Source organism: Papio anubis, chromosome 7 (genome assembly GCF_008728515.1).
Source record: "Papio anubis isolate 15944 chromosome 7, Panubis1.0, whole genome shotgun sequence".
Taxonomy (NCBI): Eukaryota; Metazoa; Chordata; class Mammalia; order Primates; family Cercopithecidae; genus Papio; species Papio anubis.
In genome coordinates this window covers 139081194-139153282 of record NC_044982.1, presented here as the reverse complement: position 1 = coordinate 139153282, position 72089 = coordinate 139081194, and positions in this window count along the sequence as shown.

Here is a 72089-nt window from a genome sequence, read left to right as displayed (position 1 = left end):
TTGCAAGCAGAGACAGCAATCCAAATCTGAACAAAGAAAATCGTTTAATGCTAAGCCCCTACAGCACATGCATAGCAATGCCAGGCTAGTGAATGAATGGGATGAATCTAACCCAATAACTTCCAATAAAATGTGCAGAAATTGTGTGCAAAAAGCAAAATCCCCCCAACAATGAACAACAAAAGGCAAGTATGCAAATTTAGTTCTTCACAAAAATTCATCCTGTAATTTTCTACAGATTGGCAGTGATCATAGGAGTCGCATAACAAAAATATTGAAAGGGCAGGGAAGAAATGGCATTCCAGAAGCAATCAGAGTTGGCAGCACTTGGCCTCCACGATGGGCACTGGGAGTTTCCTGATGGGTTGTATATTATCTTCCCAGTGGGTGGTCCTGAAGTTGCCAAGAGGGGAGGACTCAGCAGGACACAAAAAATGATAATAGGAACGGTAGTCTGTAGCACAACTCTTGTTTTAGTTTTAACTCCAGGAAGTCTGTAGGTATGAAAGTTCTGGAGCTGCAGTTTGCAAAGAGCAGAGGATGAGCAAGTCTGGAGGTAATGTGATTTGATTATGTAGGGAGAAAGTTTGCCTTTCCTACCACATTATTCCTTTACCACTAACCTTACCCCTTGATGCAGTGTCAGGAAAATGGCCCTGGCTTCTTTAAAGGTGGCTAGAATACTCCTGAGAAAAGACTATACAATGAATCAGCTCTGGAACCTGCCACCTTGGAAATAGTGACTGCCACTTAGGAAAATGTTCTTAAGAAATTCAAATGGAAGCTGCCAGTAAACTTTCCTTTACAAAAGGAAACGTTGTCTTCTAGGACATTTCTGCTTCTCTCACTGCTGTGATTTTGGAGTGCTTTCCTGCTTTACTACCTTGGTGTTAGTTTCCGATGGCTACCATAACAAATTACTGCAAACCCAGCATCTTAAAATAAGTCAAATATATTATTTTGCAATCCTGAAGGTCAGAAGTACAGCACGGGTCTCACTGATCTAAAAATCAAGGTGTTGGCAGGAATACATTCCTTCTGGAGGTTCTAGAGGAGAATTTGTTTCCTTGCTTTTTCCAGGTTCTACAGGCACCTGCGTTCATTCCTTGGCTTATGCCTCCTTCCATTTTCAAAGCCAGCAATGGCCAGTGGAGTCTTTCTCACGTGGCATCACTCCAACACTGACTCCTCTGCCTCCTTCTTCTATATGTTAAGAACATTTGTGATTACGTTGAGCCCACCCAGAAAATCCAAGATAGTACTCCTCTGCACGCCTTAATCTTCCCTTGCCATGTAGCATCACAGATACATAAATTCTGTGATTAGTATATAGACACCTTTGAAGAGGCCATGATACTTCCTACTGCAACTTCCCTGTTTGATCTCCCCTTTGCAATTTTGGGTTGGTTGCTCATTGAAAGCACACCTGGTACCAATAAGCTTCTGTGAATAAATGTATGCTAAGTGAATAAATTAATGAGTGGATGAGGAAGTGAAGTGTTAATATTCAGCTTTCTGTCCTAACTTTATAAATCCTGAAAACAAATGTAATTAGTAGAGCTTCTGAACTCTCACCCACACACTAATAAAAACCTCCAGAGACCATGTGTTCCACACTCTGGACAGCTTAGCCATGTTTCCAACTTCTGACTTCAGTGACTCGCCTCTTGGCCTTCTCAGGATTTAGTAGTTTGAGACCAGAATGGGCAAGATCTCTTTCCTATCTTCCCCACATAATCAAGATGCTCAGTTATGCAAACCTTGTCCTCTCACAGCTCTACCCTTTATCCATTTGTTGTTTTAATCACTTCAATTCAGGATGTTTCTTAAAAAAAAAAAAAAAATCCCATGAATTTATTCCAATGAATTAACCTCTTTTCCATTCACTTGAGAGTTTGGGTTTAGGAGCAGTGCATGAATAAGATCGGTCAGTCAGTGTAGAGTTTTTATTTACTAGACTCCTCTGGAAAGTATTGAACTCTTCTGGATTCAGATTTATTTTCCTATTAGGTTTTGTGAAGTTATAACAGCTATAAAAATAACTATGATGCTAAAATAGAACATATATGTGTAGAGCAAAAATATTTTATCCTTCCTCAATTAAAACAAATGATTTACCTTTTCATGCTGGAGGCTATTAAGGACACATTTAACTCTCTGTGTTCTGCAGGGGACTATTTAATCAATGGAGCTCTTGCTGTAAGCATATCCTCCCATGCTATGTCCCCTCCACCAGTCACTTGTGTTAAAAAAAAAAAAAACTCCTTCATTTAGATTACTGATTTACAGATGCTAATTTGTAATATTAGCCTAATCAAAATACATTTAGGATTTTAATCTCCCACCCTCCAAAACAACATTTATTCATTCCCAAAATATTGTACTTATTTTTCTAATTCTATCATTCAACCCCTTTCCTCTGATATGATTGCTCTAAAACAGAGGGAATTATGTAAACATCTGGCTACCAGCTGTGACAGTCATTAATCTTAATAAGTTTCACACCCACATTCATTAAGGAACAGCATTTGGCCCAAAGTTACCCAACAATCAGTGACAGAGTTAATTGGAAGCTACATCTTCTCACAATGGAAATTGTGAGAAGTCTGACGAAAAGCTTTATCAGCACCAACCAACTCCCAGCAGTAGAACTGGCTGTGTGGATAGTAAACGTCACTATTGATTGAGCTTGGGCACTTTCTGGAAACCAAGCCCTCTGAGACACTTGGAGTATATTTTCACTTAATTTTCTACAATCATAGGAGGTATGTATTATTGTCCCTTTTTTATAGGTAAAGAAACAAGAATTTGGAGCTTTTGAGCCATTTACCCAAAGTTATACCACTAAAAAGTGGCAGAGCTAGAAACTTACATTTTTACAACTGACTTAAAACTCAGATTATTAACTGATTTTTTTTAATTCTTAAAGATATGTTTACTATTCTAAAATAAAAAGGAGAAAGTAAATAAAGATTATACTCAGAATTATTCTCATGCTGGGAAGGGAAATATATTTACAAGATAAAAATTTTAAGCATTATTTTAAAAAGCCCTTTGGATAATCCCTTGCTTTGTGTTTTCGAGTCTTTTTGCTGTTAAAATGGCAGTTAGGATATGCAGTATGGCGTTTGCTCCATCTTCATCTTATACTTCCCAAGTCAATGCCCTTACTTCTCAGTGCTCCTTGGTACTGATTAAACCTGTATTTTCATTATTGGGAGGGTAGGGGCTTCCCTACACCTTGTTAATGGTCTCCATCTCTGACTGGTGGCATCAGTCAGTTCCATCTAGCCTTCTACTCTCTGGTTATTCCCCACACCCTTTCTGTGCTTCCTTCTGTGCCCCTTGCTATCCTCTGCCCATCTCCAGCCTCCTTTGCCACTCTATTCTTTCCTGCATTTCCATTTCATTTGTCTCCTTACATACAACCTTTCATGGCCAAGTCCCAGCCAACTGTTACCTTCTGCCCTCTCTCAATTCAGCACAGTTCCATTAAGGGCTGCTTGCATTTGCCACTTTTTCTTCCACGCTTTCAATTTTTCTTCTTCTTCTCTTTTTCTCACTTTTCTGTTACTGCACAACTTTTTTTCTATCAAGCTCCAATAAGTGGTATATAGGGGTAAGGGTTCAAGCCCGTGTGTGTGTGTGTGTGTGTGTGTGTGTGTGTGTGTGTGTGGTGAGAATTGTGGTCCATGACTGCTTAGGCATTCACATGGCTTGTGGGTCATTTGGGACCCTTTCCATCCCTCCGCTCTTCTTCCTCCCTCAAGTCTACAACATATCTTTCAAAATAGGGTCCAGGTATATTTTCTTTTTTTTTTTTTTTAACTTTTATTTTAGGCTCAGGGGTACATGTGCAGGTTTGTTATACAGGTAAACTGCATGTCACAGGGGTTTGGTGAACAGATAATTTTGTGATCTAGGTAATAAACATAGCACCCAATAGGTATTTTTTCTGATCTTCTCGTTCCTCCCACTTTCCACCCTCAAATAGGCCCCAATATCTACTGTTACCCTTCTAATATCCATGTGTTCTTGTCGTTTAGCGTCCACTTGTGAGAACATGCCGTATTTGGCTTTCTGTTCCTGTGTTAGTTTGCTTAGGATAATGGCTTCCAGATCCATCCATGTTGCCGCACAGGACATGATCTCATTCTTTTTATGGCTGCATGGTATTCTATGGTGTATATGTACCACATTTTCTTTATCCAGTCTACCACTGATGGGCATTTAGGTTGATTCCGTATCTTTCTTATTGTGAACAGTGCTGCAATGAATATACATATGCATGTGTCTTTATGATGGAACAATTTATATTCCTTTGGATTATATCCAATAATGGGATTGCTAGGTTGGATGGTAACTCCATTTTAAGTTCTTTAAGGAATCACCCACTGCTTTCCACAGTGGCTGAACTAATTTACATTCCCACCAGTGGTGTGTAAGTGTTCCCTTTTCTCCATAACCTTGCTAGCACCTATTATTTTTCAACTTTATAATAATAGCCATTCTGACTGGTGTGGGATGGTGTTTCACTGTGGTTTTAATTTGCATTTCTCTAATAATTAGTGATGTTGAGCATTTTTTATACACTTGTTGGCCACATATATGTCTTCTTTTGAAAAGTGTTCATGTCCTTTGCCCACTTTTTAATGGGGTTGTTTGTTTATGCTTATAAATTTAAGTTCCTTATAGATTCTGGATATTAGACCTTTGTTGGATGCATAGTTTGCAAATATCTTCTCCCATTCTGTAGGCTGTCTGTTTATTCTGTTGATAGTTTCTTTTGTTGTGCAAAGCTCTTCAATTTAGTTAGATCCCATTTGTCAATTTTTGCTTTTGTTGCAATTGCTTTTGTTGTCTTCATCATGAAATCTTTGCCAAGTTCTGTGTCCAGAATGGTATTTGCTAGGTTACCTTCCAGGGTTTTTATAGTTTTAGGTTTCACATTTAAGCCTTTAATCTATGTTATGTTGGTGTTTGTATGTAGTGTAAGGTACGGGGTCCAGTTTCATTCTTCTGTATATGACTAGCCAGTTATCACAGTACCATTTATTGACTGGGGAGTCCTTTCCTTATTGTTTGTTTTTGTCAGCTTTACTGAAGATCAGATGGTTGTAAGTGTGTGGCATTATTTCCAGGCTCTTCATTCTGTTCCATTGGTCTATGTGTCTGTTTTTGTACCAGTACCAGCCTGTTTTGGTGACTATAGCCCTGTAGTATATTTTGACATGGGTAATATGATGGCTCCAGCTTTGTTCTTTTTGTTTAGGATTGCCTTGGCTATTCGGAGTCCCTTTTGGGTTCCATATCAATTTTAAAATACTCTTTTCTAATTCCATGAAAAATGTAATAGGTATTTTGATAGGAATAGGACTGAATCTGTAAATTGCTTTGGGCAATATGGCCATTTTAATGATATTGATTCATCCTATCCATGAGCATGGAATATTTTTCCAATTTTTGTTGTCATGTATGATTTTTGAGCAGTGTTTTGTAATTCTTATTATAGAGATCTTTCATGTCCCTGCCTAGCTGCATTCCTAGGTATTTTATTTATTTTGTGGCAATTGTGAATGGGATTGCATCCTGATTTGGCCATCAGCTTGGATGTTTTTGGTGTAAGGAATGCTACTGATGTTTGTATGTTGACTTTGTATCCTGAAACTTTGCTGAAGTTATTTATCAGATCACGGAGCTTTTGGGCCAAAACTACAGGGTTTTCTAGATATAGAATCATGTTATTTGCAAACAGGGATAGTTTAACTTCCTCTCTTTCTGTTTGGATGTCCAGGATTATTTTCAACATCACTTAGCTTAACCCATGATACTAACCGACTGTAATGTTCTCACAGGCAATATCATCACTTACAATAAAAAAGATGTTAATACTGGCAAGAAATCTAAAGATAATATGGAGAGTAATTATTTACTGTAGGTTTTTCTTATTTGAGAAAATAATTACCCTAACTCTAGGAAAACCTTTCCTTCACAAACTCGAATAGTACCTGCCCATAACCTATTCAGGAATTGTGTTATCTCATGGAAAAAATGCATTTTTAATTTTTTTACATAAAAGTATAATGCTTCTAAATGAGGTACTCTATCCATTCATCTATCCAGCCAATAGATATTTATTATGGCCTTTTATGTACAAGATACAGTGCTAGGCATTATGGATAATGCAGGGAGTATAGGCTACCCTACCCTTGCCCTAAAAGACTTAACAGTATAGGGGAGAGGAAAATAAATAAATACACAAAACAAAAACATATATTGCAACTTGAACATTCTGATGCAAACAAGATGTTAAGGGCGGTCCTCCCAGTATAGCATTTTCTAAACTGAATTCTCTGAACATGAAAGTAGCCACAGTCATTTTTAGGGTTCATCAAAAAGTATGGTCAACTTGGATTTTTCTGTCACTTTGGGCCTCGCCTCAACATGACATTTGGCAAGGCCTTGCCCATTTGGTTGTGAACAGTAGTGTACGGGGACTGGGTGCAACAGAGTTTCAGTCTCTGCTCATTGTTCTGAGAGATGACTTTTCTGTTTCCATCCCAATCAGCTTCATTCTATTATCCAGGTGCCGGAAGCAGTGGCATCCTCTACTGAGAGCGTAGATATGAGGAGGGCATTAAAGAGGAAAAATAAATGTTTCTTGGAAGGAATGCCCAAGTAAGCATGGCCAAGACCTCCACAGATGGAAAGGGGAAACACTACCTTCTCTTTGTGCTTGTACCATATTCAGTAACTGATTAGGGCTTCCTGCTCAGAGCTCTGAGCTGCTCTGAGCCCTTCCTTGCTCAGACTTATGACCAGGCCAATCTTCCTAAAGCAGGAACCCCATCCTTCCCTTCCTTCTATAAGATTTTTTTTTTTTCTACTAAAATGCAAGTACTCCATAAGGAAGACTCTTGTAGGTAGAAGGAAGCCATGGGCTGAGACCCCAGAAACACATGCTCCTACTTCACCATTCTGCTCACAAGCAGCTCTGCTTGTGAAAGCCACTAAGAAGTCAGCAATCTAAGTATTTCCCTCAATATGACTCTAGATATTCCATTGTGTTGCTGGCCGGACTTTTCTTCTTCACATTCACCCTTGGTCCAGAGCAATCTATATGGCCAGTTATTACTTGAGAGTGTCTCTACTCCCATAAAGTGACTTCCTACCTACAGTAGATTGTGGTTTGAGAGAGAGAGAATAGTCATACCTGTTCCTTTTCTTAGGGCCCAAAATTATAGCTGTTATTTCTTCTAGGAGCGAGGACTAATATAAATCTCCCTCAGCACCTCACAAAACTGGCTCAAAAAAAAAAAAAAAAAGAAAAGAAAAAGAAAGGTGACTGAGCTCGACTGAGCCCTGCAGGGTGTTACCCAAGACGTGAGCAGGTGTCATTTCAGAAAAGTCAAAAAGGCTCTAACAATGTAGGAAGAAGCTTTTGTGACACTAAAATGGGGTCGAATAGGGCGGACTACAGCTACTGCACAAATCATTTGAAAAGCCTCTTTCTCTGGTGAATGACCCAGTCAGGGGATGTTTGAGCTTGTAACAAACCACAGGAAGGAACCTACTGACTCCAAGTCCAAGGTGCAGGCCTGTACTCTCCCATGGGCCAAGCAAGACTTCCAGAAAAAGATAAGACACCCTTGCCCTCATACCTTCAGCTTCTCCATTATCAATTACCATTACCACATAATAATTCCAAAAGTGAAAATCAGCTCCCTTATCAGTTCAGCTCAAGCATAGCCTTTTCAACGCATCCATCTGACTTCTCTACTCTGCACTAATCTTTCTTCTTCCTGAATCCCTCTAGCACTCATAATCTATTGTTCACTAATAAACAATTAGTTGGTCATCTCAGATTCTTTTTGCAATAAGTCACGGCATTATTTACTGTTCATATTGTCCTTCGCTCCACACATGATAATCTTGTTTCTCCACATTAGTAACTCTTTAAAGGCAGAACAAATGTAATTCTTTTAAACCAACAGGAATCTTATTTTCTGCATTAAAATTTGGCTCATGCGAGTCTGTAAACACAGGTCCATGCAAGAGAATAGTGGGCCAGAATATTCTACACTGGAGCTGCCTCTGAACATCCGCGGGATCACCACACTCTGTTTCCTGCGGTCATACTCCCGCACTGGGGCCAGCACACTGCTGGGGTCTCTACTGCCTATTGGGAAGATGAAAAGCAGCTAGTAAATGTCTTGCAGGAGCATTGGTTTTATTCCATGGTAAATAATCTACATGTTATTTACACATGAAAACAAACATATTTTCAAGAATAAAATGAAAGCCTCATGTTATTTTCTAAGATAAAACTTAAATGAAATTTCTTGAAGTTTCTTGAATCTTGGAGTGGGACTTTCAGACTGCACCAACAACGCCTGCCTTTCCACATTCTTCTTCCCAAGCCCATGCCAAGCTCTTTCTGGAGCCCAGGTCCAGACATTCCTGCTGTTAGTTGCCCTGTGTTCACATTTGAGAAGCACTGCTCTTCCACTCCTACAACAAAGCAGAGGAGAGTAAGTGCTTGATAAATATTTATTGACACATTGATTCTTTGTTTCTTCAGAATTCAAAGCAGCAAAAGGAAGTTGAAATCAAATCTTCTTTTAGGTGGAGGTGGAAAGGGCAATCAATAGTGGCCTTTCTGGCACTGGAGAAACATCCTACCATCCTACTAGAGATGTGTTCTACCTTGTCACCATAGGTGGGAAGACACCAATGCCTCCCTCAATGAAATGATAAGAACAAGAACATGGTTCAAGAGAAGAAAAGAAGAAGTTGTAGAAGGATAGAACAGCAGAATGGCAAGGCACCCATGACAGAAAAGAGCAAGAACAGAGCAGAGTTCAAAGAGACCAGTCTCAGAGAAGCAAACACGTTCAAGCAAAGAAACTGGCAAGTCTTGTTTTCCCTCCAAACACAAACTTCCTAGAAACTAACAGTTGGTTTTTTATTTCTTTGGGCTTTGTTTTTGTTTTACTTTTGTGTCTTAGAAAGGACCAACCAGAAAAATACAGGGGCTCAGGTGAAACCTTTATGTCAGCAGGAAAAACAAGACTCAGAGAAACCACCTTGGCAGTGCGCCCTCCAGCAGCTCCCAACCACAAAGCAAGCATCCTGTCTTGTTTACAGAAGCCTCAGCCAAAAACAAAATTGCCTAACCAGCTTTGCCAAGGGGAACTGGGGTTAACACAATTTTTCAAAAACCTCATAATTTGCTAATTTGCAAGTTACCACGACTTCCTCCTAAAACTGGGCCCCCATGACTAAGAGGTTTCGTTTCAGTTGCGGTATGAAGAGAAACTTGTTGCTGGGCACGATTTGTGTGGCATAAGCCCTGGGATCCCTACAGCGTCTCTCGATAGGATTAAAATGTCTCAGGAAAGGGGTGTAGCTCATCTGAGTTTCCACGTTGACAGCCAAGGATGCCCAGTGGAGCCATCTCCTCAGATCAGGCATCCTGGCTGTGTTAGTACTTCTAACCCCTATGCAATTCACCCAGACTATCAACTTGCCTGGCAGAAATAGGTCCTTCAAGGAAAATACTAGAACTCTTCTAGGCTGCCAAGCCTCTGTTTCAGAGACAGGTGGCAGACGCTGTGAAGGGTAGCCCAAGAAGCACAAGGGTGAGACAAGGATGAGCTGAGTGAGGTAGCAGCCATCCCCATGTGTGCTTTCCTTGTACATCCCAGGAAAGATCTTAGAGATCATCGAGTCCCTGACTCTCATTAGACAGAAGTGAAAGCTGAGTCTCAAAGAGGTGAATGGTTGACTTATAGACAACAAGCTACTTCTGGGGAATAGGGGTAAAAATTAATGTTGCTTTTGCTTTTGGAAGAGAATGCCCTCAGTATGTCAGTCACTTTTCTAGGTGTAATTCATAATATATATTTTTTTAAACTTCAAAAACCTATAGGCTATGTAACATCTCTATTTTTATAGCTCTATTTTATAAAGAAGGATGTATTGTCCGAGAAGTGAGTTTAATCTGGAGCCACATCTGTCTACAAAGCCCACGCTTTTTCTCACTGTACCGGATGTTCATTCCCAGCTCAGCAGGATTCATGAGACCTTCCCCATAAACTAACCCAAAAGGCAGAAGACTAGATTACCATGACCTGTGGCCATGTTGAGGGTGGTGAGAGGGAGGGTGGCTATTCTTAGAGCTGCAAATTGTACCTAGGAATATATTTGTGCATAGGAATAATTTTATAAATTGGTATTTAGGTTTACTATGCAATGACTAGAACCATCATGGGTTAAATAACATTTTTTGACCCTGTAGGAACTCAAAGACATGCTCTGAGTTCCCAATAACTGATTCCTTTAACGTGCCTACTGGGAATATTATTAAAATGTAGATTTAAATTCAGTAGATCTGCCATGAGGTCAGAGATTCTTCAATTCTGTAAGCTCCTAGCTAATGCTGATGCTGCCAGTCCATGGACCACACTTGGGGCCACATCCAATTCACAAATAGACAATTCACAAATAGAGACTCACGCTCAATCAAAAGTTGCTAATTAGACTAGAGTACCCTTTTTCTTTTCTTAATATTGCTGACCCCTACGCAAGTTCTACTCATCTGTCTGGAAATTGTTCCTATTTCCAGTGCAACAAGTCACCACCTACAACTAATATTCCACCTTCTCTAGGACATATCTAGGCTCTGCAAAAAAATGATCTTCCAAAGCTCCACAAAGAAATGCTATTTGTGCATGCTCAGGCACACCTGTGCCTGCTGGCAGGAAGCCACTGGCTTTTTCCAATAAAAAAACCAAAGCTTAACAAATTCCACTGTGGAAAGGTGAGCAGTGTGCCCCCTGCGGGCAGCTTCCCACTTCCCCTCCCACAAAATGAGGGCCTTTCAACCCCACCTTCTCAATGAACCGTTCAGCGAACACTCCACCGCATCCACCTCCCTTCCAACTTGTACCTCCCACAACCATTTGCCCTGTAAGTTCTTTTAACCAAGTCATCTATTTGGTTTGCACATTTTCTCCCCAGCCAAATCTTAAGTTCCTTGAGAGCAGAGACTCTGTCTAATCTCTCATTGCAACTTCCCACAAAGCCCCACCCAGTCAGTGTCATGTTCAAATTATAGGCTAAAGAAACATGTCTTCATTCCCTGAAAGTTTTATTTTCCTGTTGTGTAAGAATGCAACTTCCATTGGGCTTCCAAAGAGTGTCTGTGAAGATCACACAGGAAGGACTCTACAATTATTACGAGGTGATGAATTAACTTCTTACTAATGGTAATGATGGGATTGTATAAGTTCATGCCAGAATTCACATCAATGGTATACAAGGATCATAGGAGATAATGCATGTGAAAGCACTTGGTAAAGTACAAAGCCCTCTGTAAATGTAAGGCATTATCCTGTTGTTATTATTACTTAGGGCGTATCTTTCTACTAGAAGTGAACAAACACAAGATCATCAGAAAATGATAGACAGCCTTTGTCTACACCTCAAACCCACTCCATAAGAAAAGGGATTCTTTTTCATTCTTTCATCCTTGAATTATAAGTCAGTAAACTAAGACTCTCTCCTGAGCCAGGAAATTGAGGTAAGAGAAAAATATTGGGATGGATCTGCAAACCTAATGCTAGTATCACATGGCAACTCCCATTTCCTGAAGCTCAGGGGGAGCCAGGTACAATTTAATATGAACAGGGGAGCTATTTCATGGGCTGAAGGAGACAGTGAGAATGAATGTCATTCACAGCAGGACAACATAATAGCATCCATGTGTTTGAATAGACACAGGCACTCCATATGCACAGCACTTTCACCTTATTGAATAAGGCAGGCTCCCACTTGCTTGCCTCCTGCCTGCCCAGACGTTCCTCCACTCCCTACCCTGACTTTCCTTCTCACCACAGTTTCTTTATCATCCATGTCTTGGAGTGATTCTGGGCCATATATCCTGTGCACTCTTCTCCTAGAACCTCAGCAGCATCTCCCAGCTCCTCTCCCTTTGAAGACTCATATCTCAGATACGCTTCCATGGGTCACCTTAAACTCTGGTGCATGTGTCCGTTTCAAACTTTCCCCTCTTATGAGAACACCAACCCTATCAGGTAAGGGACCTACCCTCATTCAGTATGATTTCATCCTAACAGCTAATCACACCGGCAATGACCCTATTTCCAAATAAGGGTACACTCTGAGGTACCGGGGGTTAAGACTTTAACATACACATTTGGGTGGGGGGCAGGCAATTTAACCCGTAACACTTGATCTTGGTTACTTGGGAATCTCCAACCCCCAGCCCCACATTAACCAGCTCATGTAGCACATGTGGATCACATAACAACTCTGACTGTAGTCAAGAATGTCCATCAGTGAAGCTCTGCTCATACAACTTGCACCATCTCATTTTATTTTCCATGATGTTTCACTGACCTTTCCAGATTGGTTACCAGACAAATGGCAAATCAACTTTACCAGGCTTCACCTGGGAGTCTCCTAGACTTTCTCCCACTCACTCCTACAATTCTTTGATTTTCTCTCCTAAATAGTCCTCAAATTAGTCTCTGCTACCAGTGCCTTAACTCAGGCTCTCATCACATCTGACTTTGATGAGAACAATAGTCTAATTTTTCTCCTTCCTTCTAGTCACCCCCACCCACTTCCATCATCTCTAGTCTCCCTGCACACGAGGACCTCAGCAGCAACTCCCAGCTTTTCTCCCTTTGAAGATTCATATCCCAAATAGACTTCCGTGAGTCACCTTAAACTCAGTGGGCCCTAAGCAGACACCAGAAGTACTTTTCTACAGTCACACCTGACAAGCCAGTCCCACATGTAAAGCCTCCGGCGACTCCCCACAGAGCAGATGCCATGCAGATGCCTTTGCTTCTGCACTCAGGGCCCCGTATAACCGAACTCCTGCCTGCCTCGCTAGCCTCACATTGTTGTCTCCCGTTTCAGCCTTTGCAGGTGATGTTCTCTCCACCCCGGGTTCCCTTCCCATTGCTTTCAACCTATGTTCCTCCTTATCCTTCAAAACTCAGCTCAAGGGTGACTTCTTCTGGGAAGCTTTCCCTCCACTTGCAGACTGATTTATTCTGCTCCCAAAGAACTTCACACTATACTTCCTGCAAATCAGTGTATACCTTATCTGTCTCTTCCCACTTGGTTAGAGGACAAGAAGATCATGAACCACCAAAAACTGTCCCCACAAATGCACTTTGGGCTGGGCGTGGTTGCTCACGCCTGTAATTTCAGCACTTTGGGAGGCCAGGGCAGGCAGATCACTTGAAGTCAGGAGTCTGAGACCAGTCTGGCCAACATGGTGAAACCCTGTCTCTACTGAAAATACAAAAATTAGCCAGCCATGGTGGTGCACACCTGTAATCCCGGCTACTCAGGGGGGTGAGACAGGAGAATCACTTGAATCCAGGAGGCGGAGGCTGCGGTGAGCCGAGATCACGCCACTACACTCCAGCCTGTGCAACAGAGTGAGACTCTGTCAAAAAAAAAAAAAAAAAAAAGCACTTTGTACCCCATTTTCTCTCATTATTAGATATGTATCCTGAGGCAAGTTGTTAACCTTTTTAAGCCAAGACTTTCTCCTCTGCAATACGCAGATAATGAAAATGCCCACTCATGAAGTTGTTATTAGTCTTAAATTAGATAATTAACACAGAAAGCTTAGCACAGTGCATGGCAAGTGGCATAGCCGAAACTGCTGCTGTTGTTCCTGTGTGGTTACTGTGCTTGTTCTTGTTGCTATTGATTTCAGAAGCACCATAGCCCCAGGAGGCAGAATGTGGGCTCTAGATTTGTACTGCTTGAGAGTGAATTCTGGTTCCAAATGTTTATTAACCATGTGTTCCCATGCCTGAGTCTCAGTTTCTTCATGTATATGCAGATAATAACAACAACTGCTTCATACATATTTGAGAATAAAATAAGCTACTTTTGAAGCACTTGGAACAGAACCTGGCATCTAGTACATGCTTAGTAAATAGTGGCCTCTAATATAATGGGCTGTCATAGAGTCCCAGCAGGCTTCATTTACAACTGCAGGAAAGACTGAAACTCAGTGCCCTAGTCTATGAACCCCTTGACGGAGAGATCATGCACAAATCTTTGTAATTCAACCACACAGTATGCAGAAGGTGCTCAAAATTTTTTGAGAATGAATGAATGAATTGTGAATTGAGTAACTAATGCCAAGTTAAATCATGTCACTTTTTAAGAGGTCACAAATGGAGCAACCTCATTTCTTGAGAACATGGCTGGGAATAAGGAAATGGGAAAAATCGATGTTCCGAAAACGGCACATAAAAGCTCACATACTTTATTCAGAGGAATCATAAAATGTGCAAGCTGAACTGGACCTTGGTGATGATCTATTACAGCTCGGTCATTTTGTAGATGAGGAAAACAAGCCAGCCCTCAGAACCGATTTCCTCTCTCTTTATACATCATTCTCAGAAGCTTTGTTATCTGGTTTCCTGGCCAAAGCACATTGAAAGGAGCAAATCTGGAGAGGAAAGGGAGAGAATGAGAGCTATGTATACCTGTGATAAGTATCAAGAAATGAAATTCGGGCTTATGACAGGAAAGCTACATAAAAAGCAGACATAAAAACTGCACAATCACCGGAGCCTGCAACATTGGCATGGCTGCAAAGGTGCTCACTCCTCAACAGCCCTGAGCACACGGCTGTGAGACAGCCCCAACCATGGAAGAGATTGCATGATCCTTTACAAAAGCAAGATTTCCGAGAAATTTAACTTTCTTTCATTCCCAGTCATTTCTACTGGGGGCTCCTATCTCATTGAGTTGATTAGGAATTCAAATCTCAAGCTTTTATAGTATCCTCCCACCCATTCTAAGGTTCCATCAAAGATTCCAAGAAAGGGTCAATAATGTCAAAACATTGGGGTAAGTGGAGAGCAGGTCACCGGGTTCTGGGCCACGTGCACAGCCAGGTTAGTAGTGAGCTCTCTGTGGCTGGCCAGCTCCCCAACTCCAGCTTTGGCTCGCAGCTGCTCTGACCTGGTCCTAGAGGGTAAAGATCTTTCTTTAGAGCCAGACTGGGTGCACACTCAATGCCTGTTTCCCTTCCAGTCTCACCATGTCTTTTTGTCCTCGTCCTCAACCTCTGTCCTCGGCTTCCCTGTTTTTCCTCCCTACCTCCTCTTTGCTCCCTCCTATCTCCTCTCTCTGCCCAGCAGTGCCACTATTTGTAATCTGGGGGATTACCCTTCTTTTTTCATGTTTCTGTATCTCCTTTTGTTTACCCACTCTGTGAATTCTCTGTGTTGTTCTAAAGGCCTGGGTTTGAGGAACACAAAATCCAGACAGACGTGTAGGCTACTTTGGTCTTCCACCCTGTCACCTTCTTCCTCTGAGACAATGAACCAAAGAAGGCTGACCCTGCTTGGAATGGGGAAAGGAAGAAAGAGAAATGCAGGGAAGAAAAAACTTTGGGAAAGGAAAAATGGATGCACAAAACATCAAGAAAAGGAGTTATTTCAAAATATTATCCAAATGTTATCCCACCACATACGTAACACTAATGCACAGTCCAGTATTCAAGAGAGCTCATGTTCGGTTATCCAGAAAATGCATATCGTTGCAATAGTTTATTCTCATGCATCCTAAGTAAATAGTACTTATTTATATACTGTAATATGCATGTTACTGTATGCCTATAATAGCACTGAGCATCAAGTTCCAAACTGTTGCATGGAACACTTAGTACTCTCAATTTCGGATCAGGAAGAAAAGTCTTCTGTAATCAAAACAATTTTCAAAACACCATTCTTCTTGGAGATTTAGAAAGTATCTTATAATGTTAAGGACTCTGAGAAATCTAAACTTGGTCCTGCCCTATTTGACTGCAGAAACTTGATTGGATTCACATCCCTTGGAACTGGTGTTATATGGAACACACATTAGAAAGATCTGTCTCATTTTCATGCTGATAACCAACTGAAGGTAAAGAAAGGCAAGAAGATTTCTGTGGTGTGTTGAAAACAGAGATGTAGATTGTGTGATTCACCACTTCTGAGGGGGCAACAAGCAATAGCCTCTGGAACGGGGAGCCCTTATTTTCAACCTCAGCCTGAAGGGTTTTGTAGCCCAAGGCTGTGCCTGTCAAAGCTGTCAGGTCCACTTTCTAGTGAGTAGCACACGGGATGCTGAGGCTCACGTTGCAGAGCTGCAGAGAGGGAGGCCAGAGCACAGGCCCTTGCTTGGAAGCCACCCTCTCTCCAGCCAGGGTAATAGCTATTTGGATCTTCCAAAGTCATTACAGCCCATACCTGTTTGGATGCACAAGAAATCAGGAAAAGGAGTTATTTCAGATGTTGGTGTCTCTGGCATTATGTTCAAACAGAAAAAGCAGTTACATGGATTACCTCATCTTCCCTTTGTGCAGGCAGAATTGTTCTCTGAAAAGATGAAAGGCAACAAAAACTATGTAATAATAGGTCAGGAAAGGTGCTAAAATGCTCCAGTGGCTAAAACAGTAAGCTCATCATAAAGTTACAGGCACCAGTTCAGAGCCTCCTGACACATACTCTATATACTTATAATTTCAGTGCAAGAAAGATTATATGGATAACTCATATGTGTTAATATTTTCCTAGACACTTTAAGGGTCATAAAATACAAAATTCAAACTTTTTACTTTGCCATCTAAGGCTCTTCATGATATAGCCACCTTCTAAGGAACTTGGAACCATATCTTGAGTCTTCCTTTTTTATACCCTACATTCCAGGTTTAGAAGTATTTCTGCAGTTCCTTAATCTCCTTATATGTTGTTTTGTTTTTCACCATTCCATGTCATGGCGTTTCTGCCAAGGATTCTCTTTTTCTCCTGCCCACACTTCAGTCCATTGAGCAAATTTCTATTTCTCCTCCAAAATCCAGATCAAATATTAGCTCCATTGTGAAGACTTTGTAGAGTGGCTTCTGTTCTCTGGAGATTTGGTTTGTTTGTCTTCTTGGTTCTCATTTATCTTATAAATATATCTACAGTAGAAAGCATAGTAGAATTTAAAAAGTGAATGAGGTTGGGCACCTGCTCTCACACTTGGCTGTAAAATATCAGGTGAGTTGCCTAACCTTTTTCTATACATTAACTACCTCGTCTTTAAATTGTGAATAATTCTCCCTTCATGTGAGGTTTAAGTGATGTAATAATAGGTTTTACACTGTGTCTATTACATATGAACATTCAATCAAATCTTTGGTTATTATATCACAATTAGTTGTTTTCCACTCTTTGTTTGTGCAAGCCTCAATTTGAAGTGCTGCCCTATTTGTTTATATTCTTAATTCTTAGCATAGTGTCTGACACACAGTAGGCACTCAATAAACAGCTTCAAAATAACCATTAATCAGCTAATTAATTGATGGAGAGATGAATGGGTTATGTTTCTAAGGGGGCATAATCTCTAGGAAACAAGACAAGAATAAGGTAATGAACACAGTGAGACAATGGGCTCTGAAGGCCAACAAGAGTTCAGAGTCATGAAATGCAACACAGGCCATGGAGCTCAAAGAAGGCACCTGGGGGAGGTCCAAATGAGCACCTGAAGAAAGCACAGAATTGAGGACATAATTTAGTAGAAAGAATCAGGTAAAGCATTCTACACTTATTATACATAAAGGCTCACAGCTGTTTCAGGATGAGGGCAGCTGATGCATAGCTGAAGGCTTTGGAAGAAAACATCCACTGGGGAGGGGGATATGAAGATCCCGGTAATGAGTCGTGAAAGGATGAGAGTGCAGCCTGAATCCTCAGAGACAGTCAGGGTTGAGGACACAGGGGGAGGCCTGCCCAGTGGGACATGGGAAAGCACCACTTTCTAAGACTGAAGTATGGAAGACAGAATGGCTTTGGAGGCCAAAAATACATAACATAGAAGGAGAAGGTGGCTAAGAAAGCCCATGTGTTAAATGGACTTGATCTCTTTAGGGACATAGGAAGCAAAAAATTGTCTTCTGAGCTAGTGGGGATGGGAATATAAAGAAGTGATCCAGCAGAATGGTCAAGAACACATACCCTACCCCCAAGTGTCCAATCCCAGCACCATCACTGACCCTCTGGGTGGCCCTGGGAGAGTTCCTTTAACACCTCATGACTTCGTTTCCACATCTGTAAATGGGAAAGATCATAATGCTATTTATCTTGTAGGGTCACTGGGAGGATTTAATGACTTAATAATTGTTGAGCACACGTGGAATAGCCTGGAATACATTAAGTACTATAGTAGTATTTGCTACTATTGTTGTTATTATCAAAGGAGCCTTACAGATATTGGGACATGATTGGACTAGTCATTATGACAAGTGCCCTGGGAAATCAATAGGAAATCATTACTGGAAAACACATGAATGTACAGTAGACATGGCCAGTGTGATCCTGTGTTTATCTTCAGCAAGCAGGGAACAGAGGCAGAGAGCAGAAAAAGTGGGAATTTCTTCCTGGGGGGATTGGGAAAAAGCAGTGTAGACAGAATGCAAAGTTAGAAGACAGGATTCTAGAGTAGTGATGAGAACATTAAATAGCAAATGTGAAGTTCCAGCCAAGCAAGGAGTCAAATGAAGCTAAGTGTGGACTAATGGACTGATTATGGGCCCATGGAGTGATTCTTATCCATTTATTAAGGATAAAGTTAATGGCTTTTATGCTGTAGTATAGGCACAGTCTACTGGAAGTGTCTATTAAAGTTGGCAGTGAGAACCAAAAAGTTATTTGGCCTGGAATAGGTGTGAGATATTCTTCTGAGCAAAGGGGTGGCTCTGGAGATAGATGATATAATTATTCTAGACTTCCTTCCCATCCATGCTTTGTCTCTCCTTCTCATTCTCACTCTGGACACACAGACAAATCCTCTAAGCAAGACAAGACCATTTTTCAGAGGAATGGAAGAACCACTGATGCTGAGGGACAAGTTCCATCCCTGATATAGTAGGAAAAAAGCCAATCAGGAAGCCTTTGTTGGGAGAAAGGGGACTTAAAGTGCAAGATCTTGGCAGGTCACCAAAGTGGGGCAGGGCAGGGAACAGTGAGTCAGTATTGGTAAACAAGCCAGCAACATGATGGTTAGCATGAAGGATGGGAGGAGGGGCTGGGCAGAGTAGGCTCTGGTGTCATCAGGATCTAGGTGGAGAAAAAAAGACACCTTTTGTGATCTGGGGCAGATTATATTAACAGACAGTGAACTTAGAGGAGGAAAGAACAAGGTGACTCACTCAGTGGGACAGGTGTGGACTGGGGGCAAAGGAGCAGAAAATAGACGATGTGTTCACTACCAAACAGTATTTCACAAAGTTGAGCAGGGAATCTTAATTTCCCTAAGATTGTTTAATGCATTTGCCTCAGCGAAATTTAACCTTCTTCCTTCTCTGTCTCTTGTCTGGGCATACAAAGATCCCTAGCCTCAGACCTCACTCATCACACATCTCCAAAACTCAATAAATCCCCACTAAATATTTGTTGACTGACTATTGTGTCCTCCAGACAACATCCATGCCCTGAACCACTATATCCCAGAAAAGATCTAAGGCGACAAAGGAATAATGCGTGTAAGAATACATTGAAAAGTACAAAAACCCATTCAGATTCAAGAGATTATTATCATTTTCCCAGGTTTTCTTCTCCATTAGGAGTCCCATTTGAAAAGGAACTTCATGGACTAATTCATACCAATGTGTTAATGGTTCACCTTATACTAGGCTATCAACCCACCCTGAGTTGCTGGATTAACATTTTTCCTCATTTTAGGAAAATCCAAAATATATTGAAGAAAAATTTTTAAATAAAAATAAAAATCACTCTTATTTTTACAATTCTGAAATAACTACAGAAACATTTTGGTGATGTACTTACTTCAGTCCTCCTGCTAGATCCAAACATACATATTTGCAACATATTTTTACATAGTATGGTAAGCAGAATAATAGTTTCCTTAAAATGTCCACATTTCAATCCCCAGCACTTGTGAACATGTTACCCTTACATGGCAAAAGGGACTTTTGTAGACATGACTAAGGTTATGGGCACTGATATGGGAAGATTTCGTGCTGGATTATCCAGGTGGGGCCAATTTAATCCTATGTGTCCTTACACAAGGGGTACATTTCCCTGCTGAGTCAGAGAGATAGGATAGAAAAAGAAGAAAAAAATTTGCAGTTTAAGGAACTTGACCAGACTTTGCTGGCTTTGGAGACTTAGGAAGAGGCCATGAACCAAAGAATGTGTGTGGCCTCTAGAGCTGAGAACTGCTGTCAGTTGACAGCAAGAAAACTAGGATCTCAACCCTGCATCCACAGGGAACTGAATTCTGCCAACAACCTAAATGAGCAAGGAAATGGATTCGTCCCTAGAGCCTCCAGAAAGAAACACAGCTCTGCTGATACTTTGATTTTAGCCTGGTGAGACCTGTGTCCGAACTGTAAAATAGTAAATTATATTGTTTTAAGTCATTACATTTGTGGTAATTTGTCACAGCAGCAGCAGAAAACTAATATATTTGTTTTGAAGTATACTTTATAAATTTTTTCTTGCTATTTTTAATATAAAGTTATATCAGGACCGTTTTCTCATTTTGTGTATTTTGTGTTTTTACATTGCTTTATAGTAGTCCATCACACAGGTTTATTGTGATTTATTTCGCCATTCCCATTGTTGTGTGTTTAGGCTGCCTCTAATTTTTTGCTTTCATGATGAGCATCCTCGTATGTGCAATTTCAGTCCACAATGCTTCTTATTTTCTTGGAACTGATTTCCAGATGTGTAATTACCAGACCAGCTCATGGGGACATTTTTAATTTTTGATTCTCAATTCTAAAATGAGTTTCTAAAAAGTATCAAGTAGTACACCCATCCAGAGTTTGGGAGTGTCTATTTTATCTTATGATCGCCTGAGTTCCATTTGACTGGTTTTTAAATGCCAATTTCTTACATAAAAAGTCATTTTATTTTGCATTTCTTTGATTGCTCGTGACATTGAACATTTATTCATATGTGAATTATCTATTTTTTTTACTGATTTTCCAATGAAAGTCTTAGAGTTTTCATATTGATTTGGAAAAGCTTTTTATTCCTTTATGATATCAATCCCTTGCCATATTTAATGCAAGTTCCCCCAATTTGACATTTACCTTTTAACAGTGCTTATAATCTATCTTGACACACTGAATTCTTAACCTAATATGTGATTAAATCTACCTTTTCCTTCCATATTTTCTTCTATTGATTTACAGAGATTTTTCTGTCTTGAAATCAAGTAAACATTTACCTATATTTCCTCTTGTATGTTAAGGGTTTAACATTTTTCTTTTTACATTTTAAGTATTGCACAAGTCTGGAAGCTATTTTGGTTTATGAAGCTACGAAGGGAGGACTGTGTTTTCATTATTTTCCAAACATTCATATTATACTGAATAATTTTTTTTTTGCCCTGTCTATGAAAGGCACTGCTTCTTAACTAAAGACTGCGGGAGACAAAACACCTCCCCCTCAAACATGCAATTTCAGGTTCTGTGATTAGTGGTGAGTTAGATTTCATCTTTTGAAAGGGTGTAGGAGGAGGTGGGAAGGTATTTTTCAACATCTCTCAGATGATCCCAAGCAAGCTTTACATCAGCTTCCTGAAGGTTGACACTCGCTTCACCACCGTTCTTGCATTTCAGATCAAATATAAAGGAGAGTGAGACATGTGAGTTGCAATATCTGAAAGTGGAGCCTCTACAGGAACTCAAGTCTAACATGATGTCCATTTGGTTCAGGAAAGCATACTTGCATCCTCAAGATAGGATGGCCTGTGTCTATAGGAGCGTAAGCTCCCCAAAGACAGGTACTCCTCTTATGTAGTCCTCTGTAACCCCAAACCTGCCCTCCTGACTTACTGAGAGTTCAGGGTACCAGTGGCCAATCCTGAAAACTGCTCCTTGGCTCCAGACCCAACTTGTCTCAACCTCATATGCTTTATTTTTTTGTTCCCTTAATTCTCCTCCTCCATGCTCTCCCTCCATCCGGAAGAAGGAGGTGCATTTGTGAGCATTTATCTTTCCAGGAATAGCCTCTGAAGCTCAGAAAAGGGAACAGGCAGAGGAAAGAATGGCCAAGCCTATGGTAAAGTAGCCAGGTAGGACTGCTAGGATGTGAGCCCAGCTCTGAGCTCATCAGGGCAAGATGGCTGTTGCCAGTCTGTGGCTGCCAGCAGAGAGCAGAGCAGAGAGAGCTGGCTTCTCCCCAGTCACTTTCCTGGGTGACAGTAAGGATTGCTCAGAGCTGAAGTATGCTAGACATCAATGATCAGCGGCAGCTATTTAAAGTCCTGCCTTTCTTATTGATGTAACTAGGTTTGGGGCATGATAGAAGGGTTTGGGAGTGGATGCAAGGGAAAAGGAGTGGTCTGAAGCCAGTGCTGGGCCTGTGAAGCAAGAACCGTAATTGCTGCTTAGGAAGGAGCTCTGATGTGTAGAGGCTTAGCTACTTCCCTTGGCTGGGGGCGTGCCTTGCCCTCCCTCACCCCCACAGAGTGACAGGGACTTACCTTTTCAGAGGGAACAGGAAACCAGGTAGGGCTGCCCGGAGTTGCCCTTGAGACTTGCACTCCTGGGTCCCTAAAGAAGTTTGAGAGACAGGGTCAGACACCATGTTCCTCAGCAGGCCAAAGGGCTCTGTGGATGGAGGCAGGTGTGCATGGTGAATTCATCAGGCATCAAACTCCCAAAGGAGGAGCACCTTTTCCAGCATTCACTAAGGGTTTGGGCCTGTGCCTGTGCCCTTTATTTCTCAGCTTGAGCTTGATATCTCTATGAAGAAGTACCACACTCCTACTTGAGAGGATAATAGGAGTAGAATGAGGCCAGGCAAGGAGTCCTAAGAAGTGATCTCCCCTCCATCCTTTTGTATTTGGCAGCTTGAAGGCTGCACTGCAGCTGAGGGCACAGTAACCATGGTGACAGGGCTGGCCCCATAGAAAGGGTAGGCTCCAGGGAGGGGTCAGCTTTGGGATATGGTGAATCAGAAACACTTGCACTGATCTTATTCAGATTTCTAAAGTTATATTTCTCTCCAGTTATCATCAGTGGAAGCCCCAGCTAGCATTTTACCTAATGGCCTTTCGTATTCACCAAGATTATCCTGAAAACCTTTAGAATCAGTTCATCAAATCGAAACAGCTTTTTACAAGCATTTACATGTGTGACATTCTCTATATAACACACAAAAATACATAAGATCCAAACTCTAACTTCAGGAGGTTTTTATAGCAAGGAAACCAAGGTACTAAAGTCTTGAAGAGCTGAATATAAGCTCTGAATGACAATGGAAGATAGCAGTAGAAAAGCAGTAACAATACAGCAAATGGTTAATTGTCAATGAATAATATAAATATTTATATTTTATTGAAGGATTCATACTAGGGAGTCTTGAAAGGCTTTACAAAGTGGGCAGCATTTGAACTAGTCGCAGGATGGGTAGGATCTGTCTCCCTGGCTCGGAAGACTGGAAGAAGAGAGGCAGTCCAGGAAGAAGTGAAAGCATAGGGCAGAGAGCAGAAGGTGTGCTCAAGAACAAAGGGTAAACACTCTGACTGAAGTCGGGGCTTCAGGTGGGACCTATGAGGGAGATGAATTTATTACAGTAGCTCTAATTTATGAGAATGAACATGAAATTGGGCATATTTGATAGTAGAATGGGGTGTGAGTCTGGGATTTAGAATGAAGATGATCAAGACCATCAGGGAGGAGCTCCAGGTCCCCAAGGGATGAGAGCACCAAAGAAATCTGTGAGCCATGAAGATAAATTTACTCAATTTTGTAGCTTTGCTGTAGACCACCCCTGGGGATGAGAAGCCACTAACACATTCATTCCAGAGCAAGCTCATCCGCATATAGAAAGGAATTGCTTCTGACTGTCTTGGGAACCTAACTCATGCATAATGAAGGCTAAATGCTGCCTTTAATAATTTTATAAATACAAAGCATATGACTTGTCTACAGAAAAGTGTAGAAAATATCCTGTTTGGAGAAATCATGTGTAAGAAGGCATGTGCACATATGTGTTCACAGGAATGCGGGAGCTATCAGAACTTCAATATGTATGTGCAAACATGGTATTGAGCTCCAAATATCAACTTATTACTGTTTCTTGGTTAAATATCCTCATATATTGTTTCAGAAGCAATTTCAACATCTTGACCCCAGAATCTTACAAAAGACAAATCACTTTTTCTCCAGCAAGATTCTGTGGTATGCTCAAGTCTGCTTTTGTCTCCTTACCAACAGTGGAGGGAATCTCAAGTTGAATCTTGAGTGCCCAGTATTTCAAGTCAAATTCTGTCCCATCTTTCATGGTCAGGAAACCTTTTTTCATGCTCCGGCCCACATCAATCTTTCCAGTTTTCCATGGATTAGATATATAATGGTACCTAGTTTTTCTGATTTAATATAGATGACTTGTTGCCCTATCAAGAGTATGGGATCTTGTCACCCACAGTACGGGTATCACTTGAGAAGTTAGAAATGCAGAATTTCAGGCTCTACCCTAGACTAACTGAATAGCATCTGCAATTTTACAAGACCCTGAGAGATCTGTGTGCGTATTTAGTGTTTGAGAGAAATTTCTCTAGGAGACAGACAGCGTATTTTGCATTTTACCCATATTCACATCCCTTTGTTATTTCATGGAACCATGGCGGCTATGAAGTAAATCAAATCTATTCTTACTGAATTCAATTAAAACAATCCTCAGTGGTCAACCACTCTAACAAAGAGATAGTGTTGTCATCATTTTATCTGATTCAAATAACCACCCAGGGAGACAGGCAAAACACACTGGTTTATCCCCATTTTACAAGTAAAAAAAATGGAGGCTCAGAAGGGCTTCACAGTTTCCTAAGGTCAAACAACTGAAATTTAACAATATTAATTTTTCCAACCTAAGATCATGAAATATCTATTGATTTTTGTCATTGTTGTTGTCCTCTTTAGTTTCTTTCATTGGTGTTTTACAGTTTTCCTTGCAGAGATCTTCCACTTTTTGGTTAAATTTATTCCTATATATTTTATTTTTGTAACTATCACAAATGGGATTACTTTCTTGATTTCTTTTGCAGACTGATCACATTAGTGTATAGAAATGCTACTGATTTTTGTATGTTGATTTTGTATCTCACAACTTTACTAAATTTGTTTGTCAGTTCTAAGAGATTTTTGGCAGTCTTTAGGTTTTTCTAAAGATAAGATCATGCTGTCTGCAAACAAGGACAATTTGACTTCTTCCTACCCAATTTGGATGCCCTTTATTTCTTTCTCTTGCCTAATTGCTATGCCAAGGACTTCCAGCACTAGGATGAATAAAAGTCATGAAAGTGGGCATCCTTGTCTTGTTACAGATCTTAGTGAAAACACTTTCAACTTTTCCCTGTTCAGTTTATTAGCTGTGGGTTTGTCATATATGTTCTTTATTGTGTTTAGGGCTTTTTATTATGAAGAGACATTGAATTTTATCCATATCAAAATACCAATGACATTCTTCCCTAAAATAGAAAAAAAAATCCTAAAATTCATATGGAAGCACAAAAGACCCTGAAGCTGAGGGCTTCACACTACCTGATTTCAAATGATATTACTAAGCTATAGTAACACAAACAGCATGGTACTGGCATAAAAACGGATATATAGACCAATTGAACAGAATAGAGAACCTAGAAATAAGTCTGCACACCTATAGCCAACCCCTTCTTGGCAAAGGTGCCAAGAGCATACATTGGGGAAAGGACAGTCTCTTTAATAAATGCTTCTGTGAAAACTGGATATCCATATAGAGAAGAATGAAACTAGACCCCACCTCTCACCATATACAAAAATTAATTCAAAATGGACTTAAGACTTAAATGTAAGAGCTACTATGAAACTACTAGAAGAAAACATTGGGGAATCACTACAGGACATTGATCTGGGCAGATTTTGAGGGGATAGGACCTTAAAAGCACAGTCAAGAAGAGCAAAAATAGACGAATGGAATTACATCAGGCTAAAAAGCTTCTGCACAGCAAAGGAAACAATCAACAAAGTGAAGAAGCAACCTACAGAATAATAGAAAGTATTTGCAAACTCTCCATCCAGCAAGAGATTAATGGCCAGAAATTATAAGAAACTCAAACAACTCAATAACAAAAAAACAAATAATCCAACTTAAAATAAGCAAAACACCTAAATAGATATTTTTCAAAAGAAGACGTACAAATGACCAATAGGTATATGTAAAAATGCTCAACATCACTAATCCTCAGAGAAATGCACATCAAAACCACAATGAGACATCATAGCACCCCAGTTCAAATGGCTATTGTCAAAAAACACACAAAAGATAACAAATACTAACAAGGATGAGGAGAAATGAGAATGCTCATACACTGTTGGTCAGAATGTAAGGTAGTACAGCCATTATGGAAAACAGTATGGAGGTTCTTCAACCAACTAAAAATAGAACTACTATATGATCCAGCAATGCCACTGCTGGTGTATACCCAAAAGAAAGAAAATCAGTATATCAAAGACTTGGTTGCACTCCCATGTTTATTGGCTCACTATTCATGATAGCCAAGATATGGAATTAACCTGTGTCTATCAAGGGATATTGATGGATAAGGAAAATGTGGTGTATAACACAATGGAATATTATTCAGCCATGAAAAAGCATAAAATATTGTTATTTGCGACAACATGGATGGAACTGGAGGTCATTGTGTTCAGTGGAAAAAAACCAAGGCACAGAAAGACAAAAATCACACATTCTCATTCATAAGTGGGAGCTAGAAAAGTGGATGTCATGGAGGTGGAGAGTAGAATGGTGGTTACCAGAGTCTGGAAGGGGGTTTGAAGAGGAGTTGGTTTAGGGGTACAAAAATACAGTCAGATAGAAGGAATAAGCTCTAGTACTTGATAGTACAGTAAGAAAATTATAGTTTACAATAACTTATTGTATATTTCAATATAACTAGAAGAATTGTAATGTTCTCAAAACAAAGATAAATGTTTGAGATGATGGATGTCATAGTTACCCTGATTTGATCATTATACATTGTATATATGTATCAAAATGTCACATATGCCCCCAAAATATGTACAACTGTTATGTATCAAAATATTTTTTAAATGATTATTACAGACAGATGGTGACTACCAAAGGGAAAGAAAGGAAAATCTAGAAATGATTAGAAAGCATATTTACATTTAAGAAAAAATTTATTCTGGTTTATCTTGTAATTTTTATTTCAAACTTTTTCTTTTTTTTTTTTTTTTTTTTGAGACAGAGTTTCATTCTGTTGCCCAGGCTAGAGTGCAATGGCACGATCTCAGCTCACTACAACCTCCATCTCCCAGGTTCAAGAGATTGTCCTGCCTCAGCCCCCAAGGTAGCTGGGATTACAGGCCCAGCTAATTTTTGTATCTTTTGTAGAGATGGGGTTTCGCCATGTTGGCCAGGTTGGTCTCCAACTCCTGATCACAAGGGATCCGCCCACCTCAGCCTCCCAATTTATTGGAATTACAGGTGTTGGCAACCGTGCCCAGCCTTAATTTCAAACTTTTGATCTCCTTTGCATGCTGCACATACCCAAAAGAATGATAAAGATACTGTGTGGAACTTCGTTTGAGTAGATGTACTCCTGGGCCCTGGACCACATATACAAAGCCTGATTGAACCCACAGAATATGCTAAATTAACTTTGATCAAATATGGAATAGAAAGATTTATCATCTGTGTTGTGTTTCTTACTGCCTTGTCCCAAAGCAACCTTGCCTAAAAAGTAAAACATCCTTTACTTAAGCTATCTTTTAGGAAGGAAAGGAGGATCTATAATTTTTCTCATCTTGGTTTTCTCCAGGATGAATGGAGACTATTTTCAAAACGAGGATGCCTAGTACATTTTTACCTACTTTTGAAAAAAGCATAGCACTAGATAGAAACGCTGATGGTGTTTATCTGAGAAAAATTCAATAAATTTTCCCAAAAGGTTGATAATAATTTTAGGAAAAAATAAATATAATGATCAATTTCATTCTTTTACACCCGTGACAAATAGCTACAGACAAAATTAAAAAGATTCTATTACAATTGAAACCATTAAATGCATATCTATTTAATTCACAACATAAATGATTTAATTATTCAAATAAAATGTAAAACTCCTAATGGGAGAAATAAAAGATGAGAGGAATAATTGGAAAGATATACATTGCTTCTTATTGCAAAGACCAAATACCCTAGTAATGACAATAATTCCTAAGCAAATATTTATAGATTTTATGCAAAATCAAGATCCCAAATGAATACACTATAGACTCAGACAGACTCTCAGAGTAATTCATCTAGGAGAATAACCTATCAGGAATATTGAAGCATTCTTTTTAAAAAGATAATTATAATGGCTTGGAATACGTGATTTTAAAATATGATTTACAGCAACAATTATCAAAACAGTCAGTTATGGATTTAAAATAAGAGAAGTTGGCCAGTATTTTAGAATAGTGTTTCTAAATTAAATACTTAATATCTAAATAACTAAAGCAACAGTCACATTACACTGGTGACTTATATTAAATTTACTGTCAACCGAGAACTCAAATAATTTTCATATGTATTATTTACCCAAGTTTTTCCGATTCTCTATTTTGTTAAAGAATAACTTTCAAAATGAGGTAAAATCATGACTCTCATATAAATAAAAAGTGAGCATGCATTAAAGATTGTATTTAACTCGTTATTTTATAAGGTAACCAAGCAGATGCTCCTACCTGTTCAAAGGTGAATCCAAAGAACAGACACATTTTGGATTAGGAGGAGTATTAAAATAAATTTGCAAATGGATACAAAACTGGCTAATCCACAGTGTCACTTGAACTTACACAGGACAGAATTTATTTGCAAGTCTATATATGAGAATTATTTTGCACTGTTATGGGTTATCTACAATTTACATAATTGTAAAATAGCTCAAAGGTAATGAAAGGTGCAGAATGCCCATAGAATCAGAATCAGTTAATCCAGAAGTGTGTGCTCTAAACAATGCAGCTTACCACTGAAGCACACATTTTTCTCTACAATTTAAACAGTGGGGTTTTTATTGTACCCAACCAAAGAGTGTTACATTTGTGTGTATTAGATCCCATATCGACAGATTCAGCCTATCATATTCTTATACCTCCCAGCTTCATGCATACACATATTGGAACAGGACGTTATCAATGTCATTGTCCAAACCATTAATTTTAAAAAAAAGTTGAACAGGACAGAAAATCAAAGTATATGTATCTCAACCATAAAGATGATATATCTTTCTTTAAATTGAAAAAGTAGAGATGACCATTTGAGATAATAATGGTAGAGAAATACCTTTCAAATGGCAGAATGAGATAACCAGAGAACAGAAAGAAATAGGACAAGTAAAACAGAAGTGCTATTTCATTTATTCAACAAGTGTTTTTTGAGAACCACTGGTGCCAGGCATTGTGCTAGGTGCTGATGACACTGAAACAAATGAAAGGCAAGCCCCTGCTCTTGTGGAGACTTATAGTCAGGAGTGGAATGGGGGAAACGACATTAAACAGGCAATTTATACATTGGTGCAACGGTAAGCGATGTACCTAATGTGGTAAGTGATACCCGGAAGAGTTACACAGCTTTTAAGCAAGTGTAGCATGAGTAGATATTAACGTACTAATCATTCTAGTTAGTTTCAACCTTGTAACTCTTAGGTCTTTATCTTTTACTTTGTTTGTTTGTTTGTTTGGAGCATGGAAGGATGCTTGAAGTGGAAACAAACAAAAAACTATTTGAGAGTTGCGATATAACTGCTATTTAGCAAAATAAGAACGGTCATGGCTTGCCTCAATTTTCTCCTCTTCCCGAACAACCAAACAGTACCAATCAACTATTTCCTTTATGTGGGATGACCGTGATGAGGAAAAAGTCTTAGCTGTTCAGATTCTGTTGTGACCAACTGAAATAAACACTGTTACTACAAGCCAGACACTAGCCTATAAAATAGCTTTGTTATGCTGCCATGGGAATTTACTTTTTCTATACAGGTAAAGCTATCTCTGTATATGCATGTGATTTCAAATTCTATTAAAAATTAAAATTTAACTTACAACTAGTAGAAGACATCTGCTACATATTATAATTGACAAAGGATTAATATAGAAGATATTTAAATAATCTCTAAAACGAATAAGCTATCCCATAAAAGTTGGGCATATGAACAGGCATTTTATGGAAGAAGAAATACTTAGGGCCAAGAAATGTACGAAAATACGTTTAACCTCATCGAACGGGAGTGTACAAATTAAAACCGCAACTATCTTGCTTCCACTTGATTGGCAAAAATGTTGAAGTCTGACAACAGCCAGTGTTGAAGATGGTGTGAAGCAATCAGAAATCCTACACACTCTGGCGGAAGTGTAAATTGGTACAACCGCTCTGGGAAACAATTTGTCATTATCTAGTCAAACTGGAGATGTCCATTTACTATTACATGACCACTCTGATCTTGGGAGCCACTTGCACCTGTGCTCCAAGAAACATGGACGTGAATGTTCATACCAGCATTTCTGGAACGGTTGTATGTGGGAAGAGGCTAAATGTCCATTGACAAAAGTCTGTATAAATAAATTCTTATAATGAAATACCATGTAGCTATAAAAAAGAATTCTCAAAGCACAAGATGAAAAGGGAGAGTTCCAGGAACATATATATATATATGAATATGTGTATATATATAGCATAAATATATATAGTATATATAACTCATATATATAATGATACATACACAGATAAACAACATATATGAATATGTATATTGTTATGTGTATATATGAATATGTATATTGATAAAATAAAAACTTCAACCAAATTATATTTAAAGGAGTTTAATTGAGCAATGAAAAATTCGCGAATCGGGCAGCCCCCAGGACCATAGCAGATTCACAGAGGCTCCAGCACAGCCACTTGGTGGAAGATTTATAGACAAAAAAAGGAAAATGATGTACAGAAATCGGCAGTGAGGTACAGAAACAACTGGATTAGTTACAGGTTGGCGTTGCCTTCTTTGAACACAGTTTGAACAGTTAGTCCATGAGTGGTTGAAGTATGGCCGCTGGGATTAGCCAAGACTCAGTTATTGTTACAGGCAAATGCTCCTAAATTAGGTTTTCAATTTTGTCTGACTATTAAGCTAGGTTACAGTTCATCCACAAGGACTCAAATGTAGAAGTACAGAGTCCTTCTCAGGCCATATTTAGTTTGCTTTAACAATATGCATAATGTAATTCTGTGTGTGTGTGTATATATATATTCTGTATATATATATATAATTCTGTATATACATATTCTGTATATATATAATTCTGTGTATATATATATTTCTGTATATATATAGTCTGTGTATATATAATTCTGTATATATATATAATTCTGCATATATATAAATATACACATATATATAATTCTGTGTGTGTGTATATATACATAGAATTATATTCCATTTGTATAAAGCACAAAACTAAACTATTTGGGATATAAATGTAAAGAAAAGCCAGAGAATAATAAACACAAAATTCAAGACAGTCATTAGCTCTATGGAGCAGGGAGCGAGATTAGAGCAGTACAAGCACACTGGGGCATCAGGCATATTTCTTAAGCTTGTTGGTGGCTACATTGCTGTTTATTTCAGTATTGCTCTTTAAACTGTTCATATAAATTTTACATATATTCTGTTTTATATGTGTTACATTGAAACATATAAATATGGATATACTTTTAATATTACATATTTATATATAATGATGTGTATATATATCATACATAATTATATATATACTGATTATATATACAAATCGCAAATATTTGTTAGTGTAGTTACCAATGCTTAGAGATCAGCCTACAAAGAATGTGGGGTTTATGTGTGTGTGTGTGTTTTATTTGTTGTTGTTTTAATTTCAATAGGTTTTTGGGGAACAGGTGGTGTTTGGTTACATGAAAAAGTTCTTCAGTAGTGATTTCTGAGATTTTGGTGCACCCATCACCTGAGCAGTGTACATGGTACCCAATGTGTATCTTTTACCTCTCGCCATCCCTCACCCTTTCCCCTGAGTCCTGAAGTCCAATGTATCATTCTTATGCCTTTGCGTGTTTATATGAGTCCTCATACATGTTCTCCCACAAATGAGTGAGAACATACGATGCTTGGTTTTTCATTCCTGAGTTACTTCACTTAGAATAACAGTCTCCAGTTCTGTCATTATTCTGTTCCTTTTTATGGCTGAGTAGTATTCCTTGTCATGTATATACATATATATATATCACATTTTCTTTATCTTCTCATTGATTGATGGGCATTTGGGGTAATTCCTTTTTTTTTTTAAGTGTTTCTCTTGCTCTAGGTATTTTGGTAACCATTTGTTACTTTGTAAATCATGCAAGCTGAAATTCTCCAAGTTTGTTTTATTCCAACATGAAAATATCTCTGTAAAATAATTGCCATAAAATGCCTTCTCTTCTACATTGTTATGTTGGGAAGCTGATATAAATCATCTTAGCTTTTAGGTGAAAAGAACAATTTCTAATATGAGCGCTATCTGGAAAGCTCTTCCTGCACATTCTGAAGTTCTTTATGCTGATTTCTTGGGTCATACTATCAAGCATAGCACCTGGCTGCAGCAGCTGTGGATAAAACCCGTCCACCTGCATTCTCAAGGGGTTTGTGCTGTTTAATATTTTAATTTCCACCTCAAATGGATCTAACTAGATGGAGTCATGTCCATGGGTCTTGGGTCTCTCCCTGAGTTACTGCTGGGATCTCCTCTCTGTCTCTGTCTAGTCTGAATGCCTATCTACCAAGTTCTGTGGGCTGCCTCATGCTGTTCACTGCCTCCTTATAGTATCTACCTAGAATTTTTAGGGAAAATTAATCTCCTTACTTCCCAAACAATCAGGCATATCATCAGCATCTCTGCTTGCACTCAAAATAAGGCAGCAATGGGCTTTTCCTTTAAAGATTTTTTTCAATACTATTACATCAGTTCTTTTCACACCTGTAAATGCATTGGCCACAGAGAGAGGGCTTATTAGGCTCTGTCAGTCATTGTTACTAATTCCCTAAGTTGGATGATCAAGCCTTACCCACATTATGACACCTTTCCTTTGGTATGGAGCTGGACAGCTCTTCTCTAAAAGACCACATCTTGTCAACCCCAGTTTTCTCTTGCTTCATCCCTCTTATCACAGGAAACACAAAGACATGTTACTGAGGATTATCAAGGATATATGTTCCCAGGGGTCATAAGAGATTTTCCAGCACATTCCAAGATATACATGTCTTTAGTCCCATTGTCTGCCCTGTACATATGACATAATGCAAGAGTTGACCACTCTTACTAATTGACACCAAATATATACAGAAACAAATTTCTCACATTAAAAAATCAGACATGTTCAAAAAAATCATTTTTAGGTCAGTTGATGATATTTGAAATTCATTTTCCTCTAAAAACAGTGTTTGTAATGCTGATGCTGACCACAGGCTTGACTCCAATACCCCATCTAACCCACAAAGTATCAGAAAAAGCATAAGGTTGCAGTGAAAATACATGGAACACAACATTTTTTTGCTCTGCTTTGTTGTAATACTGATAATAAAATATGGCACACAACAGTAAGAAACAAGAAAAGTAAGAAAATAAATTGTTTTTAATGTTCTTGTATTCTGATGCTTGAGGAAAGGTAAATTCATCTAGGAGAGACAAAAATGTAGATGAAAATTTGTGAATACCTTAAAGGGAAATTGAGGTAACTTTCAAGAATTTCTAGAACCTGATGAGAATGACATTTTAGAAGCAGTAGTAGAAGAATCATCATCACTATTCATGGTTTTGCTTCATTTCTGTCTTTCTTTTCCTTAGTACAAACTCATCACTTGTAGAACTCAAGCCATGTATTGGCTCACAAAATGAAATAATAGACAGAAGGGGAAGGTTGAAATTGAGAAAAGTGGAGCTTTCCTAAGTAAGTAAAATCAAGTATCTGGCATAGCATTAATTGATCTAAAATCCATGTTTAGCATGCACTATCTGTCCAGTTCTATGCTGGGTCTTATGGATATAAAGAAGAATCAAACAGTTGCTACCATCATAACACCGACCTATTGCAGTAGGTGGTGAAACAAAGTGAGGCAGGGGCTGGGAGTCAGAACAGGCAAGCAAACCTGCAAATTACACTATAATGTGCTGAAAGCTGTCTTAAAGGATGAGCAAGGTGCTGTTTGTGGAAATCTGGAAATGCTCCCCTAAAATGACATAATTCTCAAAAATGAATAGAAATTTTTCAGAAGGAACAAAATGTACAAAGGCATAAGCATACAATCATTTTGGAAATGATGTGAGGTTCAGAGTAAATGCAGGGAAGGAGGGTAAGACATGGCAGACGAGGCTGAATAAATAAGAGGAAAACGCATCCTGCAGACTTTAATGCCCAAGGAGAGTTTAAACTCAATTCTATTGGAAACTTAGAGACAACCAATTCAGTTTGAATGTTAGAACAATGAAGGAAGATTAACTGAGATGCAATTAATTGATCTTTGCCTGGCTTAAAAGAGAGAATACAACATCAGGAAATCATGGTTGCCTCTGTGGAGACAGAAAGGAGGTCAACAGTCATTAGATCAGAGTATTCTCTGCCAAGGCAGCAGCTGAGATGGGTGGGTGGCATTCAAGGAAAAGTGAAGTTAGGGAAAGGAACAGGCCCTGGGGTCTTTAGGAACAGGGGAGACAGTGCTGGATGCTTGCAAGTGCACATCTCATACTCATGCAATATGATTTCATTTTAGGATTAAAAGTGGAGTACATTTTATATCTTTATGTCAATGACTACTGACGAAATGGAAATCATGTACCAGCAGGTCATCTGCAAGTCTTGGGTCATATGGAAATGAGGAATTCATGTTTAATTATTGACAGTAGCTGATGAACAATCACTTACTTGTTTGTCCCTCCCTTTGGCATTTCTGCAGTGTGGTTCCTAGAATCTTACTCTTCTCTTTTCCCTCCTCCTTGCCCCCGTCTTTCACCCATGAAAGGGTGTTTTGGCAGCTAGAGATCTCTTCAGTGAAGAACGTTCTCTTATGGTAAATTCATAGTATTTCAGCATTTCAATACTTCTCTACATCTCTGTTTTCTGGCTTTCCACAGATGTTAAGTCTTAGAACCTCATGCAAAGGATAAAAATGTAACTAGTTAAACAAGAAAAAAATTTTAAAACCTCACATGTTAATTCGGAACAATACAGTTCTCAGAATGCAAACTCCAGTTTTCCAATTCGGCTGTCCCTGGAGGGGCTTTCCTGGGCAGGGAGTAGATGGCCCAATATTGAATACTGTATGCATTGCAGCCTTCTCAGCTACTGAGGAAATGAAACCAGGCATGTAGCTGTGTATAGAGAAGGAAGGCACTGCCACCTACAGGTTGTAAGATTATGGACCTAACACATTAACATTTAATTTGTAAAATAAATTATTTTATTAATGTAATATTGTCATAGCCTTAAAAGCCTCAAAGTTAGGTGGTCTATCCTCCTGCCTTCGGGCAGACCTGTTGCTAAATATGCAAGAACTTTCACTGAGATTAGAGAAGCTCAGCTCTCAGACAATTAAAATCTAACCAAAGTCAGACTTGCCTTGCAGGAATTGAGGATTAAGCTAGGCTTTGCACAAGGTAAGCAGTGAAGGGGTGGTGGGTAATTGCCTTCTAATGCAGTCTTTAAACTCTGAGATCTGTCTGGGCCTCAGTTACTCTTTTGTAAACTGACGTAATGGCCTAGATCTGTGGTTCTCAAAGTGTGGTCCCTAGCAACATCAGCAGCTGCATCCAGGACTTGTCCTGCTGATGATTTATCTGGCCTTGCCATGGGTCCCAGACCTATTGAATTGGAAACTCTGTAGGTGGGCCCCAGCAATGTGATGCAACAAGTTCTCCAGGTGATTGTGCTATATTGTGAGAATGCCTGTGTTCGATGATTTAGAAATAGCCCATGTGCAATTCCACACCACTGCAGGTGTCACCTGCAGTTTAACCATCTGTCTGTGGAGGAGCTGTCTCCCCAGGAAGATTGACCTGGGGGTGGTGGTGCAGGGGAGGGCAACTGAGGAAACGTTCGAGCTGAAGAAGCCGAGGTTCACCAGTCTATTGAATGAAAATTCAACCTCTGATGGACCGTCTTGATGGTCAGCTGAATGTCTAAAGACCATTGTTCCAAGAGAAGATTTCTCACCCTGTTTCATCAATACATAAGGGTAATGGACTCTTACTCTGCTTTGCCGCCCACTGTCTGAATGAATGCATTTTCCCTGGCTGCACCCCAACTACCAAATAACAAGGCTCAGGTTTCTCCTCTTCCTCTTCCTCCACAGAGACCTTTGTGAACGGCAGTAAGTTCATATTTTTCTTTTCTTTTCTTTTCTCTTTTCTTTTCTTTTCTCCTTCCTTCCCTTCCCTTCCCTTCCCTTCCCTTCCCTTCCCTTCCCTCCCTCCCTCCCTCCCTCTCTCCCTCCCTCTGTCTCTCTCTCTTTCTTTCTTTCTTTCTTTCTTTCTTTTTCTCTTTCTTTCTTTCTTTCTGTGACAGGGTCTAGCTCTGTCGCCCAGGCTGGTGTGCAGTGACACAATCTCGGCTCACTGCAGTCGCCACCTCCCAGGCTCAAGCGATCCTCCCACCTCAGCCACCTAAGTAGCTAGGACTACAGGCATACACCACCATGCCTGGTCTGGCTAATTTATTGTTGCTGTTTTTTGTTTTGTTTTGTGTTTTCTTTAGATACGAGGTTTCACCATGTTGCCCAGGCTCTTCTCAAACTCTTGAGCTCAAGCAATCCTCCCACCCCAGCCTCCCAAAGTGCTGGGATTACAGGCATGAGCCACCATGCCTGGCCTATATTTTTCTCTTTCTATCTGAATCCCCTTGTCCCCAGTGTCCATAGCAGAAAATTGAGTACTTAGTGACATATCATATTGGAGTATTTTCAAATTGTTCCCATGATTATCTCATCTCACCAGAGCTCGCTGAGCATTTTTGCTTATATAGCTCATATACTCACCCCCATGCTTCTGGCGAGTTTCCAGAGCAACTCTGGCACAGACTGGTGTTTAACAAATTATTGATGATTGACTTTTATATAGTTATCTGAAACTACAAACGTGAATACATTTTAAGCCACCACAATTTTTCTCCTCTTTTCCCCATTATGATCCTAAGGGATTATGTAAAACACTTATATTGACTTAAAAAGGGCTAAAACCCACCAAAAAAAAAAAAAAAAAAAAAAAACAGCAAACATGAAAGAGGTGAGGTGGTGAGGAATTCTAAGAATTATATTAGGCCCACCTGGGTAGATCAGTGGACCAGTCACTCTTCAAATTTCCTCTGTTATGGGTCATGTATTTGAGCAGTTAAAAAATAAAATAAAATCTAAACCACACTGACCAAAAATTTGTATCATCCTTTTAAAGAAAACTTAATAAAAGTTATGCGCAGATGTAGCTAGTACTAGAAAATAAACCAAAATGTCAACAGACATTTTTAGTATTGTGACTATAAGATTGTTGATGAGTAATTATTGAAAACCTCCCTGAATTTGTCCTGGATTTCCTTTCAGTAGGAAGCAGAAAGCTTAGAACAGACTGAGGTGTCTGTCCCTTGGTTGCCAAAGCTGCTCTAGAAGGGCGCTCTGTAGAGAGCCCCATCTGTTATGAAAAAGAGTCAGGGGTCTGACACTACCCCAAGCCCTTTTCTTTTACATAGGAAATGTGAACATATGAATGTGTTTGTACAGCATCTCCACACCCAGTAGTTCCATCAGACACTGAGGTCAGAAACTACAATTCATATTCGCCTCCCAGCTGCTAACCAGCTCCGGCACATAGCAAGGCCTTCATTGATCTCAATTAGGCAAAACACACTAATATCCATAGTTATTTGGCAACAGGACCAAGTAAAGTTTATCTTACCACTCTCAAGTTTTATTTATACAACTGTCGCTTTAAGAGGCCCATTTGTTTATGGTAAAGAGACCACTTCGAGTAGGACAAAAAAATGGACAGGGTCAAAGCTGGTTCTTTGTTGCGAAACAAACCAACATCATTTTAATGGATTCAGTCTGGTTTTCTGAGGATTGGTTGGGAAGTTGGTTTTGGTTTGTGTGTGCATTTTGCAAAAGTCCACACTTTTTCTATAACTTGTAGACCTCGATGTTGTCCTTCTGAACTCTCCTCAGGCTATGACATTCCAAATGACCTAGGATTGAGAGATGCTTTCTCTACAGCCCAGAACAGCTGCCTGGCAGCTGCATAGTGGAGGTGGTGGCATTTCAACAGTGCGGATCAGTGAAAGACCCTTTATTATCTAGTGGCAGAGGACCAGGCTGTAAAGTGGATTGTGTGCTCAGGAATCCTTTGAGATGAAAGGTATGGAAGAGGGAGAATGGGCTCTATTCAGCCTCATGGAGGGCAGATATGTGCCTGAGAACAGAGACTGTCTTCATTGACTTAGTGCTTTGGGTGGAAGGGGGCACTGGCAGCAGAGTCTCGTGGGCGCAGAGGGTGAGGGACCCTCCTGTGGCTCCTCTGGGTGGCTCTGAGTCCACGCACACAAAGACACTGCTAAAGAATCACTGCCCTGTTGCAAGAATCTTGTGAGGTCCCCCTGAAACAAGAAACATTTTCTGTGTTCTCACCCAAGAGGGGGTGCAGAATTCTCTCCTAGGGGTAGAGGGTGGGGACCACACGAATGGAGGAAGCATGATGCCCCTCACCACTCCCAGCCCTTCCCAGATGCTGGTTACTTTCAGCAGCAGACCTCATGGAAGGCCGGCAACACCTCTGTGAAACAGGGAGGGCAGGGATTAGTATTTCCATTTAGTGGAGGAGGAAAATGAAATTCAAGAGCTTCAGTGACTCACCCATACTTTTGTGGAAAACAAACCAGGTCTGGGGCCAGAACTCACATCTTCTCATCCCAGTTCAGTGTTCTTCCCTCAACATAAGGCAGCTTCTCCGAGACTGCCTTTTAGGCATGCGCTAGAACCAAAAGCCACACAGACCCATAGTGTGGGGAGGGCTGCCTACCAACCTGCCCTGCTTTCTACCCACTTGACTCCTTCCTGCTTTCCACGCCAGACCAAATATGCACTTATGACAGTAGACTCTTGGCAGCAGGATTTGGGGGGGACTGGTGATAAGGCAGGACATTAAGGTGACTATAATGGCAGCAGCAAAGGCATACTAATGTCTTCAAAGGATCGACAGTACTGCCTCTTAAAGTAGAGCCCCGCCTCCAACCCTAACCCCAAGGGCCTTGTGGAGCCTCTCAAATGTCAAGCAGAGGCAAACCAGAAGGCAGGCTCAGGTACTCAGCCTCTTCTTTGGAAGGAGCTGGAGACACTCTAGCTCCATGGAGCCATCATAAAAAGGAACTTTACAAATAAGCACAAAGTAGACCAAGATCTCCCACATCTCCAGTCACTCCAACAGGCCTCTAATAGCACTCCGGTACTTTAGAGGACATGACAGAAAATAGTTCCCTTAATGGGGAAATGGCCCTTTTTAGCGTGACCTTACAGAATTTCTGCATTGGATATATTCTGAAAAATGCAAAAACCCCATGACTCTTTTGGATCCAACAGTTGAGTGGTTGGGGACAGTTTCCTTGACCACCACGATGGAGACCAGGGATTGAGCACATGCTCTGTGTTCTTCACAAAGGCAGGTGTATGTGCCATAGGAAAAGAGAACACTACTTGCAAAACTACTCTAAAATATAGAGAAATGGCCAGGTGCAGTGGCTCATGCCTGTAATCCCAGCACTTTGAGAGGCCAAGGCGGGTGGATCATTTGAGTCCAGGAGTTCAAGACCAACCTGGGCAACATGGCAAAACCCCAACTTTACAAATAAATACAAAAATCAGACGGGCATGGTGGTGTGCACCTGTAGTCCCAGCTACTTGGAAGGCTGAGGTGAGAGAATCACTTAAGCCCAGGAGGCAGAGGTTGCAGTGAGCTGAGGTGCCACTGCACCCCAGCCTGGATGACCCCATCTCCAGTAAATAAATAATAAATAAATAAATGTAAAATATCGAGAATTGACTTTTTTTTCTTTATTACTGATAAGACAGAAATACAATGCCTCTCAAAGAAGAAAACCCTACATTACTGTCACCTAGAAAGGCAAGCCAAAAACTATGTTTCAGTTCCATTTACATTTTTTCAAATGACATAAGACATGCTGATTCTGAAATTTTAGCTGGTATCAGAACCTCCTGGAAGGCTTGTTTAAATACAGTTTGCTGGGCTTGGCCTCGGAATTTGCGATTCAATAGGTCTGGGGTAGGACCTGAGATTTTTATAGTTCTGACAAGTTCCCAGGTGATCCCTAGGCCACTGGCCTGGGGATGATGCTATGAGAATCACTGACATGGGGATTTTTTTTTTTTTTTTTAATGGAGAAAGGGTCTTGGTTAGAAGGTTACCCCATATGAGGACTTGAAATCCCAGCCAGAGTGGCTGAGGTTGAGTCCAGTTTGACCCTGGATGACTTTGGGGATGGAACAGGCAGTTACCACCTTCTCAATGACACTGCCTACAGCAGTGCAATCTGTTTCCAATTTAAAGGAAGAGGATGAGCGCTCCGCAACACTCAGCTCAGTAAGCCTGTCATCCGCAGGCTGCTCTGCACCTGGAGCTGAGCTGGCATGATGCTTACGGGCTTCAGAGAACTTTGTGAAGATTCTTACTGCCTTTACTCTGCAAGGGAGTCTGTCATGAGTATTCTAAACACCATTCTCAAACCAGCTCTAGGGAAAACTATTATTTGTTTTTCTTCTACATTCTCAGGGTTTCATCTCCCCACTTCCGTAAAACTCATCTCTCTCTTCATCGCCTGCCTTTAGCCAATGTTTCTCAAAACATGATGATACCCCATATTGCTGGGGGATCTTGCTGAAATGCAGATTCTGAATTAATAGCTCTGATATAGTGGGGCCTGAGCCTCTGCATTTCTATCAAGCTCCCGGGGGCTTGCTGATACTTCTGGTTCCTGTACTACACTGTGAGTTGCAAGGCATTAAATAATATGAGGCTTCTTAAGATTATCTATAAATTCTATCTTTTATTCCCTGGCTACCCTTCTGCTAGGCGCGACTAAATGCTAATGGAAAATCATATCTACTGCTGTTAGTATGTGCATTTAGCAACCATTGCCTCTCTTGGCAATAGTATGTTAAAACGTGCAGGACTCTGAAGCTCCTTGAGAATGACACAGTAGAGACTTTCAATCCAGGGACTGGCCACTCAGGTAAAATCTTAGAGTTAGGGCCAGTTCTTATTGATCTCCTTTTGCTGGTGAAGGAATCAATCCCTAAGGCAGGATGAATGGACTCAATTATTTATTTATTGGCAATGTATATCCTATCTCCTTCTAAAATGGATTTAAAGCAGTGAGATCTGATTTAGGATCAGGCTATCTGAGTAGTAAAGTCCAGTGTAAAATTTTCCTTTATGTTTTCAACTGTGTCTTTTTATAAAGAAGAGAACAGGGAGGAAGATGGCAGGGAGAAAAAGAAGGAGAAGAAGGAAGAAGGGGAGGAGGAGGAGGAGGAGGAGGAGGAGGAGGAGGACAAGCTGCTCTTTTCTCCAGCTTCCCTATGTGGACGCACCCAGTCATTTTTTTACTTTTCAGAAATTTCATTGCATCAGAACAAAATCTCAGTTATTCTCTTCCTTTTATCTAAAAAATGCCCAGCTCAAATAAAAGTAACCTAATGCCAAGAACCAAATGAAAAAGGTGATTTATCAATAAATCATGGAACTTTCTTTGACCGTTCATTCTCTCCTGTCGCCTTTGCCCCATCTGTCACAGAGTCCTTGCTGTTCTATCTTTCCCGTTGCTCTCACATTCACTCTCCCTCCCTCACTTCCTTGGCCACCAAATAGTCCAGCCTTAGGACCTCATATAGAACATTACTATTAATGCCCGGCATATAATGGCAATCTGCTTTGGAACAGCCAATCTACTAAGAGATTTTATGCATCTAACTCCCACTATAATGCTATGCAATAGGTTTTATGAATCCCATTTTATAGGTAACAAATTTGAGACTTAGAAGTGAATTCACCTACCTAAGTTTTCATAGTTAGCATGTAATATAGTACAATGGGTTTTAAACTCAAGCTCCAGAGCCAAAGTTCTCTTCCACTACTGAACAAAACCACCTCCTGCGCTCTAGATGCATCTGTCTGGCTGTGAATCTGTCCATGTGCTTATTGGTCTATCTCAGCTTCCTCCAAAAAAGAAAAAAAAAAAAAAAAGAAGCTACTTAGAAATTATTACCTTTATCAGACCTACACAGTTCTCTTCTGTTAGTGAGACATAACGATAAGGTAATCAGATCTCCTACAGTAAGTTGGTAAGCTCCGAAAAACATTCCTACTATCCTTAGGCAGCCCCTCTGGTTTGAGAGTCTCTTACAAAATGTATCCTGCAAACTCTGGTCAAACCACCTTCCCTAAAACATTGCTTTCCTTGCGTTGCTCCCCAGCTTCAAGAACAAACAGGGTTTGGGAGACAGGCCTACCATTTACTTTACTGTCCAGTATCTGAACCCCATTCCAAAGTGGAGGAATCCTCCATCTTAAGAAGCAGAGTCCATTGCTGAAAGTGCCAGAGAGTTGAATTGCTAGTCTTGCTTGCAACTATAGTCTGGGCATGTAGTCTAGGACCCAGCATCTGACACCACCACCCTCAATTTTAAACTGGAAAAAGCCTGGGCCTTGGTGAGGCCATTTTAACGAAGAGTGGCAGCAGCTATGTCTACGCTGCAGTTTTAGCATCAGAGTTGAGGACTGTGGTGCCCTGGAGCAAGTCCTGCCCTGATGCCCGCTTTCAGTGAGAGAAGTCTCTGACCGATTCGATTACAACTGGAGACACAGCTTCTGAAGCTTCCCAGAAAGTCTCAGTGCTTCCTGCTAGAGTTTGATCATATCTTTTCAAACAGCCAGAATTAAATCACTCGGAATTGGGGTTAGGGCCTTGCTGCCAAGTACGCTGCCTGCTACAAAGTCCCTGACTCGTCAAGCATGAGGAGCAGCCACTTTAACCCAAACACCACCTATAGCACTCACACCTTAGAGGTGCAACAACAGAGGGTGCCCTGTGAAGGGTAACCCTTGACCTCTCGTCTCTTTTGTTATGCCATTTTCATGACAAATTTATTTAAATTGACCTGCCATGCCCTGCCCAAGTAAGGAGAGGTCGTTGTGAATCTGGCACAAGCGTCTGCTATGACTACTGACCTGCAGGATAGGCAGAAAACAGGTCAGAGCCTTCTAGAGCCACCACTCCTAGGACTTGGAAACTTGACCCCCAACCCTACTGCCTGGAAGAGAGGCTGGGGCAACATATGAGTGACAGAACCCAGAAGAATGTGCTTCTCATCTTCAGTGCACTCACATTTTGGGGGCAGGAGTCTGCCCTGCCCACAGCCGTGCTGGAGCACACCTTGTGGTAACCACATGGGACTGAGCCTCCTCTCCCCTCTCACAGGGCCCACAGCTGGCATCTGTGGCGCATGACCCATGGGAGTCAATCCATGAACTCCCCAGTGACCCACGGCTACCAAGAAAAAATGACTTGGTACAAAATGCAACAGGCTGGTTCAATCAGATTTTCTCTTTGGGGCACCGAAATTAAAAATAAATACAAATAAATAAAGCAGATATAAGCTGGCGGGAAAATCCATGCTATAAGACAAGATGTGGCTGGGCGCAGCAGCTCACGCTTGTAATCCCAGCACTTTGGGAGGCTGAGGAGGGCAGATCACGAGGTCAGGAGTTCAAGACAAGCCTGGCCAATATGGTGAAACCCCGTCTCTACTAAAAAATATAAAAAATTAGCCGGGTGTGGTGGCACATGCCTGTAGTCTCAGCTACTTAGGAGGCCGAGGCAGGAGAATCACTTGAATCTGGGAGGTGGAGGTTGCAGTGAGCCAAGATCACGCCACTGCACTCCAGCCTGGGCAACAGAGTGAGAGTTCATCTCAGAAAAAAAAAAAAAAAAAAAAAAAAGGACAATACATGAGGGGCCATTGTGGACCATGAAAAGCCAAGTTATGAAGAGGCAGTAAACCTGAACAAGCAGAGGAAAGGCAGATGAAATGTGAGGGAGACTGCTTGTAGAGTGAGAAGAAAGCTGGTACTGGGAAGGCAGCTGAGTCTCATTAATGGGGCGGTAAGTGTGAAGACCCAGGAACTGCAACAAGGACAATAGCCACTCTGGGTCTGGAAGATCCAAAGTCCTGCCGCTTCTCTTCCAGGTCACTTGATTTCCTCAGGTCTCTGGGCCCAGGCATCCCGATCACAGAACACCCAGGATTTGAGGTCATTTGAGGGCAGCTATGTTTTTTTGACTAGAAGAGACTGTCTGGACATATGGACACATGTGTCTGCCAAAACAGGGCTCTGCTTCCCAAGCACCCTGACTTTAGGGATGGCTTCTTCCTTCCAAAGGCACAGAAAGAACTCATAGGCCAGCCATTCCAAATGTAACTCGTGTATGGAGAAGCATAAACATGGCAAATTAAGGCATGTTCCCTTCTAAGAAAACAATATTGGGAAGATAATAATTAGCACTATTAAAAAATAGCATAGCATTGCGTCTCACGTCTATTGTTTCACTGTGGTTTAAGATTATTTCAGTTGTACTTCCTTCTCTTTGTTCCATGCAATACTTCAGTGACTTCGCCCTCTGCCTTTGTAGGTAAAATCATGGTTAGACACTGAAGTTTCCCAATGGCGCGTGACTAAACAAGGTTTGGCCCATGCCTTTTGAACAGTTGCCGATCCCTGGGCTTCCGTAGTCAAAGCTAAACTCTTCTGCTGGTTTTCAAAGTCCTCCTAGCCAGGCTCTACCCTCCCTATCCAGCTTTATTTCCCTTGTCAATAAAAACCCATTAACTCAGGCCCAAACTTCCATTTTTATAAAAGGGCTCATGTAGATTTGCCACAAGCAGCTAATTTGTCATAACTTCTAAGCACATTATATCCCCGGGACAAGGCTGGAAAAATAACGTCTGGGCCCTTGAAGATATTTCTTTGCCTTGCTGTTGTCACAGCTAAATGGAGTGATTCATTAGCCCTGTGAGAAACGCCTGGCTGTCATTCTTAGAAGATATTACAGTTACTATGCAGTAGCAAGTCAATATTCAAAGAAAATTGAAATCTCTCCCTTCTCTGAACTCCCATAGTACTTTGGGTTTACAATTCTCACAGTTCTTATCATGCACAGCTTTGTAGTGTAGTTATTTCTGCACATGCACAGCTCAGCTCCCTGCTGGACTCTACTCTGACAGCTAAGACAGGTGTAGGCTGCTGTCTCTGACTGTGCCTGGCACTGAGAAGGTAATCCATAACTATTTGTTTTTACTAAAATGAAACATGAAATTTAGTTTTTTTTTCTTTTTAAAGTAACTACCTTTCTTGTTCCAGACAGGGGGATAAATGATGTATGGATTCTGTGGAATTATTTCCCTAAATCCCCAGAACATACTTATGAGGTAGGTCTCACTCATTGTCCTTGTGATCTTGGTTAACACGAGCATTCCTTCACTGGTAAACCCACCCCCCATATTGTTATGCTTCAGGTGATTAAAAAAGTAACTGAGGCCTTTCAAGTGAAGGAAGAATGCAACTTAACTTCAGCAGCAAGCAATCTAAGTTAACCTCTTCAACTTTCAACACTTGAAGAGTGTTTCCCCATGTGCAGTCCTCAGAAAATAGTAGATTCACAGATATGTTAGACTGGAGTTTCTGTGAGACATTTAATGAATAATCAAAATGCAGATTCCTGAGCCTCACCTCAGATCTACCTGACCAGGAGCTTTGTAAATGAGATTTTAAAATACACCTAAGGTGATCTTGTTGTGCATATAAATTTGAGAAACTGTCTTAGACTGAGTCTGCAAATCAGTCAGGATGGGCTAGGTTGCTGCAGTAACAAGCAATACCAATATCTCCTCAGTGACTTCATGCATGAAACATCAATATCTCACTTACACCAAGTCTTCTGTGGGTATCAGTAACTCTCAGGGAGGTGTCCTCCATGAGGTGACTCGGCAATCCAAGCTGTCCTGATCCTCTGGCCTTCATTCCAACCTGAGGCTTGAATGTTTACTGTGTCAGAAGAAGGGTACTTGTCTACAGAGGGTGCTGGGCAACATGATATTCTATGTTCATAGTCTTAGGAAAAAAGAAATTGAGAAATACTAGTGATCACCAGGAAAGTCTACTTTAGGTGAGCTGCGTCTGAGTCTCCATGAGCATACTTCACCCTTCCAAGAAACCTTAAGTTTGCTCTCCAGTTGAGTGAAAACTTACAGCGCCAGAGGAGAAGGGTGTGTAAATCAATATTTGCATCTTTCAGGACCACTGCAGACCTCCAGAGAGGAGAGCAGAGCAAAAGGCAATAGTCATATTCCTCACTATTTTCCTTTCTTTGTGTTTCTATACCAAGAAAATTAACTAGATATAGAAATTTCATGTAATATTGACAATGAGAGAAGGGTGCTAATATTTCTGTGAAAATCCAAAGGAAGCCTCCTGATGCTGCACACTTAACTGGAACCACTTCCAGTCCCTGCAGAGGACTTAAGTATATTTCTCTGGTAGGTCTCAGGGTTTCAACTACCCATTCATTTCCTTTGCTCTTTCTCCTTATTTCCCCTGAGTTTTCTTACTCCTTGTTTTACCATGGAACAGGCAAATCTATGCAGTTTCTTTTCTCTCACCTGCCTGAAGACAGCACATAAGCTCTTTTGTTTGCTGGCTATGTTTCTGCTCAACATAATAATGAGGAGTGGAAGGGAAAGACAATTCCTGACTTAGGAAAGGGCCCAGTAAAGTGCAGGTCACATAAGAAGTTATATTTATGCTTGAATTGTCTTCTCTCTCCTCCTGGAGGAAGGGACCACATGCCCATTGGCTCAAGGGAGGCTGGATGGAGAAGGTCAGTGAACAGAAGACGGAGGCCTACTGTGTTTCCAATTACATATCCAGAGGAAGCCAGAGACTCTAGAACAGGGACGGCAAGAACCTTGAAAGGACTTTTGCAAGCTCTATAAGTTTGTCATTTTTCTTCTCCTTAGCTGGGAGGTGGCCTCACATGCTTCAGCCAGACTTAGATGTACTATGTATGTATGTACTAGAATGCACTATAAGAATACCAGAAACCAGTGTAGTCTGTAAAGGGGGGGGGGGGGCCTCAGTGTAACTCTGAGACAGGCTTATTGGCAGCTCCAATAGGAAATTATAAGCAGAATATTATTTTTATATATATATATATATATATATATATGCGTGCACACACACACACACACACACTACACATACACACACTCGCAAACACGCACACATACACATTTTAAAAGCTTTCTGCAATAGCCATCCAAAGTCTAAATTGAAATATAACTGAAGCTAGGACTTAACAGTGCTCTCCTCCTCCCCTGACACATCTCTAATTTTTCTTCTGGGGGTTTGGGCTGCCTAGACCCTCCATTTCAGAGACGTCTCTCTGTATTTCCACAGAGCACTGAAAGAGAATTTAGAGACTGAGTCTAGAAGCCTCATTTTACAGACATGAAACAGGCACAGAGATGTGACGAGAGGCTGAGACTAGATGGAAAGAAGCTGGGTCCTTCAGTCCAGGACACTTTTCTAACAGCCCACTGGCACACAATCTCAGGAGGACTGCAGCCAAGTCCTGCCAAGTCTTCTTAGAGAAGACTTAGAGATAAGGATAAGAGGGTATCTTATCCTTTTCTCTGTGATGGAGCAATAAATAAGGCTAATGGTGGGTAACTACATTCGTCACATCTTACGCTCAGGTCCTAGACTCAAGGTACTCACAGAATCTCTTTTGTTTCTGGCAAGAAAATGATGTGTTGAATCACAGACAGGGAGGCACAATGAGAGGCCAGGTGTAGGGTCCATGTTTTCCTTCCCTCTCCCTGGCAGTCCTCCTGCAGACTTTTTAAGGCTGCACTGGCCAACTTAAGCCTTTGTATATGAGGAAGGTTAAGCCAAAACAGTCTCCTCTCCCTATGGTTCTTCCTCTTCGCAAGAAATAGTAGTACTGAGTCTTTTTTATTTTTTTAAATTTTCTTTCTTTCTTTTTTTTTTTTTTTTTTTTGAGATGGAGTCTTGCTCTGTTGCCCAGGCTGGAGTGCAGTAGCACCATCTCAGCTTACTGCAAGCTCTGCCTTCCGGGTTCACGCCATTCTCCTGCCTCAGCCTCCCGAGTAGCTGGGACTACAGGCACCTGCCACCATGCCCGGCTGGGTTTTTTTTTTTTTTTGTATTTTTAGTAGAGATGGGATTTCACCGTGTTAGCCAGGATGGTCACGATTTCCTGACCTCATGATCCGCCCACCTCAGCCTCCCAAAGTGCTGGGGTTACAGGTGTGAGCCACTGCGCCTGGCCCAGTAGTACTGAATCTCATTCCTCAAAAAAAGAAGAAAAAAAAAGTCTAAATAAATACAATCATCCACTTCCTTGTTCCAGGTCGTCAAGATAAATCAGGCTCACTGTTCCTGCAGAGTCCCTTAAACCTTTTGTTTCACCTAAAGAGTAGCCGACAGTTTCTTCAGCTTCATGCATCCAGCCTGGCATGCCCCTCATGACCAGGGCAGACCTGTACACCAGCCTGGAAACACAGAGACTTCTCTGAAAACAGAGCCTTTGTTCATGAAGACCATTGTCACTACTTGTGGACTTCCTGAGGTTTTTTTTATCAGCTGTTGAAGACCCTTGATTCTCACCCAAAGCAATGTCAAAACTGATGCTGGTAGAGGGAACTATGCAGGAAAGGAGAGAAATATATTGTTGGGTATTTTTTTAGCACTAGAGTTTTTAATCAACTCTTTACCCAAAGCCTGATACCAGACCAAACTTTTACAGACATAGGGCTTAATGACTATCATGAGATATATTCCAGACTTCTTCATGTGGAAGCAAGGCTGTTGACTGGACATGCCAATCCTGGGTCCAGCCACATCCCAGCTCCTTCCAAGCTGACCAACTCACACCCCTTGGTAGAAGGGAATTCACCACATACTAGTTTTGTGAACCACCAAGACTTAGTTTCCTCATATGTTAAGTGAAGGTAATTATAGAACAACCTTATGGGATGATTAAATAAATATGGAGGTGAAGAAATGAATGTTGACTAAATGGAGATGATTAAATGAAATAATACCTGTGAAATTCCTAGAACAATGCTAAACAAATCTTAGCAACTGTTGACTGTTACATTATGTGACTCTGCTTCTTCTCCCAGGCACTCTTGAGCCACTATTGTGTATCTGAACACAATTTGATTCACACATTGAACAGCAACTTATGCTACTCAAGTTCCATAGGGGACAAATTAGCCTGATCCTGCAGGGGAACCCTGGAGGGTAAGTTATACTTCAGAGTATGTGGCCCATCAGAAAACCCTTTCTGGTCCAATCACCTCATCCTGGAAATCTGAAGTCAGACATGCTGAAAGAAGGAGGTGGGTAGAAAGGGGAACTGAAGGTGAAACTAAAGATAGTAAAAGGCTTGAGTTATAGAAAAGGCCAAGAGGGCTTCAGCAATGAGAGTTACAAGGAGGCAGAAGCATGAGTCAGCAGAAAGCAAGATAGACAAAAGTATACAGAGGAGAAGGGGAAGGAGTAAACCCCTCCAGGTGGAGTTAGAGCAAATTAGAGCAGACACAGGAAGCCACAGCAGTGGCTTCACTAGAGTGAAGGTCTATGAGTCCTGCTTGTTCTGAAGTTCCAGTTCCTTGAGGTCTGTTATTTCTTATTTTTCCTGCTCTTCCTGGGGCCCGGCCTTTCTTAGGTTCCTGAGCACATACATTTTTACAATAAACCATCTGTTATTTGAGATCCTTCTGGTGGATCTCATTTCCTTGCAATCCAAAGAACCAAACTACAAAAACAAACAAACAAACAACAAAATAAAAGCACACAATCTGATGCTTCAGCCTGCCTTTGCAAGCTCCTCTCTCAAGTTTGCACTTCCTACCAGACATAAGGCAGTGTAGCCGCACCAGCCAGTCTCCCGTCCCTAAACACACCCTTGGTAGTCATGCTTCAGGATGTGTTCTCATGCTATTATATAACTGAAGCCTGCTATGCCCTTCCCACCCCTCTCAAATCCCCCTTACAGATCGCAGATGGAGTGGGCACTGCTGGTGCTTCTTCCAGATTCCCTCAGAGCTCTATAATTATTTCCGTACACCTGGTGTCTGGCTTCTGGGTGCTTTTGCTTCCAATGGACCACATGGTAACTCTCTTTAGAGGCCCACGTTCTGGCAACGAGAACCAGTTTGCTTATCATTTCAAAGATCAGAAGTGTCTGGGTCAACATAGCTTCCCAACCCTGCCCACTAGGACCCTCAGACAAAGGGCGACAAGTATGAGACAGTAAGAGGCCAGTTCCTTTGCTTGGAAGCCAGGGGCACACTGTGAGGTATAACTTACCCTCCAGGGATCCCCTGCAGGATCAGGCTAACCTGTCTTCCATGGGACTTGAGTAATCTCATCCTTACTGGAGTCTTCTCCTTATCCTCCCTTGCTCCCTACACCCCTTTTCAGGTTTCTCTCGGGAGCACTTCCTTAATAATCCATTTGCCCATTCTCCTCAGGGTCTGCTTCTAGGGAGGCCAAGCTAAACGGCGAGGTGTTTATGCAGGGTAAACACCTCCTCTCAGAATTTCCCTCGGCAGTTCCCTCTTGCCACTAGAACTCTGTACATTACTATAACTAACAGCACACTTCCTGGTTTTCATGTTAGATTATGAGTTCCTCAAAGGGGAGGGTTTTGTCTTATTAATGTTTATTTCCCCAGTGCTTAGCATAATTCTTGAAAAATATATATTTAAAAATATATTTGTTGTACCTCTATCTACAATTACCCTAGAGCTATGGAAAGGAAAAAATTATATAAAGTCACTGATTTCTAAGAGCCTCTGGGCTTCAGTTTCCTCATATCTGAAAAGAAGGTAATTATTTCTAAGGTTTCCAAAATCTATGATCTTATATTTGAGCAGGATAATGACAATTTCTCATAATCAGCCCTGCCAGTTAATGTCTCATATCAGGAAAAACTTGAAAACCCGAATGATTATCTTTCACCTTTGAATCAAGAGATCTGATTGTCCAGGGACAACTTACAAATCCTCAATTTTATAAATGTCTATAAATGAGGCAGACAGCTGCAAAAATATTTTTAAAACCTCTGCATCACATATTCATTTATTACTCTATCATCAAACAAATGTTTATTGAATGAGTATCATGCCTAAGGCACTGTAAGCATTGAATGAACAATCAGGCTTGGATATACAATTAAAATATGCATAATCATTTACAGTCAATAAAGCTTACATGTGCATTTACTCAATGCATAACAAACTGGAGGTGATTAATATGATTTCCATTTCACCCAAGTCTCATAGGAGCTGAAGAGGCTTATCCAAGATCACAAAGCCAATAAATAGAGACCTTAAGCCCACCAGGTCTTTTGGCTTGAAACCTTATCCCACTTCCACTCCACCATGTTACTTTCCTTTGCAAAATATCCACAGGAATCAGCCCTTTACCACATTTTCTCATTTGCGTTAGCTCTAAAACATCTTGAGATGTTTTTGAACATCATCTTTGATCCCCAGACTGTTTTAAATGTTGCAAATATCTATTTAATAAGGTAAATGCTGCTTGTACTCATTTAACCTCTACTAAGTCTTCACAAATGATGTGATTTCATTCCCAAGGAAAAAATGACACTTTCTTTGTTGGGCACACATACCAATCCAATACAAATATAGACACTTGATAGTAGATCATACCTGTAAATAAAGTTATATATTTATACATGTATTCAGTTGTAATAAGTCATACATAAAGATGCCTTTAGTTATAGAAATCTAAACATATGTTTATATAAAATGCCAACATATTTCTAGATAATGGTATCTGGTGAGAGTACAAAAAGCTTTAAAACACTTGTTACGTATTCCTAGTAAACCAGGATCATGCTCAGAGCATTCAAAGAGTAAGATGGGGGAAAATGGCATAAAACCCAAACATATAAAACACCAACACAATAAAAATACTAATGAAATATCTAGAGTCAAGCAACATACAGTGAGAATTAGGTCTGTCAGCCACCATAAAGTGAATCCAAGTTTTCATTTATGTCAGAAAAAAAAGAAACACATACACCTGATTGGGAGATTAGGTGCTGGGTGGGGTGGAGGATAAATGTAGAAGAGGGCCAGCTTTATAAGGGAGGAGATCAAGTTTTGGCCTAAAGGAATAAGGACTAAGGCTTTTGTCATTAGAATGTCATCAAATTCAAATGTTAAGCTTGCAAAGATGTCTCAACAGCAATCAAGTTGCTTGTTTGGTGACAAAGAAAGATCCAGTTTCAGCAGTAGTATAGTTTAAGACTTTCTAGAGTGAAGCACTTAACCACAGAATGAATGTCCTGTATGCATGAGCAGGGCCTATGTACCATGGACAGCCCTATAAGATGATGAAGATTTAATCTTTCATTGGAAGACACTTGGGTGATGCTACAGGATAATGAAGATTTCATCTTCCGTTGGAGGATACCTCAAATGTCCAGATCTTTAGGTCTTTTCTTTTAGGCAAGTTTCCCTTGAGAGGAATCTTCCAATCTCCTACCTGGGGTACTGGGTAGAAACCTGGGTTCCAGAAATCTAGGAACCCATTAGGAAAAAAAATGATGGGATCCTACTGTTCAGTGTGCAAACTTTAATTCAAGCCCTTATTTGTAGCACTATGTCTCCCCAGGCTTTGGCTGTATCTGGCATATCTCAATCCAGAAACTTTCTGGTCCACATTCTGCACAGTACACTTAACTCAGGTGGTCTGCTGAGGTCCGCGAAGGGGTCCTGTAGCTGAATTGGAAAATGGAAAAGGCTGAAGTTATTCTTCTTTCTGAGGTTTTGCAATGAAAACTGTCTTGTATTTTGTTGACCTCCCACTGCCATCGCTGCACCACACTCTACACCCACACCTCCCCACCCCTAGACACTGGGCTTCATGTTTCTCTGGTATGCCTGCTCATTTACTCATGGTCCATCCAGTTTCCGTCCACCACATTTTAGTTGAGATCCTCACTCCTCTTTTTTTTTTTTTTTTGTCCTTATAGATTTATAATTCTCTATTCTTCTGCTTTCATTTTGTTTCTAGAGAACATGGAGTTCAATTCACCATCTTAATTCAGAAATATAATGATTTAAGAAGGCTCAGCTGCAGATATGTAAAGAGATTTGCAAAGGCATAATCAAGTCAAGTCATGGCAAGGTCATAAGACGCAGTCACAAAAGCAGCAGTAATTTGAGTGCGCACGGCAGTTTTCATCATGACTATGCCAGGTCACAGGGATTCTTTGAAACAGAAGTTTAGATGGAAGGGTTTCCCTCTCTGCTTGTGGCAGGACATGAAAGAGGCACAGAGGCTGTGGATGCATTTTTCCCCAGGCCCAGGCTCCTTCCTGGCTGTGTGGTGATGGGCAAGTTGCTGGCCCCTCCAGTTGTGTCTTTGGAAAATAGATGTAATTTTACCTACCTCATTGGGTTATACAGAAGATTACTGAGATCATGCGTGAGATTCCCCAGCACGGTGCCTGGCACACAGACCCTCCCATCAAGAGCAGTTAAAGCTCATTCCCTCACAGCCCTTAGAATCAATTGTGGGCCTAGAGGGCTTTCATTTATCTCTGCTTACAGTTCTTTGCCCCGTTGGAAAAGGAGTTAGAAAGAAAGAAAAATAAAACGATAAATCACACAGGCTGTAACCTTCAGAGTCTGAAGAATGCAGCCCCAAGCAACTCCCGCACCACCCGGGAAAGTGTGCTAGGCCTCCCTGCTCACCCCCATTACCCACAGAAGGCTGTGCTAGACTGAAGGGTGGGAATTGAGAAAGGATGTTTTCTAAGCTTTCAAGCATGATCCTACCCCTTAGGATATGGGTCAGATGACCTCTTGGGAGGGGAGAAAGGGAAGGGAAAGGCATTCCATATTCATGTGACTCTTGACCTACTTAAAGGTCGCTCCCGGAGTTACATCAGCCGCTTCTTGGGAACACTTAGCACCTGACTATAGAGGGAGCGGCTGGCCTCTTCTTTCTGATTTAATTAGTTCCCCATGGAGTGGTTGGCTGAGAGCCCAAATTCCATACAATCTCGTAACTGGAAGGAACATTCAAGATCACCCATTCAGTGCTTAACTCTCCTCTACAGCGTTCTCAACAAGTAGCCGTTTGCCTTATTTGAGCCCCCTCAGTGAGAAGAAATTTTGGAAAAGTCTATGCTGTCTGTGGACAGCTCTAAAAGTCACAAAGTTCTTATTGAAATCAGTTCATTCTTTCACCGACTTTTAAACGAAAAGTTAGGAGCAGCAAAGAACATTAGAATCCATCTCAGCCATCAGGGACCTGACAGTAAGGGAAGGAAATGGACATTAAACACATTAAGAAGTCTAGAAGTGTGAAGACTGTGATAGTGTTATAGAAAGGAAAATGCAGGGTGTTAGGGGAACATTAGTCTAAAGTAATGATTCTCAATTGGTGGGAAAGCGGGTGGGGAGGGAGACAAATTTAGCCCCCAAAGGGCACTTAGCAATATCTGGAGACATTTTTTATTGTCACAACTGAAGAGATGCTCCTGGCATCTAGTGGATAAAGGAGAGAGATGCTGCTAAACATCCTACAATGCACAGGATAGTCCCCTCTACCAGAAAGAATTATCTGGCCCCAAAGGTCAGTAGTACCACTGTAGAAAAACCCTAGTTTACAAGTTTCAAGGAAGGCCTGAAGTTTTAGCTGTTGCCCAAAGGATGAATCAAGATTATCCAGGTAGCGGGAAGGGAGGGAAAGAGGGTCCCAGCAAAGGGAACTGCATGCATCTAGAACTGGATGCCATTCAGCAGGCCTCCAGAGAAGAAAGGCAATTTTGGAATTGGATGTATGATTTGGCCCAGTTCTACCCACCAGGATCTTGCAGGGCAAGTTCAGTCCTCCTTCCTCCAAGCAACCCTTCAAGCATCTGAGGACAGATGTGCCTGCCTTGATGAAATTCTTTTCCTGAAACTCTTCAGCATTGCTCTAACAAACAACTTTGTGACTCTTCCAATCCCACTCAACATCTTGGTTACCTAAATCCCTCACTCAGAGCCATGCTGCTAGCCAAGACATTCCCCCAGATGTGAGATGATGGGCAGGGAGACAGGTGGGCCCCTTACCACTTCCAGAGCTGCAGGCAAGATTCTGAGGCTGTTTCCCTAGAGGCAGTTTTCTAGGTTGAATGAATCAGCCCTAGAGACAGCCCCGTAGTCACATCAAGTTTTTCCCACTTGTATAGAAAATGAACCCTGGCTATAATTACCCTGAAGTGTTTCTTAAAGCCCTGCCCTGAAAAACTTGAATAGAAAAGTTGTGCAGGAAGGGTGAGCCAGCCAGATGCAGATCCTCAAGCCTGTGTTCAGGGGCAGGAAGGAGGGACAAAGGAGAAAGGAGAAACTTCCCCCTAAAACCAGTCCTGACCTTCAGCCTTCCCAACCAAGGGTGCACACTCACATGGAGCCACAACCTTCAGGCTGCCCTTCTGCAAAAAAATGCTTTTCCAACCCCTTTCCTGGCCAGGGCCAGCCTCTGCAGACTCAAAGAAGGGCTGGTCAGGGCAGAACACAGCAGTCAGGTTGGGCTGCAGAGGGGGACAGGGAGCAGAATAGAGGAGTAGATGGATCAGGAATGAGTTTCTTCTCCTTATGTGAGGAAGGCTGGGCCAGCATCAACCCCAGGGTACGGGGAGAGTAGTATGCAGGGATGGCTGGGAAAGATTCTCAGGACCTGACAGTCATAGGATGGCTGGGCGGGACAATCTTTGTTCATGCAGCTAGGTCTACCATTTAATTACATGTCTGCTCTATTACAAACAGCCAATTTACCAATGGCCAATGTAGACTTAGCCTCGAGACAAGCCATTATCCGCTCTTCTATTATGAGTTAAATGTGTTTATTTTTAAGTGTTAAAGGATAGAAGTTATTGGTGGAGATGTGTATTGTAGTTTGAACTGATACATTCAATAATTGCTGTTTTTAATCAGAAGAGAATCTTTTGAGGAGGTCACTCAGAAACAGTTCAGTAAGTCCATTTAAATTTAACTCAACCCACAAGTACCAGTCACTTCCACTGTGTAAGGCTCTGTATCAGCTACTGGGAGGGACAAAAAGATGAAAAAGAAATTTATCCCAAAAGCTGACATATACTGTCATGTATGATGGTTACCTAAAAATACAGAGAGGTACAAAGAGCCCGAGAATGTAGAGGAAGGAGAGGAATTCTGAGAAAGAAAATCAGGAAAGATGCCGTGAGAAAGGTGGTGTGTGAGCTGGGCCTTGGAGGATGAGTAAGGATTTTGATGGAGAAAGGGAATTTTAAGCATGTGTGAGGAAGGGAGGAAGCAAGGAAGGGAAGGAAAGTAGAAGAGAAAGATCCAGTGTGGATGCAGGAGGCAGGTTTTCTTGTTCCAGCCATTAGATTGACAGCGCTTAAGCCAGGAGAGTTTTGTCAAGGCAAGAGCCACATGGCTCCAGAGGCGCTGGCATGTCTTCTTGGTGCAGAAACTGTGCTCTACCTCTCTGTGGGTTCTGAGGTGCTCCTGGTACCGACATTTATTTCCCCACAAATATCCAGGATGACTAGGTTCACATGTCAGGTGCCCTGGTTCCACTTCGGCTTTCCTTGTGCAATTCCGGGTAAGATGAAAGCCCAGTTCTGCACCCTTTACTTTGACTGGCCATCCCATTTACCTAAAGAATTTTTAAAAATGGATATGCTGAGGCACATCTGAAACTTACTAAAACCCCAGGCTGTGGCCCAGGTAACTGCACTTCCAAGTGTTTCTGATCCCTGTCAAAGATTCAGAACCACTGCCCTGGTTGGAAGGCCACAGAAGACACCCGTTCAGTCTGTCCCCTCAGGGTCCAGTCCTAGTTGGTATTTAGCAAATGGTGTCGAAAGAGCACATTTGGGCTTAACAAGAGGAACAAACAAGGAGGCGGTCACCTGTATTCTAGTTCTGATCCTCACTTTTCTGTATGAGCTTGAATAAACCTCTAAACTCTCTGTGCCTCAGTTTCCTCATCTCATAGATGGCATCTAGTGGGTAAAGCGGGTAAAGGACAGAGATGCAGTTGTTCGTCATACCTAGTGTGAAAATAGAATGGGATAATGTTTGAAATAAGTGTACTGAAAAGCAGAAGCATTCTATGTATATTTTGTTATAAGGTGTTATCATCGACTCACCTGATTTTAACCCCTTATGGGCAAGGAGTGCTAGCATATCCCTTTAGAAAGAGACATCTGATCGAGTTCCGCACACAACAGTCTGTGGTGGGACTCCAGCAAATGAAAATCCACTGAGCTAAAGCTATCCTCTGCCAGCACACTAAAGTATCTCCTTTGTCTGTGGGTAATAACTGCAGTTACTATTTAATTAAGAAAGACTTCCAAGGAAGAACAATCAATTTGCAAATTACGTTGGGTAAAAAGCAGCCAAGGAATTGCTCAGCCATCATGGTAGCTGATGCATAAGTGAGGGGAGAGTTCTATCATGCAAGGCCTGCCTGGCTGGCCCTTCTCTGGCTTTGTGGATTTACAGTCTCCAGAGTTCATCCAAATTGTCAGCTCAGGAAATTTTGTTGCATCAGTATATTTCTTAGGTCAGGGGCCAAATCCACTTGGTAGAACACCATCCCTTTATCAGTGGGAGAAATGATCAATCTGAAAGAGAATATATAATTCATGACCAAATAGAGCAAAGCATTAAATCAGGAAGGTGACACCAGCCCAATTTATGACATTGCTCTACTAAGTGTATTCCCCACTGTGTCATCCAACAGCCCGTTTTGATCTGAAAACACCTGTTTTGGAGAATGAGGTTCTCTTCAGCACTGGAAGAGAGAGGCAAAAAGCAAATTGCTTCAATCAGCAGCCATTTCTGTTGATGGAAAACCTTGTGGCCCTATGCCAGCAACGTATAAAAGTAAATAAAAATTGAAGTGCAGGTCTGAAAGAAACAGCGACACAGTATGGCTACATTAAAATATTTATGCCCTCAGACTTTTAGACATCCATTATCTACAGTATGTTAATAAGAAATGCTGAACTGACCTTGGCTGGGACACAGAATTTCCAGTGCCCTGCAAAACAACTCTGTCCTCCCACATGCCTTCAGGTACAGAGAAATATGCAAGGCAGAATGTGAACCCAGACATTCTGACTTGGGTCAACACTCTTGGCCTACATTGGTGGGGGAAACTCGTGACTGAAAGCAAAAGAACTGTGTGTGAGTCCTACCTCTGCCAATAATTAGCTGGTGACATTGGGAAATGGCTTCACCTCTCCTCACGTGCCCTGTGAGAGGATTGCCAAATATTAGCAAATTCCAAACCTGGCAAATTGCATTCAGATTTTAAATGAAATATTTGAGCATGCAGATTGCCAGGCCCCCTACCTAACTTCATGGGAATCAGAAGTGGGTGGGTTTCCCCGCCTTCACCGCTATGTTCCCAATGGTCCAAGAGCAAAGGGAATCCTGGAATCCACGTCCTCTGCACTACTTCCCCACACTAACCGTGTATGACTGAGTCCTACCCAGTCATATTTCTGGGACATACACCTACCTATGATTCTTCACTAAGAAAAACAAAGTATTTCTCCTCACCTATGGAATCAATGGCTCTGGATTTGGTTCAGACTCAGGATGACATCCAATGCCTTCTTCAAATCTGGCTGCAACCTACTCTCCTAACTCCTTTCTTTCCAACAAACTCTATGCTTCTGGAACTTGGGATTACTTACCATTCCCTAAGCAAGCCATTGCATTTCACACTTTCATACATTTACGTATGCATTTCCTCGAATGCTTCTCCCATACCCTCAAAATTCTTAATCTTTCCTTCAAGACTTGGTTTTAACGTCTGCTTCCATGACTGCCTTAAAGTAAACCAAATCTCTTCTCTGTTGTATTTTTGTCGTTTGCTTGTATGACTGTCTCTCACACCAGGCTTTGTACTCTCTTCCTCCTCTTTCTGATGGTACGTACATAGGAGCATGTGGGTGGCATGGATTTCTCAATTGTAGGCTGGAGGCTCACAAAGTCACAGGATATTCATGACACATTTAACTGGAGCAATAGTTTTCTCCTAAGATTGGTGGACATTTTAAATATTTAAACAAACACGAATATATTATAAGGCCAAGTGCACAATGTACACAAAATTTTAACTAAAACAAAAGCCCTCAAACAAATATCAAGGGAGGTTATGGCGAGACAATTCAAATTATGTGGCTGCCGTCACCACCACCAACAGCGTCCCGAGCAAAACCTCTGTTCCCCATTCTCCTTCAATCTCTTTGATGGGCAGGGCACTTCACAGAAACGTGGGAACAGCACTGCTGAGCCAAGACTTATTCATCACTGATGTTCCCCATTCCTCATCATCAGCCCTGTGCCTGGCACATCGTAAATGCTCAGTAAATTTGTACTTATTGATTAATTGGGTGAGACAAATAGATGAACAACTTAGGAGCATCACTGTTCATTTGGGGGAAAAAATCATTCCTTTATGTCATATTCCCCCAAAGTGTCAAGATTTCTTCATCCCTCAAATCCCAACTTCCATTTAATATAATGAAAGTAACACGTACTGTCATTGTAGGGCAATTGGCACCAACATCTTGAAACTTTAATGGGCTGGGCTGGGGTGAGTCACTGTTTAGCCCTAGTTGAAAACCTGCATAGATTTGTATGGAACAAAATCTAGAAGAAGGAAAACTGTAGGTTGAATAGTAATCTAAATGTATCCTAGTATGATAGAGGAGGGGAAGTTTTGATGCCATAATGTCTCCCTTCACTGGTGTTGAAACGTATTTCTGTTGAAGCTTCAATAAAAATTTAATTAATTGTCTAGTATCATTTAAAAAAAAAAAAAAAGTGAAAACTGCCGGCAGACCCTCCCTGCCCTCGCAATTCCTGAAGGCACCTCTGTGGGCAGGTGAGATTATTCTGTCAGGAATATGCCTAACCAACTGCCTGAGGGCAGAATGGTCAGTGAATGGAAACAACTAATGGAAAGGTTCTAACTACACTTGCTCGGTCATTGGTGAAAGTTAGTGAGGAGAAAGAGATAAAGGGGGATGGGGAAATGCTGCCTATGGCCAGTAATCCACATGCCAGAAGAGGGGGTAGAGACCCAGAGCTGAAGGGCCAAATATCCACGTCCCCTCAGCTGCCCTCACTCATGCTCATATACATGCAGATCCCCAAATCAAACAGAAAACGGAACCCAGGAGTTAAAGTGCTTCACACAGTTAACCTCTGAAGCAAAATTGCTAAAAGTTGAAAACAAATTGGCCAAGTCAGGCTTAGCACAGTATTCATAGGTAGATGGAGTAAAAAAATGAACTGAAGCCTTCCTGCCATTCTCTCTCTGTTGCCTGCCAACTCTGCTTCCCCCAACTCCAGCTTCTGCCTTCACTTCTGTCCTTCCTGGCCCCCTGAGGGTCCCTCACTACTTCCCTTCTATCTCTCTACCCTCATAAGCAAACCTCCAAGGCTTGCCTCTTCAGTGTCGCTCAGTATCTCCAACCCCGCTCCCTCCACAGCTGTCATTCTAGTCCAAGACTGCTACCTTCTCTCTCTGAGCTGCAGACAATGGCCTTTCTGGAGTCCCTGAAAGAGATCAGGTTCCCCCTCTGATTCTTCCCCAATCCATAACCAGAGTAAGTTTCAAGAGACAAATTTCAGGCCTTTACTTTAAACCTCATCATCCTCTCATTTTTGAATAGGCATAAAGTCTAAAACCCTTACTCTAATCTATAAAGGTTCTTCCCTTCGTCTCCAATCTCATCTGATCTTGTTTCTCCTGACTCTCAGTACTGTAGATTCTGTCTTCTTTCAGATTGCCAGGGTAGGGGGGCCTTGGCATGCAGTATTTCCTCTGCCTGGAAAGCTCTCCCTGCCCCATTTTGCTTGTTATATCCTCCACTCCTGCTTCAGATCTTCCCTGACCTGGTTGGTGTCCTTCATAGTGCTTGCTGCTGGTGTATATGTCCATTGCTGGGATAATTTCCATTTATGTGTTTCTTTCACAGTGACTTGTAAACTCCATGAAAGCAACAATTATGTGTTCCTGCTCACCATTCTGTCACCAATATTTTGAATAATCTGTGGCCCACAATAGACATTCAATAAACATTTGTTGAACAAACAAATGAAAGCATGGATATTCAATGAGTAATGTGGAAGCATCCATGGAGCCATGGTAATAGCAGGTGTTTCTATAGTCTCACCAGAGCTGAATCTGACCTTTCCTTGTAAGGTGGTGTCAGGGGCCACGTGATGAACAAAGAGAGGTGGCCCCTGTCAGCATCTGCTGAGGCTGGAGCTGGATGACTCTGCAGGCTGCATCATCTTGTTTGCCAGTGCACTCAGGTAATCACACAAGAGTGGTTCCTGATCCCAATCACTGTCCTGCTTTCCACCAATCCATACCTTGGCCAAATGTACGTCTCAAATTTGATTGTCCTGGATGTACTAACTGCAGATCTTGAACCACTCCAGGTCCAACCTTTGGGCAGTCAGTCCTGCCTCCTGGTGAGTGCAGAAGCTAGAAGCGGTGAGACATTTTCTTTACGGAGTTCACAAACAAAATCCCCTTCCAGTGTAAGTTTAAACAAGATAGATAGATAGATAGATAGATAGATAGATAGATAGATAGATAGATGATAGATAGATAGATATGCATATATAGATATGGATATAGATAACAAAGATGAGGCTCCAAAGAAGAAGGGATTTACAAGTTTGTAAACTCCTGAGGACAGAAATGGATGAATTCTATACACTGCAAGGCACTTAGGCCCCTACTTACCTTAGTATCAGTTAAATTGAATTGACACAAAAGACCTAAGCAGATGCTAGAGTGATATTCCATCAACAAAAGCAACCAAACCACTGTTATTTGTCAAGCCCTGGGCACATGTCACCTGTTGCCTAACCACTATTCTCTCTCAATCTTTCTCTCTCTCTAATGTGAATGAATGAGACCATATCTAAGCTCCATGAGCTCTTTATTGCAATTGTTAGTGCTAAAATATTATTGTCTTAGTCTGTTCATCCTGCTGTAACAAAATACTATAAACTGAGTGGCTTATAAATGACAAAAATTTATGACCAACAGTTCTGGAGGCTGTGAAGTCCAAGACTAAGTCACCAGCAGATTAGGTATCTGGCGAGGACCTGCTGTCTAGTTCATAGATGGTGCCTTCTAGCTGTGTCCTCACGTGGTAGAAGGGGGGAAGAGTTTCTTGAGCCTATTTTACAAGGGCAATAATCCCACTTGGGCCCTGGGTCTCTACCTCATGACCTAATCACCTCTCCAAGAACCCTACCTCCTAATATCATCACCTTAGGGGTTACAATGTCAATGTCAATATATGAATTTTGAGGGGACACAAACATTAAGACTATAGCAATAATCACAACAGGATTTTGGAACTGGAGGGATTTTAGAAAGGCATCATTCAACTAAGTGTACATTTTTTTTCCTCAAGGAATCCTCTTTCTCATTCTCCTCCAACAGTGACCCCCTTAAACAGGTTGGTGTGGAGCACTGAGAATTTACACATCCTCTGAAATTACAAGAGCAAGAATCATGAAACCTGTTGACCAAACCAAAGAAACTAAAAATTTACCTTCCAACTCCAGTAGCTATAAGGATAATGATTCCATGATGACAATTTTTCACTTACGTATCACTCCACAATCATATTCACAAGCTCATTTGAAATCCTAGAAGAATCATTATTATCCCTCACTTCACAAAGCAAGAAATTAAGACTTGCAAAGGTTAAATGTATTGCTCAAGATCAACTACCTAATTAGTAGAATAGCCGGAATTCAAGCCCAGATCTTCTGATTTCAGAACTTGGACTCTTTCCACAATGCTCTGCTTCCCAGCAGGAGAGAATCATACTCATCTCATTAATATTATTAAATTAAGGCCTCATACATACAGCTTTGTAATGAACACCCTAAAATTTTAGTTCTAAGGAAATATCCAGGTATCTCAAAGATAGGAACTGCTCTCCTGCAAAGAAAAACAGTCATGTCCTATCAGTTGAAAAATGTTTGCCAGTTGGCACTAGCCAAAAAGAAGAGAAAACATGTCGGTAATGCATCATAAGTATTGAAAGCTGTCAGCTTTCCTCAGGTGAGTGAAAAACTCTGGCCATATAAGGATGAATTTTCTCCAGATAGCGAGACATCATACTAACTGCCAACTTCATCTCACTTAAAATGCTGGGCCAGAAGTTCCTACAAGCTGTCAGTCAAATTAAGCTGGCAACTGCCTCTGTACTTGAACTGAGGGTCCTAAGGAAGAAGCAGAGGGAAGGAAGCTTATGGCTTACATACACTCCATTTAAAAACAGACATAAAAGGAATTTTAGACCAGGCCATAGAGAAGCTCACACATTAAAGAAAACAAATGTTTTTGTTTGGGTTTGAGGGACTTTTAAACTGCAGTAGTTAGGTTCAAAAGATGGCACTCATGCAATTGTGGTCTTAAAGAGAATTGACTACCAGGTAGAATGAAGGAACAGTGCCACCGAAATCTTTATGAGTAATTTGAAATGAAATGCTTTAAACCAACTCACTTCTCAACCAGCACTCTGCAGATGCTACACAGGTGACATATTTCTTCTCATAAAAATGATGGAAAGTGTACAATGGAGGTATTCAAAACCAAAGATTTCCAGAGATCACTTTCATTAGAAGTACAGCACAGACCCTGGACTCCATCCTGGATATTACACATTTTGTCTCTTCATAGTCACTTGGTCTAAAGAGCCATTGTGAATTTTAAAAGTTATGACTATGGAATCAGCAAACCAGAAGTGGGTGGAGTTCAGACACATACAGGTGCAGACCTTGTACAGAAAGATCACTCATACTTCTACCAAGGGGCAGAGTGTAGATAATAGAAAGAGAAAATACATGTCTCACATACTTTACATTCCAACAAGAGTGTTGGCTTAGCACACCTGAGGTCAGGTGACGGAATCAGGACTTGAACTCAACTCTTCTTACTTGAGATTATGTTTCCAGTACAACAAGTTGCCTCTGTGACCCATGATAGCAAGTACCTGTAGCACTTGCCTTTAGCACATCATGATTCACAAACCCTTCATGTTGTACTATCTCATTTATCCTCTCAAAAAACACAGAATGCAGAAGTGCATTTCCACCCAGATGACTCCAACCTCTAAGTAGGATGACTACGAGTGAAACTATTTTCCGGATAGAGTAAATTGGTGGAGAAATAGAATGGAACTTCTTCCTGAACTGTTGCCGGAATATTCATGTCTCTACCAAGTGCACTCCACAGGATAGGATAGAAGGCATCATAAGAACTTGCAAAGCATGAAGATTTGCACTTTTTTAACTAAGCCCTCCACATTTAGTACCACACCACAACAGAAGACTCCAAGGTCTTCTCCTAAACTAACTTGTTGACAGTGCAAATTATTATGAGCCAGGAAGTAATAAAAGTGCACTCCTTTGAGAGACACTGTGTGATTTCTGACTGGCTTCCAGCTTGGTTAATGTAAATAATGAGTCTCCTGGTATGCAATAATATCTCACATTAAACAATGCCTGCAGTTCACAAAATTCTTTTTCATATACACGATCTCATCTGATGCCCCAACAATATCATGGTGGGATGTTATTGTTGGTGAATGTGTATACTTGAGGTGATTGAGGTTTGAGGACACTATGTGATTTGCCCATGTTTACACAAGGACATTTTTCAAAGCACTTATCAGACCCTGAGAAGTAAGCACTGAAGTTGTCCATGAGTTGAACACCCCTCACTTTCCAGTTGTCACTCATTAGATCGATCTGACATCTCTTGAACCACTCTCTTTCATTTCCTTTTTCACTGTGCACACTGCTTTTCTTTAATTTTCTTTCAATTCCACTGGTCCTCAATCTAAGCTACTTGCAACTTGTATGCTCTTCATACATCCTTCCTCACCTTCTTAAGAAAATTTTCCAAGCCCTAACTCCTTGTCCAGCCTCTCTGATTCAAAAGAAGCAAGATGTTTGCCTGAACACGAGCACCTGAAAGCATGGGAAACATGTGAAAACAGAAATAGTGAGTAAAAGGTGCAAATGTTACCAATCTTTCTCAAGCCCTATGTGTGTTTTGAGAGTTGCACCTAAGGTGTTGCCAGCGATGGCATCAGCTGAAGTCATCGCCTCTAGGCTTGCTGATTATAATTTTCCTCCAGTATGTTCTTTCTCATACATGCTTTCTTGCCCTTGTCCCCAAGACCCAAGGACTCTCTGAGCAAGGTGAGCCAGCCTGTAGGAGTGAGGGAGGGGCCCTCACTGCTGGGAGAGCACCTCTTGCTGCCAACAGCTATGTAAACTTTTCAGAGGACACACTGTGCCCTGAGAAATGAACCTCCACAGGAAGGGGAAAGAGTAGAGGTTGGAAGGCTCAGAAAATCTCTCCCAGCTTGGCCTGGCATGTTCATACAAGCCCTGGCAGCTTACTGAACACAGCAACAGTCTCAGTTACCTTTTAGAAAACTGCATTTTCCTTCAATGCTCAGGAAGCACATAAAGATCTGGTTGCATCCGACACCAGGCAAGGGAGCAGTCATCAGCTACTAAGTGGGATTTAAAAGTCCGAAGACAATAGGCCACAGATATTTCCAATTTAGGAGTTTCTGGATGGTCTTTGTCCAGGCCTTTTATTACTTCCAATAGTCATTTGATAGGAAGTAAAGTGACTGTAAATTAGTGCCTAGTAATTCTTGATAATAGAAGAGAGGTCAGTTTGTCTTTTGAAAAAAGCACAGACTTAGAAAACATATGAATCTGTTCCCAGTGTCCCTGCTGACTTTCTGAATAATCTCAATGGGCAAGGCAACTGCTCTGAATTTTGGTTTGGAATGAGAAAGGTCACAGCAGCCTCTGACAAAGAGAAAATGAAGCCAGGCAAGTAAACTCACCTAGTCATGGGGCATGGAAGCTGTGGCCTAACTAAACAGGCAGAAAAGCAACAATACTCTGATACTTAAAGCAGCAAAGACAACAACAATGGAAATGTGTCTTTGTTCTTTTTCATGGGTCTACGGAACCTGAATGAGTAATGACTACATCTGGAGACCATGAAGAGGAAGCTGCATCCCCGGACTTCTTTGAGGACTGTGGGAGATCAGTCCTAAACATCTTCTTTCAGCTTGTACTTTTCCTGCTTGTAACTCCTACAGGACAGTCTGTGAAGACCTTTCACCAATCTCCTGCAAATGCTTGGTTCTGGCATTCAATTAAGCAGCAGCCTCATCAAGAAGCAGAATAGGCTCTGCAGGGCTACAGACTGCAACATGCCCACCTTCCTTCCTTACTACCTGGCATCCCAGCCTGTATACCTGAGTTGCGAGCACCACCATATCTTTGACCCTGTGCACTGGACTGAGGTTATGGCTCCAGTGCAGGAGTGTGATTCTAGCAAAGGTTGACCACCGCCAGTTCCGCCCTTTCTAGCCTCATCTACTCCATTTCCTTTCATGTTTCCCTGGAGTTGAACTCATTGCTTTCTATTTCTGTGCCTTTACTCTCTAACCCCAGTAGTCTTCTCATCTTCCTGATCTTTACAACCCTGTTCTCCTGCAACTGACTCCATGAAACTTTCCCCAGTTCACCCCCTGCTCAGACTGTCAAAAGTAATATGGGAATTTTAAGAGGCGTGTAAGAGTACTATCCCTACCCTTAGAATATTTACAGCCTACTTGTGGAGACAATAAACTAACAAAAAGGACAAAGTCATTTGGGATTCACTGCCAGGAAGAGCTGTCGAGGTCATGACAATTACTGTGTGTGGAGTGCTTCCCATGTGCCAGGTGCTGCGCAAGAGCTTCATCCATATTACTTTAGTTAATTCTCACCACAGCTCTAGGAGATGACAATAGTGCTTTGTAGATGAGGAAGCTAAAATTCAGAGCTGTTAATACATTATCTACGCATAGCTAGCAGATCACAGAGCATGAGCTCTTAGAAACCACAGCACATCGCTGTCTCATTTTCTCATGTTCATAGAATGCCCATTTAAAAATACATTGAGGATTAATAACCAAATTGTAAAATGGACAAGGGATCTGAATAAACACTTTTCCAAAGACTATATATATATAAATGGCCAATATGCAGATAAAAAGATGCTTAACATCATTAGTCATTAGGGAAATGCAAATCAAAACCACAATGAGATATTACTTTATAGCCACTAGGATGACTGTAGTCAAGAAAAACATATCTGGCCGGGCGTAGCCGCTCATGCCTATAATCCCAACAATTTGGGAGGCTGAGGCAGGAGGATTACTTGAAGCCAGGGTTTCAAGACAAGCCTGGGCAACAAAGGGAGACTTCATGTCTACAAAAATGTTAAAAATTATCCAGGTGCTGTGGCATGTACCTGTAGTTCCAGCTACTCAGGAGGCTGAGGCAGGAAGATTGCTTGAACCCAGGAATTTGAGGCTGCAGTGAGCTACAATTGCACCATTGCACTACAGCCTAGCCTGGGCAACATAGTAAAGTCCTGTCTCTGGGGGGGGGGGGGGGGGGGGGGGGAAAGCACAACATAAGAATTGTTGATTAGGATGTGGAGAAACTGAAACCCTCATATATTTCTGCTGGGAAAATAAAATAATGCAGCTGCTGTAGAAAACAGCTTGGCAATCCCTCAAAATATTAAATACGGTTTCCATAGGACCAAGCAGTTTCACACCAAGGTATTTACCTGACATGGTTTGGATTTGTATCCCCACACTAACCTCATCTCAAATTGTAATCCCCATATGCCGAGGGAGGGTCCTGGTGGGAGGTGATGGGATCATGCAGGCAGTTTCCCCTGTGCTGTTCTTGTGATGGTGAGGGAGTTCTCATGAGGTCTGGTTGTTTGATAAGTGGTGATTTCCCCTGTGCTCTTTCTCTCACTCCTGCTGCCTCGTGAAGAAGGTGCTTGCTTCCTCTTTGCTTCTGCCATGATTGTAAGTTTCCTGAGGCCTCCCCAGCCATGCAAAACTGTGAGCCAACTAAACCTCTTTTGTTTATAATTTGCCCAGTCTCAGGTAGTATCTTTATAGCAGTGTGAAAATGGACTAACACAGTACCCAGGAGAAATGAAAACATACATCTACAAAAAGAAAATGTACATGAATGTTCATAGCAGTATTATTCATAACAACCCAAAGTAGAAACAACCTAAACATTCATCAACAGGTAAGTGGATAAAAAAAAATGTGGGATATCCATACAATTGGATATTATTCAGTCATAAAGAGAAGTAGACACATGCTACAATGCGGATGAATCTTGAAAATATTATGCTAAGTGAAATAAGTCAGACACAAAAGGCCACATATTACATGATTCTATTATATGAAATATCAAAAATAGGCAAATCTATAGAGACAGAAAGTAGATTGGGGATTTTTTGGACTAAAAGATCTGCAGGGGCAGGGGCAGGGAAATAGGGAATGACAGCTAATGGTTACAGGGTTTCTTCTTGGGATGATAAAAATGTTCCAAAATTAGATTATGGAGATGGTTGCACAATTCTGTTAATATACTTATCACCATTGAATTGCATGCTTTAAGTAGGTGAATTGTATGGTATATAAGTTATATCTCAATAAAATCATTAGCATATATTGAGTTTTAGGGATAAATAATGTTTTACAACAAATCCTTTTAAAGCTGCCCCTAGAACTCTCAATTCTCAGTTTGGGATCTGTGGATGATATCATCAGAAGACTCAAGAGTTCCATAATAATTTATTTTAAGTTGGTGTCTTCATTTGATAAAATATTAAACCCAATTTAAAGCCCACAGTATATATGGCAGATGACTATAAGTAAGTACTGCCCCATAATTTGAGAACCTTTATCTGTGGAATAATGACATTTCCTTTCCTAGGGCTGCAGAAACAGAGCTTTCACAGCAAGGCAGCAGAGTGGAGTGAGGATGTATCATCCATCACAAGGCACAAGATTGTTCCAGCACATACCAAAGTGCCTGCTCAGAGTAATTGCTGTGTATTCACACTGGCCAGGTGCAAACCCAGGCCCCATCTCTGCAGCACTTCAGGAGCCTTTAATGGAGCAAACCATAAAATGTAGGTGATAAAATTTTTTGGCAAAAGGTGTATTGCTATTAAATTTTACTTTGAGGTGTCTTATTAAATTGATTGGTTCATCAAACTCATGAATAAAATTTAGTCACTCTTAAAAATAACCATGCTAGTGATTCAAATGATATCCTCACAAACAAACAAATACGGTCAGTAAAGAAAATACTAAGCACATGCAGTCACGCATCACTTAATGACGGGGATATGTTCTGAGAAATGCATCCTTAGGCGATTTGGTCATTGTACAAACATCATAGAGTGTACTTACACAAACCTAATGGTATAGCCTACTACACACCTAGGATATATGGTAAAACCTATTGCTCCTAGGCTACAAACCTGTGCTGTGTGTTACCGTACTGAATACTGTAGGCAATTTTAACACAATGGTATTTGTGCATCTAAACACATCTAAATGTGGAAAAGGTACAGTAACAATATGGTATAAAATATAAAAGTGGTATGCCTGAATAGGCACTTACGATGAGCAGAGTTTGCAGAACTAGCAGTTGCTCTAGTGGTGAGTGAATGTGAAGGCCTAGGACATTACTGTGCACCACCGTAGACTCTACAAATACTGCACAAATAGGCTACACTAAAATTAAAAACTTTTCTTTTAATTTTTTAAACTTTTTTTTAAAACACTTTTCTTTCTTCAATAAAAAGTTAACTTTAATTTACTATAACTTTTTTTCTTGCAAATGAGAGTTACTATCTCTTTATTCTTCATCTATTCTTTTTTTTTATTATTATATCTTAAGTTCTCTGATATATGTGCAGAACATGCAGGTTTGTTACATAGATATACATGTGCCATGGTGGTTTGCTGTACCTATCAACCTGTCATCTACATTAGGTATTTCTCCTAATGCTATCCCTCCCCCAGCTTCCCACTCCCTGACAGGTCCTGGTGTGTGATGTTCCCCTCCCTGTGCTCAGATGTTCTCATTGTTCAACTCCCACTTAGGAGTGAGAACATGCAGTGTTTGGTTTTCTGTTCGTGTGTTAGTTTGCTGAGAATGATGGTTTCCAGATTCATCCATGTCCCTGCAAAAGACATGAACTCATTCTTTTTTATGGCTGCATAGTATTCCATGGTGTATATGTGCCACATTTTCTTTATCCAGTCTAACACTGATGGGCATTTTGGTTGGTTCCAAGTCTTTGCTATTATGAATTTGTCAACTTTTAATTTTTTTACAACTTTCTGACTCTTGTAATAACACTTATATGGAAAGAATTCTCATTTAAAATTTTCACCTTGATGTTTATTTATCTTTTACATGAAGATAACTTCAGATTTTGTCTATTTGGAATACAATTCGACTATTAATCCTTTAGATGATCACTATAAATAGGACCCAAATTATGTGAAAATCACATAATTAATGATTTTTGCTAAAGTTAAGAGAATAAATTTTATGCAATAAATATATGGTAATTTATGAATTATGTATGTCTTCATTTTATTCTCATGCAAATGTCACCAATTCACCAAAATAATCCTCAGACATGGACATTAATAATTAAATTCTGTCATCTTTGGTATTTCGCAGACTTTCAGTCCCTAAAAGGAAGCTTTAAAAACCCACAAAGTTTTACGTATATTTGGTATTGCCACAATGAAGATATGTTTGGCCTGGTAGGAAGATAGAACCTATTTTATAAAGCAATATGTTCGTTTGATTTGTAATTTTTAAATATGTAGGCATATGTTGTATGAGCCTCCATTTGTACTCTAGTCCCAGGCCTCATAAACGTTAGGATGGACATGGATTTTTGTAGTCCCCCAGAGGTTTCTCTTTGCTAATAGCCTCTGTATTTCTGAATGCCTCCTTTGTGTAAGGCACTGTGCTCTTGATGTGGATGAACAGATGCCTAAAACCCAGTTCTTGTCTTTGTGAGGCCTAGAGCCTGGCAAATGACATAGAAGTAACTACACAGCAAGGTTAACAGAAGTAACTACACAGCAAGAAGAGTGTATGCGGTGTAGACACCTGCAAGAAGGAGTGGTGAATTCTATCCAGGAACATCAGAAAAGGTGTTTCAAAGAAGATGAAATGTGAACTAGGTTTTGAGGGATAGAAAGGAGTTCACAAGGAGAGACAATGTGGGTGAGGGAAGAGAGAGAGAGCAGCAAGATTCCTCGGGAAACTGAAGCCGCAGACAAACGGGGAGTCCAGAGGGGGCAGCAGGAGCCATAGCTGGAGACAGGCCTCGTGGGCCATGCTCAGGAACTTAAAATGCATTTCTCAAAGATGATTGAAGCTCTGAGGGCTTTTTGGCAAAAGAATACGATTAATATGCTGGAATTCAGAAAATAATATGCCGGAGGTTCTCTGAACAAATGATTATGGAGAAAGGAGTTTGGAAAGAGGAAGATTCATTAGAAAGTTTAGATAATAATCCAGGAAAGAGAGGATGCCAAGAAATAGAATGGCACCAAGGACGGACTCCAAATGACCAAAGTTGGGAGACAATTTAGCTTTCCAAGTTTCATTTGTAGTCAAGCATAATGTCTTAACCCTTCTACCATTTGCCCCAAGAATACTCGCCAGCCTTGTGGCTGCAGCGTTTACCCTGAGATAATTTTGCCATGAAATATCTCACTTTTAATATTATTTTCACATCGTTCATTGACTTTGGA